At 43.3% G+C, this 72,089-nt stretch overlaps 1 long non-coding RNA gene and 1 pseudogene across 1 annotated transcript; one reads left to right on the forward strand and one right to left on the reverse strand.

Moving 5' to 3' along the window:
* The first annotated feature begins 26,645 nt into the window (after positions 1-26,645).
* Positions 26,646-39,754, forward strand: LOC132210225 (uncharacterized). Its single transcript, XR_009446456.1, has 3 exons — positions 26,646-26,821; positions 29,712-29,866; positions 38,452-39,754. It is a non-coding gene; the product is annotated as an uncharacterized LOC132210225 (long non-coding RNA).
* Positions 39,755-39,929: 175 nt separating this feature from the next.
* LOC132210286 (U2 spliceosomal RNA) lies at positions 39,930-40,082 on the reverse strand (annotated as a pseudogene).
* Between the last annotated feature and the right edge of the window lie 32,007 nt (positions 40,083-72,089).

Genomic DNA, 72,089 nt, shown 5'->3' on the forward strand with positions numbered 1-72,089 from the left:
TTATTGTTATGCCCAACACAGACTTACAGAAATTGATAGATTTTTTTCAATTAAAATAGCACTCTTCCATTCACTACATGCAGAAACTTAGACATCCCAAACATTGTTTCAGGAAGCTCCAAACTACATAAAAATCATTGAAAGAAGTCAACGTTACATTTTATCCTTAATCTCAAGGTCTCGTCATTGTCCTAACACATTCACCGCACTTATTAAACTTTGTGATGTACTGGGTCAAAATCACTTCATTATTGCGAAAACTTAATCATAAATACTTTGCCACCTGTCTCTGTATTGTGTTTTGTGAGTATGTTTTATTCACTTTTGTCCCAAACCACTAGCGGGGTGCTTAATCATGATTTGTGCCACCATTTGGGATCAGGGATATTGGAAGGGGATAGGGACACAAAACAGGAGAGCTGAAGGACTGCTTTGCCTTGTTGTAAACAAACAAGTTCATCACAGGATGTCGTCAAGGATTCCTGCAGGAAATGGGAGAGCCCAAAATAGTTACAAGTTCATCTTCGAGAAAATAAAATCTAATGTAAATGTCGGGGAAGCAGAATGAACGTCACACACTGGATTTCCACATCTCTTTTCTTTTCATTTTGAAAATTAGAACAGTTGTGTATTGCCCGTGAAATCATTCTGACTGCATTAATATGGCACAATATTTTGTGGGTCCTTTAAATCTCTTATGCATGCAAATCCACATTTAGCAAGAGATTACTGAATGCTGCAAGGCACCTGAAAATGTTTGCCAGTCTCCTTTCCTTCTACACTTCCCTTCTGAAGTACCTATATTTAACTCGGTACACATTGGAGCCATCAATAATCCTCATCATTTGTACCATTTGCCACTCTCTCCTGCTTGTGGGAACACTCTGAGACTGTCACTAAACAACCTCCTGCTGTAAGACAGACTGCTGTTTCATTGCAGTTTTGCCGAAACTTGTGTTGAAATTTACTTGCTTCAAACGCCTTCTTGCTCCTTTTGAAGTTGGACCTCCTCCAAATCAAAATTATTCTGGATTGTTCCTTCCTCGCTTCTGGAGCCAAAATAAATATCTTATGATATGGTGCTTCCTGAAATGATCCATGTCTGATACTCGATATAAAGCGTGTGTGTGCGCACAAATTATAGAAGTCGTAGTGCAGGTTGAAGATATCATCAGGATTCTGAACTTTAAAAATTGGAGCATTGTATGAAAAACAAATATGTTCTGACTAATCATGATTAAACAAAAACCTCCTGATTTCCCCTCAACTCTGGTGTTTACCAACCACACTTCAGGAAGGGATTTGACAGGGTGCACAAATCATTCACAAAAAATATTACCAGAGATGACAAACTAGACAGCCCTGTGGAGAGGCTGAAGAAGCTCAGGCAGCTCTTGGAGAAAACTAAGAAGTGATTTTAAAAGTGTTCAAAATCATAAGGGATTTGGTTAGAATGGAGAAGAACAATCGGTCCCTTGTGACAGAAGGCTTTAGGAGAAAAGGACACTGATTTAAGATGATCAGCAAAAAGAACCAATGGTACTTCCCCCCCACGGTGATTGAGAACGCCCTTGACCGCGTCTCCCGCATTTCCCGCGACACATCCCTCACACCCCGCCCCCGCCACAACCGCCCCAAGAGGATCCCCCTCGTTCTCACACACCACCCTACCAACCTCCGGATACAACGCATTATCCTCCGACACTTCCGCCATTTACAATCCGACCCCACCACCCAAGACATTTTTCCATCCCCACCCCTGTCTGCTTTCCGGAGAGACCACTCTCTCCGTGACTCCCTTGTTCGCTCCACACTGCCCTCCAACCCCACCACACCCGGCACCTTCCCCTGCAACCGCAGGAAATGCTACACTTGTCCCCACACCTCCTCCCTCACCCCCATCCCAGGCCCCAAGATGACATTCCACATTAAGCAGAGGTTCACCTGCACATCTGCCAATGTGGTATACTGCATCCACTGTACCCGGTGCGGCTTTCTCTACATTGGGGAAACCAAGCGGAGGCTTGGGGACCGCTTTGCAGAACACCTCCGCTCAGTTCGCAACAAACAACTGCACCTCCCAGTCGCAAACCATTTCCACTCCCCCTCCCATTCTCTTGATGACATGTCCATCATGGGCCTCCTGCACTGCCACAATGATGCCACCCGAAGGTTGCAGGAACAGCAACTCATATTCCGCCTGGGAACCCTGCAGCCATATGGTATCAATGTGGACTTCACCAGTTTCAAAATCTCCCCTTCCCCCACTGCATCCCTAAACCAGCCCAGTTCATCCCCTCCCCCGACTGCACCACACAACCAGCCCAGCTCTTCCCCCCACCCACTGCATCCCAAAACCAGTCCAACCTGTCTCTGCCTCCCTAACCGGTTCTTCCTCTCACCCATCCCTTCCTCCCACCCCAAGCCGCACCCCCAGCTACCTACTAACCTTATCCCACCTCCTTGACCTGTCCGTCTTCCCTGGACTGACCTATCCCCTCCCTACCTCCCCACCTACACCCTCTCCACCTATCTTCTTTACTCTCCATCTTCGGTCCGCCTCCCCCTCTCTCCCTATTTATTCCAGTTCCCTCCCCCCATCCCCCTCTCTGATGAAGGGTCTAGGCCCGAAACGTCAGCTTTTGTGCTCCTGAGATGCTGCTTGGCCTGCTGTGTTCATCCAGCCTCACATTTTATTATAATGGTGACAAGGAATTTTTTTTTCAATAGCCTATTCAGGAACTGGAAAGCTCTGCCGAATAGTGTGGTGGATGCAGCTTCAATTGCGGTCTTCAAAAGTGAACTACAATTTTCGAAAGGAGAAGTTTCGCAGTATTACACAGTAAAAGAACTTAGGAGTGAACGTAGGCAAATCCCTCTTTGAGAGCTGGTACAAACATCAAATCATTGTCTCTGGGCTATTACCATTTGATGGCTGTATAGCATCGCACAAACTGCTAGCTCCCCAGCTATTTCCTACCGCTTTGTCATATTCTGAATAATGATTCACTTTGTCATGCATGCAATTAAACTTACTCAGCAATTATTTCGCTGGTTCCTGAAGAACCACAACTTCCATTTTCCTCACCATTTGCACTGTCAACATTTCCAGAACTGCAATTGATCAAAGAGAACAAATTCAGTAATTTAGAACAGGCAAACTCGTCCAGAATTAAATCCAACCCAATTCAACAACAAAAAATCACAGTCTTGAGAGAGGGTTTCTTTTGACTTCCACAGGATGCCCACAGGCCTTCATACTGAGGCAGTGCTGGGGTGGAGGTTGGAAGAGACAGAGCAGGGCAAAAAGAAGAGAAAATCATTTCTTTAGTATTCCACCCTTGTTGAAAGCCGTTTCTGCGCTGTGCAAGAACTTGATGCTGAAAGACAAGCAAAATTCAGTCTACCATTGAAAAGCTTTGAATGCTTTATGCTAATTCAACATTATTCCATCTCTTAAAGTAAGCCAAACATTGCAGAAGCAGTGAAGCAGTTGCTTCATGTGATTGCTATTGTCTGGATTGGTGCTCACTGCACTGCCAATTGGGGTATCTTCCTGAGGCAACCCTGACATAATCCTACAGCAAATCCCAACAGTTTCCTTTCACAGTGTTAGATCCCAAATACTGAACAACAGGTTTAATCTGTCGTCACATCAAATTTACTTGTCAATTACTCCTTCAGTGTCTGACAAACTTAGGTTTCCACCCACTACACAGTGTGACATGTCAACATTTTCACAGCTGCAACTGGTCACAAAACACCAAATAAATCATTTTACTTGTGCACATGATCACATTTTTAGTTTCTGGCACTTATCTTATTTTGGCTGTGAGGGGGAGCCAGTGGGTAGATGAGGAGTAAAGAGGTCAAATAAAGAACCTCTGCACTGGGACAGACAACAAACATCCCAAAAGAGAGGATTTAAGTTTAACTTCCTCATCACTGACAAAGAAACTCAAGCGCTTTACAGACTATTGACAATTCAACCCTCACAAGCACAGCTTGTAACTCAAAGTTTGATTTGGAACACTGATGTAGGAATTTGTCATTGCTCAAATTCACTGAAGCTTAAGGTCAGATTAGTCACCAGTGGCTGTTTTGCTGAAAAAACAATCATTTTTCTTTCCTGCTCCTTTAACAGTTCTGAGTTTAGTTAAATATTTGGACAGAATAAGCTCAGGATTAATTCCAGGTCTCTGACTTGGGAAAGCGCCTGACTCCATGGATACACATGGCAGATGGCCAACTTAGATAATTAAAAATGCAAATTATTCAATGGCAATATTGTATGGGAGAAATACCAAGGCTCAGACATGGGGAGCCGGTCACATTCTTAATTGAAGACATATTTCTTCAAATGTCACAGACGTTTGGAGGACACTTCAATGAACTTGGAGGAAGTTTGTGGGGAGGGTGCAGCTGAAGCAGGAAGGAGGAACACAGAGAAGTGCTGAGGTGGGGTAAAGGAGATGAACCCATTTCTTTAGTATTTTTACCAGAGCCACATTGTCCAGAAATATAACCTCAATATTGATCTGAAAACAATTTCCCATCTCAGTGTTTTGGATGCTTCAACGGTGATGCTATCATTTAAGGCAACTGTCTCTGTTATAAATTTTCCAGGGAGGCAGCCCAGCAGACACTCTAATGTGACTGCTCTCGTCTGCAGTGGCATTCATTACATTGCAACAAAAAATTTGAAATCAATGATTCTCCATCATTCCCTTTTCACACTGCTGCATTCCAAATGAAGCAGAATTAAAACACATCAAAATTATTTCCGATCAACCTTGCTTCCTCATGGTTACACAGATGCCTGGCAAACTTTGATTCCCACCCACCCGACAATCTATACGGCCAAAATATATGCAGCTGCAAGTGCTCATGAAACACAAATTAAGGAAAGGATTTGCATCTACAACTGACTTATAAACACTGAAAATAAATACTGAATCCCAAAATGCTCTGTATTTCAAGTCCACATTTGGTCAAAGTCCTGACGAATGACTACACTAGATGGTTTGCTTTCCAAATTTTCAGAGAAAATATGTAGGTCACTCCAGTTACATAGGCTGGTGCATTTGAGGGGAGGTGGGTGGTTTCGCAGTTTAGCATTGTTGCAAGTAAAACCACCAAGCTCTGGATGTTGAGGGCCAACCAATTTTTCACTGAACATTTTTGAGTGTTTTCTGTGGATCAAAGGCTGAAATGTGTCATTGATTTCATTACTGGCAATGGCCGCAGAGGGAGTAAAGCTGTTTCTTTAATGTGATTTTTATCATCTCGAATGGTGACATAATCTTTCAAGAGCTACTATATTCACAGCAATTTCTTTTCATATTATGTATTATGAATGAAGCACAGAAGGATGAAACATACTTTGAGATTTCTGCAGTCGCTTTTGGTGAACTTGGTTCTTCATCTTTCTCAGAGTTTGGGCCATCAAAGGTTTTGGACCTGCAATTCATAAAGACCATAAGACCATCAGACATAGGAGCAGAAATTAGGCCATTCAGCCCATTGAATCTGTTCTGCCATTCAGTCATGGGTGATAAGTTCCTCAAAATCATTCCCCTGCTTTTTCCCGATAGCCCTTGATCCCCTTGATAATCAGGAACCTATCTGTCTCAGTTTTAAATGTCCTGGCCTCCACAGCCTTCTGTGGCAGTGAATTTCAGAGATTCAACACTCTCTGGCTGAAGATGTTTCTCCAAATCTCCAATTGAAAAGGTCTCCTCTTTATTCTAAGGCCGTGCCCTCGAGTCCTCGTCTCTCCTATCAATGGAAGCATCTTCCCAACATCCACTCTGTCCAGGCCATTCAGTATTCTGAAAGTTTCAATTAGATCACCCCTCATCCTTCTAAACTCCAATGAGTATCGTTCGGGATTCCGCAAGCGTTGCCTATATGTTTCACTTTCCATTCCTGGGACAACTGTCGTGAATCTCCTCTGAACCCATTCAAGGGACAGTACATCCTTCCTGAGATATAGGACACAAATCTGCACGCAGCACTCCAAGTATGACCTGAACAGAGCCCTACAAAGCCTCAGAGGTACAGCCCTGTTTTTACATTCAAAATAAATGCCAACATTGCATTTGCCTTCCTGACTATATAAGGCAAAAAATTAAAGACATTGTAAACAAGCACTTGCTCCCAGAAATGGCTTACTCCCAAAACGAACATTGAAGTATTTAGTGTGGATCCATAAGACTATAAGATATAGGGGCAGAATTAGCTCATTCGACCTGCTGAGTCTGCGTTGCCATTCAATTCTGACTGTGATGTTTCTCAAGCCCAATTGCCAGTCTTCTTCTGGTACCCTTGATCCTCTTATTAATCAAGAACCCTTCTCTCTATATATCTTAAGTACACCTAATGACTTGGCCTCGATGGCTTTCTGCAATGTTTTCCACAGATGAGCAACTCCCTGACTGAAGAAATTCTTTCTTACCTTAGTTCTAAATGTTGGTCTCTTCACTCCACGACTGCGCCGGCATGTCCTAATCTCTCCTACTAGTGGAAACATCTTCTCTATTCCATGTTCAATCCTTCCAGGTCTCTCAGTATTCTGAAAGATTCAATGACATTCCCTCCCATCCTTCTAAACTCCATCCTGAACAGAACCAAAACCCTCAACCACTCTTCAGATGACAAGCTCTCCCAAGTTTTCAAGTGCTTATCAACTGGGTTTGTTAAACAGGCGACATTTCTGATGTATGTAACTACAATAGATCGAGATTTGTTTTTCACCTCCAAGCATTAAAAGGTGGTTTGAAAGTGACAGGTTTTGAGTCTGGAAGAGAAGCTGGGGAAGTTGCAAGAAAGAAGTAATTTCAACTTTCACACGTTTTCAAAACACCACGGTCTTTTTTTGGGCAACGGGGGGAGGTGGGGATTGTAATAACATTGGAAATAGAGTTAGAGAGTCAAATTTTTCAATATATTTACCGGCAGTGCACAGTCCAATGTTTGGAAAAGAAATGTTCCATTAAAGATCGTGTGTTAATGCATGCCCAATCATTCACTGGCATTTAAATGGGAGGCGGGAGTATTAGGATAATGGCAGGGAGGGAGTTTGCCACCTACACATTGCAAAGCTATGTTGACATGGACCAGTTCTCTTTGACACCTGGACTCTCCTTGACTTCTAAGGACTGCCTCCCTCAGTTCCCTGATGGTGCCCACTTACACAACCTCAGTGACAATCAGCATTAACAGTAGGGCAGAGAAAGATGCTGATCTGCCATCCCCTTCACTGGACTAGCAGCTGTCAAAACTGAGCCAAACCGTCAACTGGTGAGTAACGCCGGCAGCAATCTCTGGATTGGTTACCGCTGGAATCGGCCAAGGCCTCCAGGTTGCAGTTCCAGCAGAAGGCCTGTAGCATGAACCACACGCTTCCATCTAAAATTTCTTCTTACAACACGAAGAACAGAGCAAATATTAGAACAACAGCCAACTGTTTCTTTAATGTAAAAACAAACTACGGACGCAGAAAATCTGAAAGAAAGGCAGACGTTGCTGGAGAAACTCTACAGGTTTTGCAGCATCAGCAGACAGAAAACAGAGTTCAAGGTGAGCCAAGCGACACGTCTTCAGAGATGCAAAGTTCTGAACAGGGAAACCTTAACTCAAAGCGTCCACTCTGCTTTCTCTCCACAGATGCTGCTAAGTTTCAGGAAAAAGTCTCGAAATAATGTTCCTGAAAATGCCAGACCTCCAGCAATTGCCCTTCACGTAGTTGTATTCTGATTAAAGCATCATTTCCTCACACATTGGATCAATATTTACTTACTGATCTCTGTAACTGTCTCTGGAGGGATTGGATTTTCAAGCTCCTCACAGCTCGGAATGTTATCACTGATCCCGCTGCTGAAATTAGTTGTGAAGAATGTCATTTTAAACAAACACTTGCACCCAGTAATTGTTCACACATTGGCAGTTTCCTTTGTGTACCTTGTACTCTGAATAAAGCAAAACCTTAACCGCTTATTGTATTCAAATTTATTCTTTCATGATAGATTTTAGAGTGCATGGTTTCCCATCTACCTTGTTGTTTGCACTGTCAGGTATTCTGCCAATGGTCATAAAAGTTTTATCAAGTAAATTTAAGCGAACATCTCCGTCCACAATAAAATTATCTTCATACACCTGAAAGACATTGAGTCCGTATTTTGAGCCATTGACTGCTAATTTTGTAACAACAGGTCAAGACGCAACTACAGAATATGGTGATTTGTCTCCACAAAGCCCTTCACTGCAGTTTGCAGGATAAGACCGTGAGACTGGGGTGTGGAAGTAAAGAGAGAGAGAGAGAGCGAGACAGATGTATCAGATCCATTTCTTCATCATTTTATATTTGTTGCAAAGTCGGATAATATCTCAAACAAAGAGCTCCAGGCCCAAATATAGAAAGGCAACCAACTTTCCGATGAAATACTTCAGATAGTGTTTCGACATACAGGGCTGGATGTCCCGAGTCAACTGGCCTTGGCCTGAGACTTGACATTCGTGGCAAAGTGGAGGCAAGTTCAGGAGGAAAGCTGAACTCTCTTCTGTACCATTATACTGTATTGTCAGCGGTGGGCAAAGTAGCTGGTTTAATGACTCACTGGGGATGAATCACGTCACCAGCTGAAAGCCACTTGTGTCTGTCTGTCTTGCAAATATGAGAGTTCCACAACTCCAACAGTGGACATCGGCCTGCAAATCTCTTTTGTGTAAGCTCAGCATTACCAACCGTAATGACAGCAAAGAAAAGACTGCAATTCTGCCTCGATTTCATTCTTTGGTCAACTGTTTTTATAAATAGATCACCCTCCAGATGTACTGGGAGTAGGTTTTTCTTCAAAACCTTCACAGGAGATTTGAAAGATACCACAGGCAGACTGAGGGTAGGTGGGGAGGTAGGAACCTCAATTCTTCGACATGTTGTATCCTTAATTCAGAGTTCAGCTATTTAAATGTTTGGCGACAAATGGAGATCTGAATAGTGAATGGATATGCAATTTTTCACTGAACACTTTTGGATCTTTTCTGTTGATACAACTTTTCAAACAAACAAAATCTGCATAGATTTTTGATACAATCAAGCAACTTTGTTCGTGTGACTGCTGATGTCTAGTGTTTGCTGCATGGCTGTGGGATGAAGGCCCTCCACAGATCTTACAGGAAGTGCCAGCAGGTTTTTTAACATTGTTGTATTTTGGATGAAACTTAATTAAGTCACACATAAGATTAAATCTTACTTTGTGCTCACTGAATCCATTACTGGAATCTCTTCTGCCTCTGAGGTGCCAAAGCTTCCATATCTGCAATTGGTCAGACAGCACAAACTAAGTGATTTTAAACAAGCTTGAATCTACAATTTGCATTCAGCCGCTGAAAAACATCTGAAGGTTCAGGATTTTGGCATTTGAAGCCTTGATTACTGAGTTGGTTAATACTTTGCACTGAAACTCCAATTTGGCACTTTAAAGCATACCTGCCTCATCCCCTGCCACAGAGAAGAGTAAAGCATTCAATGTGGTTCTGTCTCATCTGATCGTAATTTCAAATCTACATTCCTGCCTCTCCGAATGACCTTTCACCTCCTCTCCCTCAACAAGTATCTATTTATCTTTGCATTTACAATGCTCCAGAGCTCTGCTTTTACCATCTTTTCTGGAAGAGAACTCCAAAGAATACCTACATTTTGAGAGATTTTAAAAAATCACTGTTTTAAATTGACAACCACTGCCCTTTAGACACTCGCCCTTCATTTTAGTCTCTTCGACAGGAGGAAACATTGTCTCCTTGTCTACCCTGTCCAAATCATCAGTTTTTTTTTGTTTCAAACACATTGCCTCTTCCTTCCCTAAACACCAACTGATGCAAGCCTTGTCTGTGCAAATTTTCCTTGTAAGACAAGTCACTTAGTCTTGGTGTTATTCTGGTAAATCTGCTCTGAACTGCATCTAATATATTTACTTCCATCCTTGAAATACACTGACCAATACAGAGAATATCGTTCAAGATATTGGCTCACCAGTGATCCCTAATTTTGTGCTTAAATTCCCTCATGATAAAATGAAAACATTTAATTGCTTTCCAAATTACTTAACGTGTCTGTACACGATCATTTTGTGATTCGTGCACGAGGATAACCAGATTCCACTCTATCTCAGAGCAATGCAATCTCCCTCAATAAAAACAAAACTGCTATTCTTTCTGCCAAAATGAACTTCAAATTTACCCATATACAACTCTATTTGTCAGATCGTTGCTAAACCTATATTTCTCTGCAGTATTCCGAAGTCCTCTAAGGTTAATTTTTTAGCGCATCTTTGTCACGTCACCAAATCTGTCAGTCATAAATTCATTCCTTCAGAAGTCATGGACTGGTCGTCAACACTTGGAAAACTTGGGCAGGAACAGATTTTTTAAATTATTCTCATACTATACGATACTAACCATTTTGAACTCAAGTTAATTCTCAGTCTCAAATAAAAACCTCAGTAAATGAGAAAACTCACGTAAAAAGGGATGAATTCCCTGGATCGAATTACAGAACACCAAAATAACTGTAGCATCTAGTCAGACTGTTTCTCCCTTTCACCACGGATAAAGGAACGTTTTGAAATGTCGGGTGCGTGTAAAGAACGGAATCTATAAACATCCGTTGAATTATGATGATCTTTTAGCCGAATTAAAATGGTTGGCTCAAACACTAATCTTAAACACAAAATCTGTCCAATTGGTAAAATGGGTTTGAAATTTGAATGGCATGGAAGCCATTTTGTTGTTGACTTTTTAAAAACTCCAAAATCTCCCTGCAGATGGAGACTTTCACCAAAAGACAATGGACATGTTAGAGATCTAAGCAGCCAAAGTAATAAACAGCTACGTTGTGAAAGGAGGAGACAGTAAATACAACAGATGATTGTCTTAACCACAACTACCTTAGAGTTTAATGAGAACCAAACTCCTCAAATTTCAACAAACCACAGTTTGATGAGATTCCTTGGTTTTACGAAATTTTCGCTTTACCTTCAAAAGAATACCATCATTTAAGATGGCCACCGGCCTAACACAAAAGCAAATAAGAAAGTAATAACCTGAGAAGAATCGTTGTCCACCTCTGAGAGATAACATGAGACACATGAGTGGGCTGTGATGTTTCAAATTCTACGGCAAGTATGGGTCATCTTTTTTAAAAAACTCAGAAGCTTATTGCTGGAATTATTCTGCTGGAACATTTATTCACTTGGGCAAAGAAAGAGAATATTTTGGCAACAGGCAAAAAGAGAAACCCAAATTCACTTTTGAAAGGTCCAGCTGGATCGATTTCTGCAACCCATTGGGTTCATGAAAGGCAGCTCATTAGCTTGCTGCTTTGAAGAAAAATCTAATCATCTCTGGTTATTTGCTGATTTTCTCAAATTTTATAACCATAGCACATTTGGGAAAATTTTCCTACCCAGGGATATCCCTCTAATGTCAGAGGTACATCAATTGAAGGTCAGCAGTGGTGAGAATCGCTTTGTCCCCGAACTGAGTTTTTATAAGTTACCCCAAAACACCATTTGTGAAGTACATAAACTGTTCAATCCTCACCCAACATGCAAAAAACTAATGTATAAAAACTGAGGTGACAAGAGAAACCATCACTGATGTCATTTGAAAAAAACATTTCACCCATTATTACAGAATTGCGGTATTCCTGCAGATTTCAGTTGGAAGCAGACATTCATGTGACCAACATTTCAGTTTTGTAATGAAGGTTCCTCACCTTGAACTCAGCTTCCAAACTTTGATTGTTATGCCCAACACAGACTTACAGACAATTGATCAGAGGTAATGGGAACTGCAGATGCTGGAGAATCGAATTAACAAAGTGTGGAGCTGGATGAACACAACAGGCCAAGCAGCATCTTCGGAGCACAAAAGCTGGGTCTAGGCCTGACACGTCAGCGTGTGTGCTCCTAAGATGCTACTTAGCCTGCTGTGTTCATCCAGCTCCACACTTTGTTACTACAGACAATTGATAGGCTTCTTTCAATTAAAATAACATTTTTCCATTCACGACATGCAGAAACTTAAACATTCCAAACATAGTTGTAGGAAGCTCCAAACTACAGACAAAGCATTGAAGGAAGTCAACGTCACTGTTTATCTTTAATACCAAGGTCTAGACATTGTCCTAATACAGTCACCACACTTTTTAATCGTTGTATTGTACTGGTTCTCGATCGCTTCATTATTGCGAAAAAATAATCAAAAATACATTGGCACCTGTCTCATCATTATGTTTTGTGAGTATGTTTTATTCACTTCTGTCCCAAATCACTAGCGGGGAGCTTAAACATGATTTGTGCCACCATTTGGGATCAGGGATATTGGAAGGATATGGGGGCACAAAACAGGAGAGCTGAAGGACTGCTTTGCCTTGTTGTAAACAAACAAGCTCATCAGTCCCACTGCAATCTCTCTTTATGAAGGACTTCAAGTCTAATTACTTTTAATCAAGTTATTCAAACTTATGATGACACATGACATAGGAGATAGAATTTGAATCTGGACCTTTTAGGCAGAAGGTAGAGGATAAAACCATCTGTGTGGAGGATAAAATCCTCCAGAATACTTTAAAAAATGTGGACTTTTCTGATGAAACTGGATGAAAGTTAAAGCCCAAATTTGCAGAGCTTAACGTCCAAGGGATTGGGGTGCAGGTAAGTTCGTGTCTATCATGAACAAAAAATAGTCTCCCTTACTGAGGGTTGGATGGAGACTCTCAGTTTACTGAGAGTTGTTTCTACACGGCTAGTTTCAGCGATTCATTGCCAGAAGGATTAATAACAAAAATTACTCGACAGAACATACTTTTCTATCATTACCATTAAACAAAGGAGACGCTCATTAGATTTATGCTCACTTGTCCAGGAGGATGTACAACACACTTTCAGCAGTGGTATATGCTTTGTATGTCGAAAAGAATGTGCGGATGTAGAAACGCTCCTTGTTCATGAGAGCGATTACAAAATTTTCGACGAGTCTTTTTGAGGTCTCAGAGTTAAGAATTTGAACGTTGGAGGTATCGACAGCGAGATGTGATGGAAGCTCATCTCCTGATGCCTACAGAGAATACAAATTTAAAAAGTAAATGTGATGCAGGAACAACGTTTATTTGTATAGATCTCTGACATGGTAGAAACATTTCAAAATGCTTCACATTTACATAATCATTTAAAAATCGCTCCAAGATTCATGAAGCTGAAACTAGGGCAGGTCACCAAAAGTTTGGTCAGAAAGATTGGTTTTGAGGACAAAGAGGAGATGTTTTGGAAGAGTGTCCCAGAACTGGGTAGCTGAACACACCAATGACAGAATAAAGAAGATCAAGCATGCAGGGAAAATCAAAGTGGCCGGAATTAGAAGTGCAAAGATATGAGCATTGAAGGGCTGGAGGGGAATACCATTGATGAGGAGATACAGTATGTTCAATCCAATGATAAAGCAGCTGGTCGCTTAATGTATTGCTTGAACCATTAAAAAAAACACAAAGTTAAAGTCAAAACATCACAGAAACGTGGCCAGCTAGATTCATACAAAACAGAAATTTGAGCCTTAGAGTTATTTTGTATCGATCTCAAGAATATTAAACCGTCATTTTAAGTAAAGAAACATTTTATACTAAATCCCTTCAGCTGACCACCCACTATTTCTCAATTTCTACTTTAATCCAGTCATCAGACGGGCCAGAAAGTTTCCACAACAGAGAAAATGTGGAATTATGTGCAGCAACTTCTGTCTACAGCTCGAGGCCACAGCAAGCAACAGGAAACACGACAGTCTGGCTTCAATCCTGTTTGAATTCTCTGCTAACAAAATTACTGACTTCACATTTCTGAACAATATTGGTTTGAGGAATCTAATTACTCTTGAAAGCAAGCTTACATAACTGGAAGGAAAGCAGAGAGGTGTAAAATGTTTGCTGACTTGGCGGAAAATAGAAGGAGGGAGAAACTGAAGAAAAAGGAAACCTTTGTTTCTTTTTGTTCCACAACCCGTGCCATGCAAGGTCTCTTCCAATGTACTGTCTAAGGGTTATCATACTTGATACTGTGGAGTGTGCCAAAGAAATTAAGAACTCTCACAAAGAACTTCATAGTTCAAATCACATCAAGCACCCTATATCAAATTCAGTTTCCTTCATGTCAGCAGATGAATATACCTTTGGGATTGGGCAGGGGTCGGGGTGGAGCATGTCAGCAAAGGAGGGAATTGGAGCACTCTTTAAGGAGCCTGATTTGACATTTGAAATCCAATCTGAACCTCTCAACTTTGCCAGAGTAGCTGGCCGGTTCTGTCAGAACGATGAATTGTCTGTAATCACAGGAAATGTATTTCCAAGACTTATTCCAAGTAATAGAAAATTGTACAAAATGTGTTTCAATTAAATGAACTTGCCGTTTTAAGAACTTTACCCCACACAAGTATAAAAAAAGCATGACTGAAGAAAAGCATAACCTTCAAACAAAGATAACAAAGTGTGGAGCTGGATGAACACAGAAGGCCAAGCAGCATCTTAGGAGCACAAAAGCTGATGTTTCGGGCCAAGACGCTCCATCAGAAAAGGGGGAGGGGGAGAGGGTACTGAAATAAATGGGGAGAGAGGGGGAGGCAGATCGAAGATGGATAGAGGAGAAGTTAGGTGGAGAGGAGACAGACAAGTTTCGAGGCAGGAATGGAGCCAGTAGAGGTGAGTGTAGGTTGGGGGGGATAGGTCAGGCTGGGGAGGTCGGATAGGTCAAGGGGGCGGGATGAGGTTAGACAGAAGGAAATGGGTGTGCAGCTTGGGGTGGGAGGAGGGGATAGGTGGAGGAAGAACATATTAGGGAGACGGGGACGAGGTGGGCTGGTATTGGGATGCGGTAGGGGAAGGGGAGATTTTGAAGCTCAAATTGTTTGTGTGTGATCATATTTTGATCCAGTAAGACAAATAACATTAAACATAAATTGATGTTCTCTGACCATGCTGACAATCTCAGCAAGAGAAATTATGTAATGTCCATGTTTAAATATTAAAACAGCAAAACTATTGAATGGTTGCAATACGTTACTAAAATAAAGGCTACCAGCTGTCAATACATTGCTTTCACCATTTTTCATGGTGAAATCTCTGTTCCTTCCTCTCTCACCCCAGTACTCATTCCATCCATCTGTTCTGCTGTTGTAGTACCAGGCTATCAGCTCCCCTACTCAAATTTACTTCATAATCATTCTTCCCGCTCCTTTCCTTCCCATTCATTGCACGGTGTAACAGAAGAAAGGGCAGGATATCTGTGGAAGGATGTGCCCTCCAGTGTTCGAAGTTTTCACAATGCCAGCAAAAAGGAAAAAAATATATAATCAGCACAGCAAATCACAATCCCTCAATGCACAGTTTTTGCGGCGATAATTCAACACTGGTGTATTTTCACAGCATATTGAACACATGCAATTAGTAAGCAATCAACAGGCATGGAGGAAATCTCTCAAGCAGATATTAATATGTCAATAAAAGCAGGATGGAAGAGTTGAAGTTAATTATGAAGTGGAGAAAATCAACTGAAGTGTGCACATTCAGGTTTCAAATATTAAGTAGAGTTCCACATGAACATTGTTTTATTTCCCTCTCGTAGTCAAAATGCCACAACATACTAGCTTGCCTGACAGATGACATGTTCTTTTCTTGTTTCGAATTCAGGAACTGGTTTGCAAATCTGGTTCAAATTTGGACTTTGTTAACTGAAGATTGCCAGGCACAACATGTGGCAGAGCAGTGGAAAGTGGCCAGTGATTGAAACACCACCTAATGTCCACTCTTAACCCCTATTAACACACTCAGTTTGTGGCTATAAGTTAGTTCTAGTCATGATGATTGTTAATAATTTATGAAAAACATGACAGTTATTTTCACCACCCCAACTACACCTCATCAAGGGACACAATTCCTCTTCATGATTATATCGTTGCTCTATGTTCATCATGAATGTAAATTGGGTGACTATTCGATCTCAGTCTTAAATTGAAAAGAAGAATTTGCACACGTCGCTTACTTAATTAACACCAATTAGAAAAGTTTGAACAGACCTCTATCCTACTGGCTCCATTCCTGCCTCTATACACAGCATACTTTTGTTACTTCATTTGTCTTACAGTTTGCTTGCTGAATATCTCAGAACTTAAACTATATTTTTTGAATTCATAGGAATAAGGTCTCTTGAGCTTGCTCCTTTGTATCACATCATGATGCGTTTCTCTCTTAACATCATTTATCCACCATTTATCCATTTACCATGAATACACCAGCATAACATAAATGGCAATCTTGAAGTTCTGAATGAACCCAACAGACTCCAACTTCAGAAGCTCCAACAGACAACATTTTTGGAAAAACATCTGTCGCCAGATTTCACACCCATTGGACGTAGCTTGGATTTGAAAAGTGCAGCAATAGATACTTCCTGACATAAACAGTCAGTGATTATCACAAGAAAAAACAGCTTGTCTGTTCCAAACTGACCCACCTTTCGAAAAAAAAAGTCACCATTACCACACCACATCATAGGGCTGTGCTCACATGAGTGAGAGAGAGAGAGAGACAGCTGGTGGTTGTTTAACCTGCATGTCAGGCACGGTGAGAAGTTGAGAAGGACAATCCCTCATGGTCAACACAAATGTTGTTTACTCTTTCAATATCACCTTGCTGTTCCTTAGAACAATTGAAACTTTAAAAGGCCAAGTGAGCAGACGAGAGCATCAGCCTTCAAATATTTCAGCTCCCTCAGAATGAAATGGGACAAACCTGTGACCAAATATATAAAATATCTTGTACATCGTGGAAGAACGTCCAAGTGAGTGAGTGCAGGGTGGTATATAGGAATATGAAGAATAAGTAATCAGGGGATTGCAATTTGTCATGTGTAAAAAACCAAGGATAGTACATACCATTTTTATTCAGAGTAGTATGACGGAAATCTGACTGCTTCGGCAAGCTGACTGATCGGAAATAACAGTCAAATCTATAAGATAAATGAAAACACCATGAGAGACAAAACAAAATTCAACATGTAAAGAGAAAGACTGCCATAATAATTAAATACTGGACCAAAAAAGATAAAATGCTGACTTCAGTGTAGTTACATCTGTCCATGATCTGTTTGCTTTTCTGACATCACGTTGCTCTTGCTTAGAAAACACAACTTTAAAATCCTAACTAAGCCAACACGGACGTCAGGTTTCAGACTTGTCAGGCCACTCAACATAAAAATCAACAAAGCTTTCACATCAATATATGAATAAAAATCACTCGACACACCCTGGAAGCACTGTCTCAGAATCTAAAGGGAGTAACCCAGAGTCAAAGCAAGAGCGGCTGCCTTCATGCAGGATAGGTTCACTAAGAGCAGTCTCTGGCATTAATACAGGGTAATGGGCTCTGTCAGATGGACACCCGAGGCAGTCATCTTCTCAGAGTCCACACCTCTGCAGTCCAGTGAGTGGGACACAGTAAGCCCAGTGGGAGACTGAACCCAGTGTGGAGAGTGGGGAGAAAACAGCTGGGAGACTGGAGAGACATCAGTTAGATGTCGGGTCACCTATTGTTCAGTCTGTCAAGGTCGCACAAGGGGGCTGCCACATCAGTCCTCATTGTGCTCAAAGATATTACACTGAGAAATGTTTGACTCCAGGGTCAGGCTGCTGTCATTGATGCAAGGCTGACAACTACTACATTTCACAGGTGTCATGGACCGCTGCTGCTTTAATCTCGTCGGATACGGGAGGCACGGTGGCTCATTGATTAGCACTGCAGCCTCACAGTGCCAGGAACCCGGGCTCGATTCCAGGCTCAGGTTGACTGTGTGCAGTTTGCATATTCTCCCCGTGTCTGCATGGGTTTCCCCTGGGTGCTCCCACAGTCCAAAGATGTGTAGGCTAGGTGGATCGGCCATGCTAATTTGCCCGTAGTGTTGAGGGGTGTGTGGGTGAAAGGAAGATGGGTCTGGGTGGGATGCTTCAAGGGGCGGTTTGGACTTGTTGGACCTGTTTCCACACCGTAGGGAATCTAATCTAATTTAATATGTCAGAGATGAGTATGAGCAAATGGAACAAAGGAGCAGGAATATTTCCAAGATAACAAAGTGTGGGGCTGGATGAACACAGCAGGCCAAGCTGCTGCACTTCCCTGCTGTGTTCATCCAGCTCCACACTTTGTTATCTTGGATGCTCCAGCATCTGCAGTTCCCATTGTCTCGAAAGGCAAATTTCCATGTGAGGTCTGGAATAAGTGAGTCAATGTCTGACTGAACACAGGGAGACAAGGAACTGGATTGAAGCTTGTGCTTTGTGAAAAATTAATGATAACTCATACCTTTCAGAATCAAAGTGGGTTGGAGTCTGAGGAATGAGAAAGGTGAAGTATCGTCAAACCTAAAAGACAAATGAAAACACCATAAAAGTAAAAACCAAATTCAACATGAAAAGAGGAAGAGTACGATCACACTTAAATACCAGACCAAAAAATATCAACTGCTGACTTCAGCCTCATTACATATGTCTAATATTCATTTGCCCCTTCACTGTCTACTTGGTCTTCCTTCAACAATTTAACACTTTAACTTGTCAACTGAGCAGCCACGACATCACCCTACAGATACTTCAGGTCAAAATGAAACTCAACAAAGCTCTGCTCTAATCCAATACCTTGAACACCTGGAATGATTTCCCAAAGGGCCTTTTACATCTAAATACTATTTTTTGGCTGCTGTAATGGAGGAAAGGCACTGGTTAACATGCAGAAAGCACGTTTTCATGAATAACTATTGGTAATAGTAGATGATTTATACAGGAGAATTACATTTTTTTTTGCGAATTGTTGTGATAATGGGATCTTATGATCATCTGAGATGAACATTTTCCCTGCTAATATCACCTTCAGCAAAGACCAGAAGAAAAACTTTGCTCCATCAAAGAGTGGACACAAAAATGTGGCCAATATAATTTTGGTTTTGGCAAGTACTGGAACCATTGCGACCCACAACATACATGCATTAATTCAATCAGGTTACGCCATATTCACATCATTTTCCCAGATTTCCCGTCTTTGAAATTCGTACTAAAATCCAATTTCTTTACAAATAGTGTCCAGTATATATTGAATTCAAATTACCTCAAAACTCTTCTCACAACCAAGAGTGATACCATGAAGGTATTGCTCCTTTCTCTCCGCTTTAATTAGTGTTAGTTCTAATTACACTGATGAGGGAGAGAAAAGAAATAAGCGATGTGCACTTGAAACTGCAGAGCTACAAGTCTGCAATGTTCACCTCACGTTGTCTCAACATGAAGTGAAGACACACAGCAGTTATTGTTTATTCTTGTTTGTGTTTATGACATCACAGGCAAACCATTGTGACGTCACTGGGCTTATTCTTTTTTAAAAGAAAACCTTCCCGAGAAAGAACACAAAACCTGTTCGAGCAGTTACCTGCTGTTTTCCACTTCATCTCCATGTACGCAGTTGTCATGTGGGGAGGGCTTGTTTGTAAACGGGGGCATCATGTCATGGATGCAGTTTCCCATCTCCGCCATCTTCCCTTAACAGCCTTACTGGTATATTGCCCATGGGGGTGAAGGCACCAGGAGGCCTGCCAATGTGACTAATACGTCTGTTAATTTATTTGGTGGCCAGACTGGCTGGTCAGCTGTCAAGAGGATGGATGGTCTCATCTGTCCTGAAAGTCCCTTAAAAACATCCCTGAGGTTAATTTAACCTTTACATTGACCTTCGAATCCTTTGTACTCCTCTCATCACAGTCACAACAACACTTACTGTTATGTCCTGCATGTTCACCACCTCTCTATTCATGCTCATACATTACCTTCAGTTCCAGAGCCCTTATCTTATCTATTAGCCACCAGTGTGACACCCTACAAAATGCCTCTTGGGAATCCAAGTGTTATGCAGCTGTTGGTTTCCTCTTTGCGACCTCACTTGTTTGACTATCAAAAAGGAACAAAATTGTTAAACATGCCTGGCCCCAGGGTGACCTTGAACTTACCTGCAACTGTCCTGTCTCCATCATGGAATGTCTTCTTCTGGATTGATCACATTGATTTAATCAGATGATACGATTTTTGTTTTAAGTGCATTGCTGAAACATACTTAATGAAGGGACATTATTAAGCACTTTCCCAACTGATTAAAGTCATGTTATCTGGCTTTATTCCTTATTTTTGCTCCTCCTTCTTTCTTAAATAGCAGTATTACAACTGCTAATTTCCACTTCACTCAGACTTTTCCAGAATCCAGGATGTTTTGGTAAATCAGAAACTAAAATATCTACGATGTCTGAAGCTGGGCTCCAGGGCCATTCAGTTTTTTGGAAGGATGGACAAGGAAGAGGAGGTGGGGCAGCATTGCTGGTTACAGAATAAAATTAATATTGTAATGACAATGGATGTTAGTTCTGAAATGGAGTCTGGGTACAGTTTAGAAACATCAAGGGACAGAAATTGACAGTGTTCGATGTCTATACACCCCAGTCATCTCCAGTGGTAATTTTAGCAGAAGGCACGAAATAGGAAATTGAAGACACCAGCAGAAAGGGAGAGCTCTAATTATGATGAATGGTCATTGACTTCAAGAGTCAGGTGACTTCAGTCTGCATAAAGATTGGGCAAAGCAAATCAGTTATCATTCCATACAGGAGGAATTCCTGAAGTACTTTTTAAATTCCTTCACGGGATGAGGGCATCACTGGCGAGGCTAACATTTATTACCCATTCCTAAATGTCCAGAGAGCAGTTAAGAGTCAACCACATTGCTGTGGGTCTGGAGTTACATGTAAGCAAGAATGGCAGTTTACTTCCCTTAAAGGACAACGGATTCATGCTCATCATTAGACGCTTAATTCCAGGTTTGTACTGAATTTAAATTCCGCCATCTGCTGCAACTGGATTCAAACACAAGTCCCCAAAGTACTATCTGGGTCCAGTGATAACAACCTCAGGCCATTGTCTCCCCAATGAAGTGTGTGCTGTGCGGGTTTCTGGGTCAACACTTTGAGGAACCAACAAGCAAATCTGAAGTTTGAGGTGGGAAGACTGTGTCCATGCCCCCTCGGGGAAGTGACCCTCATTTTCACCCACAGAAGGAAACTGACAAGGAGACCTTCCACCGAGAGTGCCAGAGGCTTTCGGAGAGAGCAACCCCCAGAAAGCAGAACTTCACTCACTTGGCTCTATTGTCCCATTCCAGACTCCAAAACTAGAACCTATTCACAGCAACAAATGGAAGTATTTGATGGATGCCCTGGGTTTGTCCTCCTCCCCCATTGCTCACCTGCAGTTTTTCTGCTTCACCTTGCACTTCCAGCCAAACATCACTGATGTCAGCTGCTTCCTGCCATTCCAAATGCTGCTCCTCAAGTGGAAGGACAAACAGCAATGTGGAAATTCACACATATTTCCGACTTGTGGAGGAAATGATACTGTTATAATTTCAGATAATTTTTAAAGGGCTCTTTTTGCCCTTTGAAGCAGGGGGTGCACAAACACTACCACACACCCCAGTGAGGCTGGATCTCGCAACCACTGGTTTATGAGATCAGTGCTCTGACCACTGAGCTATGGAGCCAGGCACAGAGACAGGAAAAGAGGGTCTCATGTATTGGAAATAGCAAAAGAATAGATAACTGGAGACTATTATATATCAAGACGTAACAGAACCGAAACAGAGCAGAGGGGCATCATGTGCAGAAAGTTGGGAGAATGCAAGGCCAAATCAAACAGTGTCCTGAGTGCCATAAACTGATCTTTCCTGCTGGTCCAGTGATTACGATTTAGTGCCTTCACTGTCGTAGCCTGTTCATGGTTATCATGTAAAGTAATAAAGACAAAATATTGACTGATCTTGAGAAGCAGAATTATGTCATTGATCGGTCAAAATCGATTCACTCCATGTTACAGTTCGACAGCAGCAATGCCAGCTGAAACTGCCTGGCGTGCAATCAGTTTAAAACAAGAATAGAGGGGAGGTCAGGAAAAGTGAAGGGCAATGGTAGTTTGTGAGAGGTGACTGGAGGCCAAGTGGAGCCAGGTTCAATGTGGGTGCTGAAGACCAGTCTTCACTGTTTACTCTGGCATACAGATCACATTGGATCTCCTTTGTGTGTTGTCCTTTGCACATCACAACTCGGGTCAGTGCCTCGAGGGGCACAGATACTTTTAATTTGGCAATTAACTCAGGTCAGTGGTGCACAAACTAAGCTGTGTCGGGACACTATTTAAACGGGCCACCACTCATTGCAATGACCCAGAACGATGCAGAAAGAGGAAGAAAACCAAGACAAAATCTTCGCTTTGAATGGATATCCCTGTAATTTCATCCGCAGGTACTGATTAAACAGCAACACGAAGCGGACACATTATGCCCTAACACACTGGACACACTGCCACACATCAAGAACATATCAGAACTGACAACTCCTATGACCACTAGGAGTTACGGTAGCACACAAGCCCAAAGCCAAGCTACGACAAACATTCTCATGGATTAAAGACACCATACCCACAACATGCAGAACTGACATTGTTTACAAAATACTGTGCAACGATTGCCATAAACATTATATCAGACAGACAGGAAGGAAACTACCCATCAGTGTGCATGAACATCAGCTGGCAGCAAAATGACATGACAAACTTTCCCTCATATCAGTACACCCGGATAATGAAGGCCATCAGTTTAACTGGGACAACATAACTGTAGTAGTGCAATCCAAACATAGACACACATGGGAATTCCTAGAGGCATGGTTCTCAATCCATAATGCAGTCAGCAAACATATAGAATTGGACCCTCTCTGCAACTCATTCAAACAGAATGCGAAATGACAGAAGTTGCCGGAACAGACCGGGCAGTATAAATTCCAAGTGGAGGAGAACAATAATGGTTCATCCGAAGTCTCACTCATGACGTTCCCTCGCACGGTGACAAAAAGTCTGAAGGAAAACAAGCCAACTGGGTGAGCAAGTTTACAACTTTACTTGTTAACTTTACTGTTCAATGTGTGGCTTCGTGTCAGTCTTTGTGATATTATACACACACTGTTCTACCCGCTTCTCCTGCTGTACACAAGGTTTCCCGACAAAAGGCAGCTTTATTTGGAACACAAGCAGTTTCTCCTGACAATGGGTACCATTGCCATGAGGTGGGATATGAAATATACAATGAGCTGAAGTAGCCCCACACTCATGTTACTCATTTACCTTTCACTTTCAATTTTCAATTTCCAAAACCCAGTAATCCATTCACTTCAGCTGCTGAGAACCTGACACAAACAGCGCTGGGCAGACATTCCTCTTCGGGAGCGTCTGTCAATTTGCAAGGGTAGAAAAGCTGTCAACTTCACTCAAGCGAGAGAGGATACAATATTCCAAACTTCCAATTCAAATTCAGATGCCGTATCAATTACACCACTGGCTCCACACGTCTTGCTGCAGCTTTCATCCTGTCGATTGTGATGTAATCAGGGATACTGGCGGAAAAAAACATTTGCAAGGTGAATATCCTGCAAAATAATCACCGTCACTGCTGCACTTCAATGTTCTCCACTTTGTGAAGCGGTGAATTTCACTGGCAAACGAAACACACTTATCCTCACATGCCTGCTTCACTGTCACCTGTTTCTTTGCCACATGTTTCTCTGCTGGAACTTGCCACTGTTTTATTCACAGTCATTGCAAAGTTCTGCCTCACATATCATTTCTTATTAAATAATCTCCTCGCAATTTAAAAACATGCCCTGGGCTTGAAATCTCCCATCCTTGGGAAATGACGACCACAATTCATACTATCTACATGTCTCATTATTTTATGAACTTCTAACAGGCCGCCTCTCAACCTCCTAAGCACCAGTGAAAAAAGTCAAAGTCTATCCAACCTTTCTTTATAAATCAAACCTTCCATACCGGGCAACATCCTGGTAAACCTCTTCTTAACACTCGCCAGCTTCATAATATGCTTCCTGTAATTGTGCGACAGAATCCGCACACTGTATTCCAGAGGGGGTCTCATCAACATCATGTCCACCCTCAATATGACTTCCCAACTCCTAAACTGAAACAATTGAGCAATGAAGGCTGCCGTGCCAAAAGCATGTTTAACCACTGTCTAAATGGGATGTAAACTTCAAATAATCATGTACCTGGATCCCCTAGGTCCATGAGCTAGGCGCCTTAACAGTGAGACAAAGTCTGTGGGAGGATGAGGAATAGTTTTGAATTTCTTTGACCTCACATCTGAAGAAATTTACTGTACACATGCAGATGAATAAGATCAACAATTCATTCTCCGTGAAGAACTATAAATGAATCTGAACATATTTCCATTAAAAATTAAAGTTAGACCCTCTCGAGTCAGAAGGAAGCCGTCGCTGTTCTGTTTCTGAGCTTATGTTATCCAACGAGTTCTGTACCATGTCATTCATTCACCATATCCTGATACGTGAACTTTGGATCACTCTCCAAAGGTATCAGTAACTATTGCCAATCCTCAGTTACATCTGGAGAATTTGATGTTTGACCTTTCTGAACCAGTACAGGTCGTGTGGTGATGTTGCACTTGCAATGATATTAGGTAAGGAGTTACCAAATGATTGTGAAGGATTAGTGTTGTTTTCCAAAAGAACAATTTAAATGTTTTCACATTTTTGATTCAATCCAATGATCTGACATATTACACAAGGTTGTCACAAAACAATATTTGATACCAGGCACTTATTAGGACAAGTGATCCAAAACTGGCCAAAGAAGTAGGTTTCAAGGAATATCCTGAACAAACAAAGGGGCTTTGAATCCGGGGATGTTTAGTGGGTAAATTCAAGAGCTTATGGCCTTGGAAACTGAAAACATGAAAAAGGTGGGAGAGTTAAAACCAGAAATCTACTGGAGGTTGGAAATCAGGGTGAACAAATGTCTTGAAGGAAAAAGCAAAAGAACAGTAGATGCTTGAAAGTAGTAACACAAGCAGAAATTGATGAAAAACTCAGCTTATCTGGCAGTGCTTGTGGAGAGAGAGCAGCATTATTGTTTTGTGTCCAGTGACCCTTCTTCAGATATATCTCAGAGGGGTTTGCAGCTGGAGGCATTATCAAACGAAGGAGGTGGGATGACAAAATTTCAAAATAAGGATATGAATTTCTATACCTTGGTGCTTTGCCACCCAGAAAATGTGTGTGTTAATAAGCACAGGATGAAGCAAAACTCGAAGATGCTGAAATGGGTGAGAGTAAACACATGGGCAGCAGATTTTTGTATCACCTCAAGATTCCAGGGAAGTAGAATTAAGAAGCCATCCGGGAGTGTGTTTGGGGAGTTAAGTCAAGAGGTAACAAAGGAATGGATGAGAGTTTCAGCAGCAAATGAACTGAGATGCTGCTGAGGTTGCAATTGTATGTGGTCTTTGTGATAATGGGCAGGGGGTGAGTAATGTGGATGGAAACTCATCTTGGGGTGAAATATTGCGCCCTGACTGTGAGCAGTGTGTTACCAGCCAGTTACCAGGGGCAGGGATGGAGTCAGTGGTGAGGGAGTGGAGTTTGGCTGCCAGCCTGGATTGATATTTAGCATTATCTATTTAAATGTGATCTCTACCCCTTTTCAAACAGGAACGGACTTGGCAGCAGAACTAATTTGTGAACCAACTGTCAGCTTTATTGAGACAAAGTGTGGAGTTCATCTGTTATTAAGTAAACTACAATGACAAACTCAGACAGCTATTTCCAGGTGAATGTAGATTATAATGCTTATGCCAATAACTAGGCAGTAGAGCAGTGAAACAACTTATTGGAGTTTTTGCAGCCTCGGTCTTCAAATTTTTTCTTCTGTCTTGGGCTTTTATCTTCTGATTCTCGTTGCTTTCCATTGCACAGACCTTTCTTGAGAATTTCTTTTCTGCTTGTTCTTTCTTGATTAACCTCCCTCCCTGCCCAATCACAGTTCATATGAACAACACTCACCTCACCACCACGTGATGTTCTTTCTATTCATAATTATTCTCTTCACATCTTAACTGAGGACTCCTAGACCTGTATTTATTACCCTTATTTCACCGCCATTTCTCTATTCGCTGACAGAGCGGTATCAAGTGTATCTTTAGCTTTGAGCTGCAGGAAGCCTTTTCAATCGCGACTTATCAAAAAATAACAAAAGAACTGGGATGTTGTAAATCAGGAACAAAAACAAAGTTACTGGAAAAGCTCAGCAGGTCTAGCAGTAACTGTGAAGGTAAAAAGACAGAGTTAGCGTTTCGGGTGCAGTGCCCCTTCCTCAGCGCGACTTATTAAAGCCCCAGGATCGCTAATGTAACAATCTTTCTCATCCAGTTCTCAGTCTCATTTGTCTCAATATGCAACATTGTGACGACGATCATCAGCTTCTCACAATGCCAACACGAAGCACTGCGCATGCTCCAGCTGACAATGGCGTCGGGGTGATTGATGTCAGCGAGGGGCCAATAGGGGCACAGGAGTGCCGAGCATGACCGGTGGATGTCGCTGCCATTCTAACCAATCAGAATGATGAGGGGGCGGGACCGGTGAAAACCACGTGATCATTCACGAGAGCAGTGCAGAGTCGCTTGGATAATATGAACCGCAGATGCTGGAGAATTCGAGATAACACGGTGCAGAGCTGGATGAAAACAACAGGTCAAGCAGCATCAGAAGAGCGGGAAAGCTGACGTTTCAGGCCTTGATCCATTGCTGAGACCAAGATTTGTGCAATTGAGGTAAGAAAGGGACACGGTAAAGAAAGCAAATCGGCAGGGAAGTGGTATTCGTATGGGTTTGGAAGTTTTAGAAACACTTAGTGCACGTCGAAAAACACACACATTTGAAACTCCCAGACTCACGTTTGCAGAAAACAAATCAATGCCTCAGATGGCGATACGTCCGTGTGGCCGTCACCATCTTTATTGGGGGCAATGATCCGCGGGGCGCATGCGCGACAGCTTCTGGTAGAAAGTGAGAGAAAAAGGTGTGAGGCTGGAGGAACACAGCAAGACAGGCAGCATCAGAGGAGCAGGAAAGCTGGCGTTTTCGGGCCTACACCCTTCAGAAATGGGGGAGGGGAAGGAGATACTGAAATAAACAGGGAGAGAAGGGGAGGCAGGTAAGGAGGAGACAGACAAGTTTAAAGAGGTGGGGATGGAGCAGGTAAAGGTGAGTGTAGGTGGGGACGTAGGGAGGGGATAGGTCAGTCTAGGGAGGACCAACAGGTCAAAGGGGTGGTATGTGGTTAGCAGGTAGGAAATGGGGGTGTGGCTTGAGATGAGAGGAGGGAATAGGTGAGAGGAAGAACAGGTTAGGGAGGTGGCGATGAGCAGTTGTTTATTGCAAACTGAGTGTAGGTGTTCTGTAAAGTGGTCCCCAAGCCTCTGCTTGGTTTCCCCGATGTAGAGGACGCCACAACGGGTACAGCGGATGCAGTATACGACATTAGCACCTGCATTCCCCATACAGATGGCCTAAAAGCCCGATGCTATTTCCTGTTCTGCAGGTCTGACCAGTTGCCCTCCACTGACCCCCTTATGTGCTCAGCTGAACTCGTCCTCACCCTCAACAACCTCTCTATCAACTCCTCCCGCTTCCTACAGACAAAGTGGGTGGCCATGGGTACTTGCATAGACCCAAGCTATGCCAGCCTCTTTGTTGGAACAATCCCTCTTCCGTACATACACTGGCCCTGATCCCCACCTCTTCCTCCAGTACATGGATGACTGTATTGGTGCTGCCTCGTGCTCCCACTAGGAGCTCAAACAGTTCGTCCACTTCACCAACACCTACCACCCCAACCTTAAGTTCACCTGGGCCCCCTCTTGACACCTCTCTCACCTTCCTGGACCTCAGTTTCTGGACGGTTGCCCAAGTTGGAAACAAATGTCCATTTCAAGCCCACCGACTCTCTCAACTACCTAGAATACACCTCCTCCCACCCACTGCCCTGAAAAAAATGTCATCTCCTATTCCCAATTCCTTCACCTCCGACGCATCTGCTCCCAGGATTCCACTCCTGTACATCTGATGTCCTTCCTTTTCAAGGACCGCAACCCAGCGCCCCGACCTCTTTCCTCCCGCAACCCCTCTGCAGTGATGGAGAATGCCCTTGACCGTCTCTCCTGCATTTTTCCACAACTCCTCCTTCGCACACCGTCCCTGCAATAACAACCGAAAAAGAATCTCCCTCATCCTCACGTACCACCCCACCAATCAGCGGATCCAACGCATCATCCTCTGACGTTTCCGCCATCATTAATCCGACCCCAACACCAAAGACATTTACCCCTCCCCACCCGTGCCTGTTTTCCGGAGGGACCACTCTCTCCGTGACTCCCCTGTCCGTTCCACGCTCCCCTCCAGCCCCACCACACCTGGTACTCTTCCCTGCAACCGCAGGAAGTGCTAGACTTGCCCCCACACCACCTCCCTCACCCCCATCCCATGCCCCAAGAAAACTTTCTACATCAAGCAGATGTTCAACTGCACATCTGCCAATGTAGTATACTGCATCCCCTGTACCCGTTGTGGCCCCCTCCAAATTGGGGAAACCAAGCGGAGGCTTGGGGACCGCTTTGCAGAACACCTCCGATCGGTTCACAATAAACAACTGCACTTCCCAGTCGTGAACCATTTCAACTCCCCGTCCCATTCCTCAGACGAAATGCCCATCCTGGGCCACCTGCAGTGCCACAATGATGCCACCCAAGGGTTACAGGAACAGCAGCTCGTATTCTGCCTGGGAGCCCTGCAGCCCAATGGTGTCAATGTGGATTTCACAAGCTTCAAAATCTCCCCTCCCCCAACTGCGTACCAAAACTAGCCCAGGTTGTCCCTGCCTCCGTAACCTGTTCTTCCTGTCTCCTATCCCCTCCTCCCACCTCAAGCTGCACCCCCATTTCCTACCTACTAACCTCATCCCACCCCCCTGACCTGTCTGTCCTCGCTGGACTGACCTATCACCTCCCTACCTCCCCACCTATACTCACCTTTACCTGCTCCATGCTGGCCTCTTTGACTTGTCCGTCTCCTCTCCACATATCTTCTCTCTCCATCTTTGATCAGTTTCTCCTGTCTCCCTATTTAGTTCAGAAACCTCTTTCCCCTCCCCAATTTCTGATGAAGGGTCGAGGCACGAAACGTCAGCTTTCCTGCTCCTTTGCCTGCTCTGATCATCCAGCTCCACAACTTGTTATCTTGGATTCTCCAGCATCTGCAGTTCCTATTATCTCTTATCCAAGAGAAATGTTTGTTTCTTCTGGATTTCTTCCCCAGAGTTTTGGATCATAGCAGCTCGCACTGCCCTTGCTTGCTTCTGTGCTCCCCGATCACCTTTGTCGGTTTCAAATCTCTTCAGTCTCTAATGATGGATATATTTGATCTCTGTGGTATTTTACTGTTACTTCCTTTTACCTTTTTTGTCAATAAATTTTCCACTGCTGCCCATCCCCTCACCATGTGCTGCTCTCTTAATTTTTGAATGGTGTCTTTCACAGTCAGGAAATATTTTCCCAGAAAGAGAGTACACTTTTCTTCCATTTCAGACCACCAAATTCTACAGCATTTTTATTCTGTCATTCATTTTGCACTTCTGCAACAGTTGCTCTGTTTCTCCTTCCACAGATACCAGCGATCGTTGCCAAAGCCCTGTTGCCTGTGGAGAAGGTGATGTTTGACTTTCGTGTCCTGCTGCAGTTCATATGATGAAGATACTCCCACAATGCGGTCATTTGAGAAGTTACAGATCATTCATCTAGCAATACTGAAGAGCTGATGGTGTATGTCCAAATCAACAAACTATTTGTATTTTTATCATGTTTTATAATTTGATAAAAATATTATCAAGAAACTTCTGACATAAGGCCATATTAGTTCAGGTGAACAAAAAGTAACCAAATTTGCAGTTTTTCCTGACTAGCTTAAGGAAGGAAGGCAAACCTAAGAGGTTTATCATGGGAATTCCAGACCATGTTGCCTGGCAACTGTAGAAACAGCCTCCAATAGTGAAGCAATGATTAAATACGTTATTGGAGTCTGAAACTCAATGAGTTGTCGAAGTATTAAAGGTTGTGTGGTGCAAGGAGATAGGGCTCATCACAGCCAGGAATTAAATCAAGGGTGGGAATTTTTAATTGTTCCTTATAAATAGGAGCCTTTGTGGGTCAAGGAGCACAGCAGTGATGGGTGAACAGGTCTTGGTACAAATGAACTTGTGTGCAGCAGAATTTTAGGTATTCTTGAGGTTGCAGGGACGTTGAATGTGGGAGGCTGACTGACAGTGAATTTGGATAGTTATGTCTCGAGGTAACACAGGAATAGATGAGAGGTTCAGCAGATGAGCTGAAACAAAGGTGTCGTTGTCAGGTCATTGTCACTGAAGTGGAAGTAAGTGGTTTAGGTGCAGGACTCTGCAGTTACCCTCACCTCACCTCAGGATTCAGCTGTTTGTGAATTTGTGGATCAAGTCTGTAATAAGATCAGGAACTGCGTGCCCGCCATGGCCCAAACTGGATGACACTGAGCAGGTTACTGCTGAGTAAGTGCTGCTTAATAGCGCTGTTGACAACACCTTCCATCACTTTACTGATGATAGAGAGTAGACTGCTTGAGGGGAAATTGGTCGGGTTGGATTTGCTGTGTTTTTGTGCTGAACAGACCTGGGCAGTTTTCCAAATTGTCAGTAGATGCCAGTGTTGTAGCAGGACTGAAACAGTTTGGCTTGGAGGCTAGCAAGCTTAGAGCACTAGTCATTGGTACTATTGCCAGAGTGTTGCCAGGGCCTGTAACCTTTGCAGTATTCATCCATTTATTAATATGATTTGAAATGAATCAAATTGGATGAAAACTCACATCTCTGATGTTGCGGACCTCTGCAGAAGGTTGAGATGGAGCATCCAGTTGGCACTTCTGGCTGAAGATTGCTGCAGTCTTGTCTTTTGCATGGATAGGTTGGGGTCCTCTGTCAGTGAGGATGGGGATTTTTGGCATGCTTCCTCCAGTGAGTTGTTTAATTGTTCATCACCATTCACGACTGGGTTTGGCAGAACTGCAGAGCTAACATCTGATCTATTGGTTATGGGGTGGCTCAGCTGTAACTGTTGCTGCTTATGCTATTTGGCATGCAGATAGTCCTGTTGGGCAGTTTTACCAGGTTGGCACCTTATTTGTTGGTATGCCTTGTGCTGCTCTTGGCATGCCCTCCTATACTCTCCATTTAATCAGTGTGGTTCCGCTGGATCAATGGTAATGTTTGAGTGCACAATATGCTGGCCCATGAGGTTACAGATTGTGCTGGAGTAAGTTCTGCTGCTGTTGATGTCCCACAAAGCCTCATAGATATCTGGTTTTGAGTTCCTATATCTGTTCCAAGTCTGTCCCTTTTAGCCCAAGTTCATGCCACTCAACACAATGGAGGGAATTCTCAAGTTTAAGATGAGGCTTTGTCTCCACAGGACTGTGCAGTGGTTGCTGTTATCAATCCTGTCACGGACAGATGCTTCTGCAGCTGGGAAATTCGTGACAATGAGATCTGCTATGTTTTTCCCTTCTGATGGTTGCGTCAGTACCTGCTGCAGTCCCAGCCAGACAGCTTTGACCAGCTTGATTGGTAATCCTGATGCTGAACTACTCCTGATGGTAGACATTGAGTACATTTAGTGTCATTCACACTCACACTGTTTCTCCAAGTGCTATTCAACATGTAGTTTTTTTAATTAAAATTCACTCTTCGGATGTGGAAATCGCTGGCTGGACCAGCATTTATTGCCCATCCCTAATTTCCCTGAAGGCAGTTAAGAGTCAACCACATTGCTGTGGGTTCGGAGTTGCATGTCATGCAGACCAGGTAAGGATGGCAGATTTCCTTCCCCTCATAAGTGAACCCAGATCATCAGCAATGGTTTCATGGTCATCATTCGACTATTAATTCCAGATCATTATTTAATTCAAATTCCACCGTTTGCCATAGCAGGATTCGAACCCAGGTCCCCAGGATGTTATCTGGGTCTCTGGATAAATAATCTAGCGATAATACTGCTGCTGATTTTATCAACTGAGGGAGAATGGTCCATGGCATTCAGCAGGAGCCATGAGACTTCCAGGCGTCAGAGTCAATGTCGAGTACTCCCAGGTCAGTTACTGTGGTCAGAATAGCACTGTGCTGCCACGTCTGTCCTGTTCCTGGGACAGGCCTTCACTAAGGACAGTGATGGTGGCGTGTGTCACTTGTCTATAAGGTAGATTCTATGCATATGACGCTGTTTCTTGACTAGTCTTTGTGCCATCTCTCCAAATTTTGCCACTCACCCTGAGATATTAGTAAGGAGGAGTTTATGGAGTCGATAGGGCTGATTCTGCAGTTGTCTTTCCTAGGGCCTTAGTAGATGCCAAGTGGTCCACCCAGCTTCATTCCTTTGTTGAGACTTTACAGTCACTTGCAACTGAGTGGCTTGTTGAGGTTGGCAAATTTCTTTCCCTGAAGGACATTAATTTTTTTTCTTTTTCTGCCATTAGCAATGGTTCCTCGGCAACCAGTTGATTCTTAATTCCAGTTTTTTTTATTGAATTCAAATTCCACCATCTGCTAAGATGGGATTCAAACCCAGACTTCTGTTGTACATTTTAGTATTCTGGATAAAAGTTAATTCATCAGGTTTGTTCATTCAGTTTTGAATATCTCTAACACAGGCATTGTTTTTTTGCAAACCATTGTCCATCATCCTGACTCCTCCATCCTCCCCTCCAACAACAAGTGAAGGAGACACATAGAAACTCCATCTCACTAAGATTGAGACAATCCAGATCGGATGCCTCTGCTGCTTCCCTTTCTTCCACGAGCCCACCAAACCAAATTGCCTGGCACGTTGCTCGTTGTTTTAGTCCTAAACTTGCATCTTTCTCCAGTCTCGTGTAAGCCTTATCAGAGTTCGTCTTAATCCGTTGCCCTATTCTCGCTAAACTACGAACATTCTAACTCTCTCTTATTTCTCCTCCCCCTCCTTGCCTCTTCCCCCATGCCAGTTCAGATATTGCCACTTGTTCTGTCTGCTTCTCTTTTCTGGTTAGGTCCTTCTCACCCGTTCTGTTTAAAACCAATATTTGACCTCACTGTCATTGGAAAATCCCACTCCATCTCCCTCTTTCCTGTCTGAAATCCATGTAGTCGATGTCCCTCAAGGATCTATCCTTGGCCCATCCTGTTTCTCACTGACATACTGCCAGGAGGTGAGATCTTGCACAAGCACTGTGTTGGGTTTTGCACATATACTACAATATTCAGATCTAACTCCCCTCCATGTCTCTCCTTTGCTCCACTGTTACTCAATTATAAAACAGCTTATCATGCTTCCACTACTCGATTAGCTGAAATTTCCTCCAATAACACTTTGTGATAGTTAAACACATTGCCTTCAGTTGTTATTACAAATTATTTTTTCTTACTACTGTACTGAATCCATCTCTCTCATTGGGAACTGTCTGAGGCTGAACTGTACCCTTCTCAATATGCTCTCATATCTCCCCTCAACGTGAACATCTTTCCATACATCTTCTCAATCACATGCCAGAAATTTCAACCTCTGAAATGCTCCTTCTCTCCACCTCACTTGTAACTGAAACCCCTTACCCATGTCTGTGTTGCCTTAAATTTGATGATTCCAAAAGAGAACCCTCTATTCTCAGCCTTATCAAGAATCTGCTCCCATGATCGGAAATATCCCCTCATCATTTATGCTGTCAACTCCTGTAAGAATCCTGTATTTTTAATTGGATCATCTCTCATTCTTCTAAAATCTAGTTAGTAGATTCCAAACCTGTTTAGTCTTAGCTTAAAAGATAATCACTCCAAACCGGTGATCATCCTAGTTTATCTTCTCTGAAATACCTCCACTGAAGTGATATATTTGCTTAAGTGGACCAAAAAAGCTTAAACGTTCCTCTAGATGTGGTCTTAACAATTTGTACATTTGTCCTAAGACATGTAATCCAAACTCTTATACTGCAAACATCATGATATAAGGGATAACGTCCCTTTGCCCTTCCCGATTTCCTGTTGCAACTGTGTGCACGCTTTGTATTTCCTGCACAATTATTCCTGAGTCCCTATGTGATGCAGTTTTCCACAGTTTTCACCTTTTAAATCACGCTGTTCTTTGGTCGTCTCCTCAAGAATTAACTTCATAATTTCCCACATTTATTCTCCATTTGCCAACTTGTCACCCATTTATCAATATCTCTCCATAAACTGTAACCCTTACGGAACTTGACTGTTATCCCTTCATGAGATCCTCCCTCATTCTTATAATCTTTTTGTTGGGAGCACTGGGCAAGACGACACGTACATAATTGCTATCTTTTTAAAGGGGCATTCTTTTGAATGACTGGGAGAAGCTCGCAGTCCATTGTTCAGAATCCAGACAACTTGTTCATCAAGCTGTTAGCTTTTCCAGGCCAATGTCTCATTGATGTGGCAGTGCAGCAGCACAGAAGAAAAGGAAGTGAATCCTGCCATCTGCATCTCTCTAAATCTTGGCAGTTCTTTGCCATATGTCAAAGACCTGCAGTTCTGGTCAGTGACGTGAAGTCGCAAGGTGGAAATGCCTAGAAACCCAAATAGATTTCTCCCCGAATCAACGACTGACCTCCAAAAGGGATAATGTGTAATAGGGACAATGACAGTTATCCTCGGCCAGGATGAGGGGATGTTGTGAAATTCTACCCGGACTGAAAGTGATGGATTTCATGAATCTGTGTTCCAGGATAATAGAAGTGGACTTTCAGGTGGGGAACTCAATAATTGTAACACCAAACTCTGACAGATTTACTCAATTCATCAACATCTCAATATTCGCATTGTGTGTGAGTATTGTGTTCCTGCTCATTTCCCATTTGCCGTGTAAAATTTCTCTCTTAAATCACCCCATTCTCTCAATAGATCGTCCCTGAAATTTTCAGTGTGTCCTGTAATCTTTTTTATGATCAGTCTTGTGTACATTTTATCATCCTAGTGGTATTGGCAAAAGAAACACTTTATCAAAGGTCCCCACAAAATCCTTTGTTACATGGAGAACAATCTCCGTTTCCCCATCAACTGATTCCTCAATGTCTGTTTGCTGTCTATAAGGCACTCGTCTGGATTGTGTTGGAACATTTTCCACTTCCCTGCATGAGTACAGCCCCAACACTATTAGAAGTAGTGAACATCCTCCAGATGAAGCACTCTGTCAGAGTGGTGTCCCATCCAACACATTCAACATTCCCGTCTATACCACTGAGGCAAAGTGGCATCACTGCCAAAGGTAAAGTCACCATTGTCCTACCTGACCATAGGGCTGGTTTAACCTGAAGATTACCACGCCCCAGGCGAGGGGGGAGAGGTTGAGAAGGAGAGTCTGTCTGTTATAGGTGGATATTCTCAATATGTACCAACAACACCCAGGTCACATGAAAGAATAATGTTAAAAAAAAGCCATGCAACTAAAAACCCTCTTCCTACAAACCATTCTGTTAAATTTCCTCTGCCCCCTATCCGGGACCCTCCCGTCCTTCACAGTGTGTGGGGGATCTTTGGTTTGCACAGACTCAGCTCGTCTCTGTTCCAGTCTGTGATGTCAACATGCTGTGACAATGGCACTGAACCTCACTGTCTCGGACGCCTCACATAGAAAGATGCCAAACAATATTTTAAGACATTTCAGAAAATGAGGTATTAAAATAAATGATTCATGATTACCTCACTTTTTGACAAAAAACATTGAGCACAGAGATGAAGTGGTTTACCAAGAAATTCTGGAGCTTGAATCCCAGGAAATTGCAAGTGCCACCATCAAGTGGAAGAATAAAAATGGGATCTGACGAAGGGTCTAGGCCCGAAACGTCACCTTTTGTGCTCCTGAGATGCTGCTTGGCCTGCTGTGTTCATCCAGCTTCACACTTTGTTATCATAAGGACTGTATTAGAGGAAAGCACAATTTTGCTCCCAATTAGCAAGTTTTTCCTGAATCACATGTGATCTAACTTTACTCATCAGTCAACCATGTGGAACTCTGTCAAAGGCTTCACTCTCATTCTAGAGGTGCTGCAAATCTGATCCAATCCCCCTGCCATTTGTCCACCGCCCTCTTGATCATGCCTTGAAAAGTTAATAAATGTGAGACATTGTATTTTGGTAAAATGAACAAGTGTAGGACACTCACAATTGATGGTTACACCCAGGATAGTGTTGTGGAACAGAGAAATGCTGAGATTCAGGTACATACTTCTTTGAAGTTTATGGAGACAGGTAGACAGGGTGGTTAATAAGTTGTTTCGCACACTTGCCTTCATTGCTCAACCTTTGGAGTCTCGGAGTTGGGATGCTATGTTTAGATTGTACCGGACATGGTGAAGCTTCATGTGAGGTATTGTGTGCAGTTCTGGTCACCCTGTTACAGGAAGCATGTTATTATTAAACTGGAGACAGGTCAGAAAAGATTTGCTGGGATGTTGCCAGGAATGAAGGGTTTATTATTAAAATAGACTGCCAAAGCTAGGACTTTCCTCACTGGAGCATAGGAGATTAAGGGGTGACCTTACAGAGTCTTTTAAAATCATGAGGGCACAGATTATGTGAATATTAAGGGCTTTTTTTCCCTAGGTTGGGAATTTCAAGACAAGGGGACATATGTGTAGGATGAGAGGAGAAAGACACATTTAAAAAAAAACGTGAGGCTGACATAGTAAATAAGTATTTCACATGAGTATTTACTGCAGAGAAGGATATGGAAGCTAGAGAGCTTGGAGACATAAATAATGAGTCGTGAAAAATGTCCATATTACAGTGGTCTAGGTGCTGTACGTCTTAAACTGCATAAAGGTGGATAGGTCCCTGGCACCTGATCAGGTGTTACCCACAAACTCTGGGAGAAGCTGGGGAAGTAATTGCTGGCCCCTTGCTGAGGTATTTGTATCACTGACACGACTGAGGTGCCAGAAGGCCGTGTGGCTAACGTGGTGCCATTCTTTAAGGAAAAGCCAGAGGACCATCGACCGTTGAACCTGATGTCAGTGGTGGGTAAATTGTTGGAGGGGATTCTGAGGGACAGGATTTGCATGTGTTTAGAGAAGCAAAGACTGATTAGGGATGGTCAACATGGCTTTGTGAGTAGGAAATCTTGTCTCACTAACTTGACTGAGTTTTTTGAAGAAGTGACAAAGAAGATTGAAGAAGGCAAAGCAGTGGACATTGTCTATGTGGACTTCAGCAAGGCATTCACCAAAGCTCCACATGATAGACTGGTTAGCAAGATTAGATCAAATGGAATCCAGGGAGAGTTAGCTACTTGAAACAAAATTGACATGAAGGTAGGAGACAGGATCGTTGTGGGGGGCGGGGGGGGTTGTCTATTTTTTCAGTCTAGAGAACTATGAACAGCAGTGTGCTACAAGGATCGGTGCTGGTTCGACCGCTTTTTGTCATTGATACAAATCATGTGGAATGAATATTGGAGGAATGGTTAGTAAGTGTGCAGATGACACAAATTGTTGCAGTAAACGGCAAAGATGTTTGCCTCCAAGTACAATGGGAACTTAATCAGATGGGTCGATGGGCCAAGGAGTGCCAGAAATCAGTTTAGTTTGGATAAATGGGAGCGATTGCATTATGGTAATGAAAATCAGGGCAGGGCTTAAACTGTTAAGGATAAGGCCCTGGGGACTGTTACAGAACAGAGACTCCTTGGGGTGCAGGTGCACAGTTCCTTGAAGGTGGATGGCAGGTACAGAAGGTAGTGAAGATGATATTTGCTCTGCTTGCATTTACTGGTCAGTGCGTTGAGTGTAGGAGTTGGGAGGTCATGTTATAGGCTGAACAAGGCTTTGATTATGCTGCTTTTGGAATACTGTTCGGTTCTGGTCTCCCTGCTATAGGAATGATGCTGTTAAACTTGGCAGGGTGCAGAAACGATTTACAAGGATGTTGCAAGAGGTGGAAATTTTGAGCTGTCGGGAGATGCTGAATACGCTATGGCTATTTTCCCTGGAGCATTGAAGGCTGAGAGGTGTCCTTTATAGCAATGAATAAAATTATTTTGGGCATAGGGTGAGTGGCCAGTTTAAGCTGAGAGGGAAAGTTTTTTTTTAAAGGGAAAGTTGGTGGTGCCTGTGTAGAATGAGCTGCTAGAGGAACTGGTGGAAGCTGGGACAATTATGACATTTAAGAGGCATCTGGATTTGTATGTGAATAGGGAGGGTTGAGAGGAATATAGGTCAAATGCTTGCAAATGGGATTAGAATAATTTAGGATATCTGGTCAGCATGGACAACTGGGATCAAAGGGATTGTGTCGTGCTGTACAACTCTGACTAAGCATTTTTTGTTTTCATTTCAGATTTCCACAATTTTACTTCTGCACTGTTCTTAGTCTTTCAGAGGGTTCGAAGGGTTGAGTTACAGATCTATACAATGCCTGTCCTTCCTCCCTGGCTCTCCCACCTCTCTTTCGGGAGTTTTGTGCAAACACTGACTGGATCCCTGACCTGGAGGATCTTTATTTATGAATTTGTTCTAATGATAATCCAGCATATTCCCCAAGTATCGCTCCACAAATGTCCAGAGGATTTCTCAGTTTCACAATCTGTGTGTGTTCTTCTGGTTCCTCGCTCACTGCACTTGCTTTCTGTTTGAAAGCTCAGTCTACAGTTGGAGAATTCAAACAGGAACATATCCAGATCTAACACTCACTTTGTTCATCACAACTCAATTACCTCAGGATTTTGAACACTGAAGGAAAAAGCAGCACTCACAGTGGGGAGAAATGCACATGGTCTGTGAAGATTCATCTGAAATGTCCTTACACCAGCTCAGTGACACTGGGGAGAGACCATTCACCTGCTCTAAATGTGGGAAGGCATTCACTCAGTCATCCAAACTGTTAACACACCCGTGGTTCACAAAGAAGCACAGTTGAAGGATTTTGCTGTCACTCTCTCACTATCAAATGAACCATGGTTTTGGGCTGTTTGTACTGATGTTACTGATCCCTGCTCAATTAAAGGTACTGGTATTGTGGATAAAATAATAATATCAGTTGTATATCTGTAAGTTAGAGCTTGGAAATAGTCACGTTGTCATGACACATCGACACATTCACACTGACGAAAGACTATCCACCCGCACGGTATGTGAAAAGGGATTTCCTGGTTCATCAGGACTGGTTAACTATCAGCAAATTTATGAGTAACTGTTAGGTTGGTTTTTGATTCTGCTGCTAGCTATATCCAAACCATGTTTTTTGGGCTTGTTTCTGGAGACCACAGGATTCCCTCCGGTGTGGAAGCAGACCATTTATCCCATCAAGTCCACTCTGAGCTTACGAAGCGTGTCCGACCCAGACCCTGCCTGCGTGGGTTTCCTCCAGGTGCTCCAGTTTCCTCCCACAGTCCAAAAAATGTGCAAATTGGGTAGATTGACAATGCTAAATTGCCCCTAGTGTCACGGGTGCAAAATGCAGGGACAGAGTAGGGTGAGAGACTGGGTGGGATGCTCTTTGGAGGGTTTGTGTGGACTCAATGGACTGAATGGCCATCTTCCACACTGTAGGAATTCTATGATGATCCCGATGGCTCTTTATTTGTTAGTTATGCCTGGTCAATACGTCTGCACACCTTTACAATTACAGATTCTCTTGCTCTCCACAGACACGTTTCAATTTTTAATAGATAGTTGTTTATTGGAAACAATGCAATCTTTCCTTTTGATTTTTATCCACAGCAGGCCAAGTAGCACTGAAGGAGCAGGAAGTCTAACATCTCAGGCTGAGGCACCCTTCTTCAAGTTTTGATCCAGCTGCTTTTAAAATTGGTTTAATGAGAGTGCAACATTCCTGGAAACACTGCAATACCAGGATGATGCATGGAGCGGACAGAGCAAGCCCCTGGTCCAACTCCAACACATCAGACATTAAAGCTGATAAGAACAGATAGACTACAATCAATGTGTACTAAGAGGCCAAGAAGCAATGCCAGTCTAATCCTGGATTACCTTGGGTCCTAGTTCCCTTCCATATTTTCCATCAGCGTTACTGTATGCGAAGGCTTGTAAATCACTGCTGACAGTTTTACTGTTGTTCCCATACTCCTGGGCTTCCTAACTGGGGCAAACAAACAGTCAGTTTACACCAGTACTTTTTCAAGACCTTTTCTATAATACTCTTCGGAGTGAATGTACATCATCGGAAATGTACCAATCAGATGAGATAGAGCAGAGCTGACGTCACTAACAAGCCTCATCAACCAGCTCCGTGACGAGCAGAGGGTCAGTGAGATTGCAGCAACAATCGGTACAGAACCACACACTCAAAGAATGTCCCAGCACAGAGGAAGGTGCTTCAGCCTGTCACTGTCTGCATCACCTGTCTGTGTGGGTAACTTCACCAGTCCTTCCCGAAGCCCTGTAAATCTCTCATCATTCAACTCTGTTTCCTGACGGTCACGAATGATTCTGCTTCCAGTGCCCTCTCAGGCAGTGCACAGCGGGCAGGAACCACTCGCTGAAGACGGTGCGTCTACCTCCCTTGATAAACGTGACTCATCATTGCAAAGAAAGTGAATCACCACCCCCTCCCTCCAAACCCATCTCACCCCGTCGGTTTCTTTGAAATGTGTAACTGCCTGCAGTGTCAATGTGCCTGCAGTTGTAAAAGGGTCTGATTTTGTGCCGTTCTATTCTGCGCACTAAACAAACTGAACTGTTAGCAAAGCAATAAATGCCTGCCTCTTCCCAAATCACATCAAATACTAGAAAACAAATTCTATTTCTAATCGAGTAATATCCCTTTCAGGAAGTACTGGGTCACAATTATAAACACAATTTCTTAGACTAATCCATCTGACCCGGAATATATGAACTCTGATCCCCAAACCACTCCAACATCCGGAACATCATTCCCCTCCCTTCGTGGAAATGAACAGCGTGATGGTGGATATTAAGCCAGTACATTGAATAAGTCACAAATGGTTTGGCTTTGACTCCATACATTCCAATTACAATCTGCTAATTTAGAATTGCAAATTAAGAGCTGTAGAGATATAAAGGATGCAAACAGACTACTTGCTGCAACTTGTCTATTCGAACCAGATATCCTCAATTATTTTAGTCCCATTTGCCAGCATTTGGCCCCTATCCCTCTGTCCCCTTCCTATTCATTTCCCAATCCTGATGCTGTTTAAGAGCTGTGACTGTACCACCTCCTTCATACATGCAGCATTCTCCACAAGTAAAACTGTCCCTCAGGCCCCTTTTAATCTTTCACCTCTCAATTTAAACCCATGCTCTCAGGTTTGGATTCCTTTCCCTGAGGAAAATACATTGAAAATTCACCCCATCCAAGCCCCTCATGATTTTATAAACCTCTGTAAGATCATGCCTCAGCCTATGACGTTCCAGGGAATCAGCCCCGGCCTATTCAGCCTCCACTCCCTGTAGCTCGAACCATTCAATCCAAGCACCATCCTTGAAAATCTTTTTTTTTCTGAAACCTTTCAGTTTAACAACTTTCTTGTAGCAGGGGTATTATAACTGAGTGCCACTTTTAGAATACTGCAATGTTCTGTACATCTGCATCGTAACGCCGAAACTCCTATACTCAATACATTGATCAATAAAAGCAAGCATGCCAAATGCCTTCTTCACCACCCTGTCTAACTGTGACTCCGGTTTCAAGGAACTATGCATCTGCACCCTAATGTCTCTGTTTGGTGACACTCTACAAAGTCTGACCATTAACTTATAAGGCCTGCCCTAGTTTGCCTTACCAAATCGCATCACCTCACATTTATCTGAACTCTATCTGCCACTCATTGGCCCATCTGATCAAGGTCCCATTTTACTCTGAGATAACATTCTTCACTGTCCACAACAACATGAATTTTGGGGCCATGTGCAAACTTACTAACGATCCCTCCTGTGCTTCCATCTGAATGATTTATATAAAGTTATGGATAAGCAGTGTCCCAGGACTGATTCTTGTGACACACCACAGGTCTCCAGTCAGAAATATAACACTCTGCCATCACTCTGTGCCTCCTGCCTTCAAGCCAGTCTTGGATCCAAACCACGAGCTTCCACTGGATTCCATGTGATCTAACCAGTCTCCCATGAGGAACCTTTTCAAACACCTTTCTGAAGTCCATCCAAACAATGTTTACCCTCTCTGCCTTCATCAACCTTCTTTGTCACCTCTGCAAAATACTCAAGTTAGTGGGACATGATGAACATCACACCAACACCACAGTCAGATGACTGGGAACAGCACGTGGAGCAAAATGTGTACATGAGATAAGAAAGTGTGGAGCTGGATGAACACAGCAGGCCAAACAGCCCACAGCCAGCAGCCCCAGAGCACACAGCCATGCTGAGCCCTGCCGAATTTTCACCATCCCCCAGACCTCCCACTGACTGAGGTCAAACGGTTAGTCCTCAGTCAGGGGCGCACCTTTGTTCCCATTCATCCACAAATGGCAGTCACGTTAGGACATTGAGCAGCTTTTTTTTTCTGCCACCTTTGCCTCTCCAGCTATCTTCTCCTCTATCCATCTTTGATCACCTCTCCCTCTCTCCCTATTATTTCAGAGCCCTCTCCCCATCCCCCTTTTCTGATGAAGTGACTAGGCCTGAAACATCAGCTTTTGTGCTCCTAAGCTGCTACTTGGCCTTTTGTGTTCATCCAGCTCCACACTTTGTTATCTCGGATTCGCCAGCATCAGCAGTTCCTATTATCTCTGATACAAAATGTGTACATTACTGGTTAAAAATAGTGAAATAATTTCATTGTCTTCAACTTTAAAATCAAATGTTGGAGTCTGCAGCTCAATTGATATCAGAAGCACTGGGGTGAGAGGAAACCCTCAGTTCAGGAAATGTCCATGAATTGGGGTGATGTCACTGACCAGGCGCCTGTGTGTGATAACATCACCCACTTGAACACGGAGCATTCGGGTCTGCACAAACAGGCGGTGTGCACGAAGGATGTGAGGGTCTGTGGAGTGATTGAAAGGAGATTGATCAGAATGATTCAGGAACTGAGGGATATTAGTTGTCAGGTCAGGTTGGAGAAACTGAAGTTTTTCTGCACAAAGCGAAGGAGACTGATGATCTTTGACAAAAGTGTCTGGGTCTATGTTACTCCTGAACATTCCAGATGTCCTCTTTTTTCAAAAACCGCAACTTCCTCTCCACAGTGATCAAAAAAGCCCTCGACCGTGTCTCCCGCATTTCCTGCAACTCATCCCTCTCGCCCACTATTCGCAATAATAACCAAAACAGAATACCCCCTTGTCCTCATGTACCACCCGACCAATGTCCAAATCCAACACATCATCCTCCAACATTTCCGCTATCTGCAATCCAACCCCACCACCAAAAACATTTTTCTGTTCCTACCCTTATCTGCTTTCCGGAAGGACCACTCTCTCCGTGACTCCCTTGTCCGCTCCACACTCCCACCCAGCCCCACCACCCCTGGCACTTTTCCCTACAACCGAAGCAAGTGCCATACCTGCCCCTGTATCTCCCCTTCACACCCATCGCAGGCCCGAGGAAGACTTTTCACATCAAACAGATGTTCACCTGCACATCTGACAATGTTATATACTGTATCCGATGTTCCCATTGTGGCCTCCACTACATCGGGGAAACCAAACGGAGGCTTGGGGACCGCTTTGCGGAACACCTACGCTCTGTTCGCAACAAACAGCTACACCTCCCAGTCGCAAACCATTTCAATTCCCACCCCATACCCCCCAACTCATCAGATGGCATGTCCCCTGGGCATTCTGCATTGGCACAATTATGCCACCTGAAAGATGCAGGAACAGCATCTCATATTTTGCTTGGGAACTCTGCAGCCCACGGGTATCAATGTGGATTTCATAAGCTTCAAAACTCCCCTCCCTCGCCCACATGCCAAAACCAGCCCAGCTAGTCCCCGCCTCCCTAACCATTCCCCCATCTCAAGCCCCACCCCCATTCCCTATGCCCTATCCTCACCCCACACCCCCCACCCCGACCTATCCGTCCTACCTGGACTGACCTATCTCCGCTTAACTCCACACCTACATTCACCTTCACTGGCTCTAACCCCACCTCTTTGACCTGTCCGTCTCCTCTCACCCTATCTTCTCCTTTATCCATCTTCTATCCGCCTCCCCGTCTCCCTATTTATTTCAGAATCCCCTTCCCCTCCTCCATTTCTGAAGAAGGGCCCCGACCCGAAACGTCAAACTTTCCTGCTCCCCTGATGCTGCTTGGCCTGCTGTGTTCATCCAGCTTCACACCGTGTTATCGCAGATGCTTGGAGACTGCTTTGTGGAGCACCTACACTCCCCCATCACTGACCAACTCCCACCCCCACTTGCCATCTAAACTCACCTCACCTCTACTAGTCTCATTCCTGCCTCCTCGACCTGTCCGTCTTCCCTCCCACTACCCGCTCCTCCCTCCTCACTGACCAACCACCGTCATATCTCCCTACCTACAATCACCTTTACTGGCATTATCCCCAACTCCTTGACCTGTCCATCCTCTCTCCACCTATCTGCTCCACTGTACCTTCTATCACTGCCTCCCCCTGTCTATTTATTTCAGAGCTCACTTCCCCTCCCTTTTTTCTGAAGAAGAGTTCAGTCCTGAAACATCAGCTTTCCGGCTCCTCTGATGCTGCCTGGCCTGCTGTGTTCATCCAACTCCACACCTTGTTATTCTCAGATTCGAGCATCAGCAGTTCCTGCTGCCTCCATGATCATTCATGACTGGCTGTAAAAGGATAGTTGGTCTGTTGATCTTGCAATCATTTCACCCTGTCTGCAATGTGTTAGTTCTGCTGTTTGTAATGCAAGTCGTCGAATGCGGTATCTGCAACAGGTTGCCATCAGTTTCAGGTACACGTGGTTCTGACCCCGGCACATTTGCCTGCACTCGTCACTGAGCCATTGATCAGCTTCAATGTAATCATAGACTGAGGGATTATCCGGGACAAAAAGTCACAGATTCTGGTGGAATACAATTCTGCTTCTGCTACTGCTGCTGTGGTTTCCATCACCACATGAATGCCCAGTTTTGAGCTGCAATAAGTGCAATGTAATGACCCCCAGTTCAGAACGAGTCATCATTGCCCTTGTACGCAGTGACCTATTCTGTTTTCTGATGGGGTAACACTTCCATTTGAATATTCTTATTCTTCTGATGGTCTTTCTGTGGTGTCACATCTCCAATTTGTTACATTCCTCAAAACACATTTAACATATTCATCTGAATCTTTTCCCTTCCAGTAGGGGCACCTTCGGGTGGCACAGTGGCTTAGTGGTTAGCACTGCTGCTTCACAGCACGCAGGATATAGGTTCAATTCCAACTGCCTGTGTGGAGTTTGCATATTCTCCCCGTGCCCGCGTGGGTTTCCACCCACAGTCTAAAGATGTGCGGGCTCGCTGAATTGGCCAAGCTAAATTGTCCATAGTGTTGAGGGATGTGTAGGTTAGGTTGGTAACAAGGGGATTGGTCCGGATGGGGTGCTCTGAGGGTCAGTGTGGACTTGTTAGGCTGGAGGACTTGCTTCCACACTGCAGGAATGTTTTTAAAGAGAATGTTTCTCTCCCTGACCATGATTAAGAGCTCTGCAGTGTCAGTGATGCCAGCGTTATGTCGTTTTTAAACAATGCATTTGTGCACCTTGCGCTGTCACTCACTTCTCAGTGTTTGGAGATCCATGTTGGACAGGGCGTTTGAGCAACTTTGACACACTTTTTCAGAATTTATTCAAAAACACAGATTGCTGAAGAAACTCAGCAGGTCTGGCAGCATCTGCAGAGTGAAAGCAAAGTTAAGCTGTTGGATCCAGTGATGCCTTTTCAAAGCTCCCAGTTTCTGCAGCAATTTTTCTTTCTTCAGATTTCCAGCATGCACAGTGCTTTATTTTGTTGAAAATTCAGTCAGTGCCGATTCATTTCTGGAGAAACTCAGCAGGTCTAGGAGACAGAGAAACAGAGTTAAGGTTTCAAGACCAGTAAGACCCTTGTTCAGAACTAGAAAGGATTGGAAAATGACCTTTTTAATACCTTGACAGAGGTAGAGGAGTGGCGACAGGAACCAGAGGCTGTGGGGACGCTGTGCAAGATACAATGGGCTTTTACTTGTGGTGAATGAGAAACAGATGTACAGTGGGAATAAATAAAGGTGTGAATGGGGGAGATGGGTTCTCTCGATTGAGTGCAATGTTAACAAGACACAAACAAGACAAAGTCACATCTTCTGCATCATATTATGTTCAACATGTCTCCATTAATAACTCTGAATGTCGTGTGCATATGTAAGCAATCTTATCTATCTGCACATGCACACTGATTAAACAGTGTATATAAAATCATTTCTCCTCCATTCCATTTCAAACTATTGTGTTTTGTTTACATTGACTCTCACCATTCCTTCAGCCAAATTTATTCTGTTTCTTTCTCTGTGTTTTATTTTATTCCGTCTATGAAGAAGAAATTGCCTACTGGGCGATATCACGTCAGTCCTTCCCAGTCTGCACAGCCACTGTCCCCTCTCCCTTACTGTTTCTTAATCACTCACATTGATATTGTCTCCGACCCTTTACTCCCAATAAGCAAAGCAATTGGAAATGTAATGCTTGCTTTTGGGCGAAAGCCAAAAAATCGGTAAAGAAAAGCTGTTGTTGTGGTGGAGGAGACATCAGCGCAGTAACAACCTCTCGATTGGCTCTTAGGTGAACGGTTACATGTGACATCGCATGTGGATGACACAGCAGCATCATTGAGCCTGTGAAGAGAAAGTATCACCTTTCCCCTCTAACTCTATCATTGTGAGAGTAATTGGAGATGGGCACTAAGACCTATAGCAGGCGATGTCAGCATTCCACCCAGAACAGGTAGTGTTGTTACATTAAAAGTGTCAGAGTGAAAGGGGGTAACTGGAGCTGTTTGTTCCGTGACTTGAATTAATGTCCGTCTCCATGGATACTAACTGTGTCACAGGAGGGCTTCCCTCTGCTATTAATAAGGGGTTTCTTCCAATGCGCTATCCCGTAGTATCCGTGGCTGTGTCATCCTCAACACAATTGGGATCAGCCGCTCCAGGGAGAGGGAGAGATCAGAATCTGTGAAGAGCAGTTTGGGATGTTCCAATAATGGATCAGAATCTCAGAACCACACACGGCAATGTTACAACAATGTACCAGAATCTGACAGGAATAGATTGGAATGTTCCAACCATGGACAGGAGTTTATCCAATGGCCTTTACTGGATTTCTATCGATTGGGCACCGTTAACATTGTGGATACAAGCTGTACTGATGGTTATTCAGGCTGGTTACTATCCCATCCTCGCTATTGTTGGTGTTCCTGGTAAGTCTCTCTATCTCTGTCCAGTCATTTATTCTGTAAAACTTTGTGAACAGCATCTCAATTTCTATAATCTATACATGGCAAAGATGTAAACTACTGTATTCACTTTCAATTACAAACTCTATTCTTATTCCATGGCTTTTTTCACCCTCACTTACAAACACCCGAGGAGCAACAAACGAGTTCATAACCTCCATGGGCCCATTTTGTCCTGATCTGATTTATATCACAATATTCCCTTTATCACCAATAATATTCCCAGTTTTCACTTCTTATTCAATGCTCTTTCCGAATAAACTAAAATCTTCTCCTTTCCAGTTGCAGTTCTCTTCTGGCCACACTTGCAGTGACTAATATTTTAATTGTGTACTTATTCTTATCTCTACCTGCTCCTATGTCAGTTGCAAAGTGTGAGGGCAGTTTGATTCTAAAATGAGGTGGTTACAGCTTTGTGTCACCGGTTTCAGCATAACCCATCAATAGCCATGAGTGGGGGCCATGTCCATCATCTCCTCAGTGCAGTGCTCCAATGTATTCATTTGGTGACAGAGGCATCTCTCTTCACCCCACCCCCACTGAACCACTGCTGAGTGGGATACATTAATTCTGTCTCCACAGAAGAAGATACAGAAAATCTTCCAGAAATTCCACAGGGCAGCGTGACTGTGAAAATGAGAAACTGTGGGAGATTAGAATTAATAAAGAGGAATTATTCAAAACTAATTGAACTGAAGTTTGGTACTTTGCTCTGGTACATCCCAGAGTATACATGGAGGTGGCGATAGAGCTAGTGAGAGAGCTACCGGGTCATATAGCTCTTCAGTCCAACCAGTCCATGTCAAACATAATCCCAAACTATCCTAGTCCCACCTGCCTGGGCTTGGCCCATACCTCTCCAATTGCTTCCTATTCATGCAATTATCCAAATGTCATTTAAAACTTGGAACTACAAGAAAGAATTATTTCCTACCATACAAATGTCTTAAGATTGTGGAATTTCTTGTTCCTGCAGATTGGAAAATAACTGTTGTAACCCAGATAAAATCCGGAGTGGGAGGGGAAAAAAAACTAAAATTTGGGCAACTTGTTGCCAGTTATGAGGAAAATATTGGAATCTTTTATGAGGACTGTGAAAACTTGACACTTGGGGAATCATATTATGACTTGGCAAAGTCAACTTAGGTTAGGAAAGGGAAATCATCTTTGATAAACCTGTGGAGTTAGTGATAATTAAAGCATCCACAAATTTTGGACCTGTGACCAAATTATCCCCAGAAACGTCTTCCATTGCTGCTTCACAGTCTTCCCGGCTAAGATTGTATTCCTGTTAACTTTGACCAGTTCCCCCCTCATGTCTTTGCAGTTTCATTCCTCAATTATAATCAAGTCACATCCAAATGTGAGCAATACATTTAAACTGAAAGAGGGAGGCTTGAGAGATAAGACATGGAGAAAGATTGGAGTATTTATTAACTCAGTATATGTAATGTGTGTATGAGAGAGAGAGAGAAAGTGAGAGAGAATATGGATGATGAGATGTAAAAATCGAGAAAACCGGAATATTGACAGAAGTGGATGTACTTTCCTATTTGTTCTGTCAATTCCTATGTGTTGTGGTGCTTCATCTAGTGCATGTACGACTGAGTATTATGTTTATGTTGGCTAAGCATCCACACATGAGGACCAGTGGGAGTGGTGTATTTGTATTTCCAGAATACTTTTGGTACGGTTGCACACAGGCGAATGAATAAAGCTGGAGTCCAGGGGTAAGGGGGAATCTACTACATGGATTGAGAATTGTTTAGTTGAGACCATACAGAGAGTTAGTCCCTTTTCCAGACTGAACACTGTTACGTGTTTGGACCACAGTAATTTGAAAGGCATGCAGACAATTTGGATGTGGCCTGCAAGAGTATACATCTCATTTTGTATTGATTACATGGTGGGAGGTTGGAAAGTGTTGTTGTCCAAAATGACCTGCATGTCTGTGATCAAAGGTTCCTAAAGTAGTACTTACAGGGGCATCAGTAATGAGGGAAGTAAATGGTATGTTGTCCTTCATTGTAAATGATTCAAGTACAAAAATAAAGCCATCTTTCTGCACTTGTAGAGCCTTGATCAGAGAGTATTTAGGGTCACTGTGTATAATATGGTCTCTTTTGTAAGGAAAGATCACCTTCCCACAGGCATGGTGCAGACGAGTATCACCAGTCTCATCCCTGAGATGATGGCACCATGAGGAAACTGGCTGTTTCATCTGTAGAGCTGTGAAAGAATAACAGATAATTCCATTAAAACTTAGGGTTGGCGATGAACAATTATGCCCAAACAACACATTGATATGGTGAGAAATTCCATACTTTACCGATGTCAATACATCTTGGTTTTACATGTAGAATTACACAGAGCTCCATGTCGATTGAGATAGAAGTGCTGGCTCTGAATAAACTCTCTCCACATTGATGTGTGACCCGACACTGAATGTCATGTTGTTCACAATCCCGACATTAACCATAATACTGAGATGCTGCTTGGCCTGCCGTGTTCATCCAGCCTCACATTTTATTATCTTGGAATCTCCAGCGTCTGCAGTTCCCATTATCTCTCATTAGCCATAATACCTTACCTTTGAAACAGAAAGCCATCCCAACCAGATTCTGACGTCCGTAGAGAACACAAGTCTGTTTTGTCGGAGGATGCGGCTTGAGATTTTGCACAAAACATTAGGCTTCCCACCTCACTGCTGGAAAACTGCCTTAAAGTACCACATGTGTACCAAGAGCAATGGACACATGAGGAACAGCGTGAAGCAGACTATCTGTGCAGCCCCTGCCCCATTTGCTTGTCATGTTGGAGCAACAGTTACCTCATTCTGTTTCCATTTAAGTGACTGTAAGGGCTGAATGGCCTCCTCCTGTTCATATGTCAGTGACTCAAGGGGCTGTACTGCGGGGCCAAGTGCCAAATTGGGCTTCCCCGGGATCCTGTGTAACAGCTCAATGTGCGAACTACTGTGACAATGCTGTTACTGTATGAGGTTATTTTATTCTGGAATCTTTTAAGAGAGGGATTGAACAAGAGGCACAAAGTTGTCTCGTTAATAAAACTTGAGTAAACAGCCTGAGAGGCTTTGGCTTTTTTCACAACATCTGTTAACTATTTCACGACTGTAGCTCTGAATAAATGTAAACAGAAAGGCACCACAGACTTCTGGGGAAGAGAATTCCCACTCAAAATGCCCTTTTAGAATTTCTTCTCATCCATCTTATAGATTCAGAAACTCATGTAATGTAGCAATGCAATCTGATCTATTCCCATTTCCCAGTATTTGGCTGATATCCATCTAAACCCTTCCTATGCATTTACCAATCCAGGTTCCCTTTAACTGTGTAAATGCACCCGTCTCCACCACTTCTGGCGGCACTTTCTGTACACACACCACTCTCTGCATGAAAATGTTGCCCCACGTTCCCTTCTATATCTTTCCCCTCTCACCTTCAACATAGGCACTTTACTTTTTGACTCCTGGGAAACAGATCTTGGCTATTCAGGCTATTCATGCTCCTCATGATTTTATAAACCTCTGTAATATCACCCCTCAGCCTCCAACACTCCAGGGGAAAAAGCTTCAAACTATTCAGCATCTCTCTCTCACTCAAACGCTCAAATCCAGCAGCATGCTTGCCAATCTTTTCTGCTCCTCTCAAGGTTAACAACGTCCTTCCTTTAGCAGAGCCAACCGAAATGTACACAGTATTCTTAACATGGCCTCATCAACGTCCTGTACAGGAGCAACATACCATCCCAACCCCTATACCCAATGCTCTGACTGATTAGGGCAAGGGTGACTAACGTGTTCTTCAGCATCCTGTCTACCTGCTACTCCACTTTCAAGGAACTAAGCTCCTGCACCCAAGGTCTCTTTATCTGGAAACGCTCCCCAGGGCCCCAGCACTAATTGTATAAGTCCTGCCCTGCTTCACCTTACCACATGCAAAACCTCTCATTTATCTAAATTAAACTCCATCAGCCACACCTTGGCCCATTGGCCCATCTGATCAATGTCCCTTTGCACTCTGAGATAATCTTCACCACTGTCCACTGCACCACTTTTTAATGTTGTCTGGAAACTGACTCGTCATGTCTCTGATATTCACATCCAAACCGTTTATATTAATGATAGAAAGCAGGGAACTCAGCACTGATACTTGCGGTACACCACTGGTCACTGGTCTCCAGTCTGTAAAACAATCCTCTGCCTTCAAGCCAGTTTTGAATTCAATTGGCTATCTCCCCCAGATCCCATGTGCCCTCCCATTCATAATCTGCTTACAGTTCGGAACCTTACCAAACACCATCCTAAAGTCCATATAGACAACACTGCCTTCATCAACCTTCCTTATCACCTCTTCAAAATAATCAAGTTAGTGAGACATGTTTTACACTGCACAAAGCCATGTTGCCGATCTCTCATCAATGCTTGCCTTTCCAATTGCATGTAAATCCTGTCCCTCAGAATCCCCTCCAACAACTTACCCAGCTCTCAGGTCAGCCTCACTGGTCTATGGTTCCCTGGCTTGGCTGGTCATTGTTTCCTTTTCCAGTCCCACTCCTCCACTGGTCACAGCAAATTTTATATGTAACCAGGTTGGTGTTGTGGCCGATGATATATGTATCAGACTGGGTCAGGGTCAGGGTTAAGAACAAGCCAGGCAGTTTTCTTTAATCTGCTAAAAAGCACGTTTATGACCAAAATAAAGTTACTCAAGCTATGCTGGAAAGAAGAATGTAAAACAGTTTGCGTCTGCAAATATGTACATTGATACTTTCCCTTTCTAAAATTAATCACACACACACACACACACACACACACACAGACACACAGACACACACACACATACACACACACACACACACACACACAGACACACACACACATACACACACACATACACACACACATAGACACACACACACATACACACACACACACACATACACACACACACGTATGTTTGAAGACAAACTGAAATGTTAACTTGAAATAACTTTGTCCACATAAGAGATGAACTCATGATTAAAGGAAAAATCTGAGACTTCCCCAAATGTTATTCTGCTTCCAAAAATGTTCTGTTCGCACAAGTTGTTGGCAATGGGATTCCTTCCTGGAACAGTTAGATTTGGCTGAATTCCCTTTGCTTCAGGCAGTGGGAGATTCCAGTGAATCCTAGTCATGAATCCTCCACGAGCGTTAAAGGTGACTGACTGGTGTTTAGCTCTCATACATTGCTGAGATGAGGAAGAAGGAAAGAGAGAGGGAGCAATAGGCCGTTGCTAAACAGGGAGGTTACATTATTTTTCCCTTTCTGAGTTGAGTCACACAATAATGTTATTCGACCCCCAAACTGGAACAAGTTCTGTTTGACCGAACTATATGTTTCTGCCACATTTCCTGCTCCATGTGGGTGCATCATTGCTGCTGTCGGACACAGAGCCATTTCCTTCGCAACAAATGGGCCTACCTGATTTAAATATATGTTTGTATGTGCCTGTGTAATTTAAAAATAAAATGTTTTATGTTTTCACAATATCTTTGTTAAAATGAATGTGTCTTATTCCTGAACAAACACAGAAATTACGAGAAAAGGTCAGCAGGCTGGGAGCATTGATGAAGAGAAATCAGAGTTATTGTTTCAGGCCCAGTGAACCTTCCTCAGAACCTTTTTTTAAAATTACTTCCTCAGTTTTATTCTCCCATCCACAAGGAAATATCCATCAGGTATTCACCAGGTACACCATCTTGAAAATATTACATAATCAAAAAGATCATTTCTCGTTCTCAGGCCTGAGCTGTTAATCCTCCGGAACATAATGCCTTCATCCCAGGGCAGTGTATAGAGAGCCATCTTTGAAAATTTTCAAACATTGTCATGTTGCCCTGCACAGATGCAGGGAAACATGCCTAAGATCATACCCGGCACACTTTGCAAGAAACGACATCATTCAATTCACTTTCCAAATCACTTGCAACATCTTCAGAACAATATTATATGATTTATGTCACCAGGACACACAAATCCCTCAGTGGCACTGACCTCTGCGTTCCTTCTCCAGTCATATAATTTACTGCTGTTTTATCCTTTCACCGAAATACAAACTTCCCATAACCCACACTGTACTGTTTTAATTGCAATGCCGAAAGTCTGCTCATTCTCATCCCCTGTCTGCAGCCCGTTGCAGATGCTCTGCCTTCACTTGATATCTGATTGGACGACTCTGCTGGTGTACTAGCAAATTGAGCTCCAATCCTATCAGCCCTTGATCCAAAGCGGTAATCTAGTTTGTAAGCTGTTGATGACCTCACACTGATCCCTGAGGAATTCCAGTAGTTGCAGCTTCCCAAACTGAAAATAAATAATTATCTCTACTCTGCATTTCCTGTTATCTAACCAGGGCTCGCTGTGTAGCAGCTGGGAAAGGTTGCAGGGCCTCTCCCGTGGTGTGCGCTGCTTGTCCAGGTGTTTCTGTGCTCAGCAACACACCATTAGGGCTATTTGTTGTCAGATCATCAGGTCGAGGTTGTACTGTCAATGATTCTGATCCTTGAGTGTTTAAAAAACAAGCACAGAATATAGACTGACATGTGGGTAGAATGCTGCACGGTCAAAAATGCTGCCTTTCAGATGCAACAATAAACCTAGTCTGCCCTCTCAATCAGGTGGTCAATTTCCCTCGGACATGTATTGAGGAGGAGGGGAGATTTCCTATCAGTCTGGTTAACATTTGTCCCTTTAACATCACCACGAGTACAGATAATCTTAATGATTAATTTCATTTTTGGCAGTGGGTTCTGTGTGGAAAAAATTGTCACAATTGGTACACAATAAAGTTTTTAAAAATGTCTTTGACAAGTGACCTTACAGATGTTTGCAAAGCCATAAGGGGCACAGAAGTGGAAAGATTCAAGGTCTTTTCCCTGAGGTGGGGGAGTACAAAACGAGAAGGCATAGCTTTAAGGAGATAGGGGGAAGGTTTAAAAGGGACTTAAGGGGCAACATTTTCATGCAGAGGGTGGTGTGTTTATGGAATGAGCTGCCTGAGGAAGTGTTGGAGACTGGTACAATTACAACATTTAAAAGGCATCAGGATGAGTATACGTTTGGGAAAGGTTGAGAGAGGTATGGACCAAATGCTGGCAAATGGGCCTGGATTTATTTAGGATATTTGGGCAGCGAGGACGAGTTGGATCGAAGGGTCTGTTTGCACACTGTATATCTTTATGTCTCTCTGACTCCATGTCTGAATACGTCATTTTAATCCTGTGTAACTCCTGAGAGAGGAGAAATGATCTCCTATCTCATTGCCAGAACCATCTCATTGTTTGAATGGGGACTTCCTTTCCCTCTGTAACAGCCTTGAGGGTTGGAGTGAGAGAGCAACACACAGGATACGAGCTGCAGTTGGCAAATTGGACCCTGAAGCCTGCTGCTTAATTTAGAAATATCATGGCTGAACTGTTTGTGGCTGAACACCCCTTTCCTGTTTATTCCCAATAATGGGCTCACCTGTCCATTAAAGGTCAGTTGAGCTCTGCCTTGAATATCTTCACTAACCCAGTCTTCACTGTGCCCTGGGGATGAGAAAACCACAGACAGCACAATATTAAAGAGAAAGATACATTCTTATCTCAATGTTAATTAGGAGACTCCTTAAAGCGTGTTACCCTCACAGCAGGTTACCTCCTCTTTAAAGAGCACAACAAATAGGAGCAGATGTAGGCCATTCATACCCTCAAACCTATTCTGTATTCCAATTGACTCTGTTCGGTAAAGTATTTACCAATCTCAGCCATCACTGCTCTCTTAGCAAAATATTCCTGATACCTTCTGACCAGACAATATAAGAAATTGGAGCAGAATTAGCCATTTGGCCCATCGAATCTGCTCTGCTATTTGATTATGCTTGACATGTTTGTCTTCTCACCGTAACCCTCGATCTGCTTATTGATCAAAACGTATCTATCTCTGTCTTGGAGACATGGCTGTGTGTGTGTACTCTGAGATTATTTGAATGTACAGAGGGAAGGGTGTCTTAGATTTCAAAGAGATCTTGAAAAATTGGATGATTGAACCTAAAGATGTAGCAAATCCTTTGGTCCACACGTCCATGCTGACCAGATATCCGGATTAATCACAAATGTTATTTTTTTTTATTTCATGGGATGTCAGAATCACTGGCAAGGGCAGCATTTGTTAACTATTGTTAATTACCTTGAACTGTGACCATTCCACAAGGCAGTTTGGAGCCAAACACATTGTTGTTGGTCTGAATTCACACTTAATCCAGACCAGGTAAAAATGTTAGATTTCTTTACCAGAGAAGGTCAGTGAAATGAGATGGGTTTTTAGACAAAATGCTGCTGGTTTTATGGTTGCTATTAGTGAAATTCACTTTGTTTACAATTCTTATCATTAGAATTTAAGCTCTACCACCGACTGTGGAGTTATTTGAAACAGTATCTTTAGTGTAATAACTCTTGTATCGGAATTACCTGCTGAATGACTTAACTACTCTGACATGGTGTCTCTATCATTAGTTACTTTAGAAACAAGAACAAGGGTGTGATCAAATTATTTGTAACTTGGAAGACTGGTCAGAAGACAGCTGGAACCATAAAGTCTTAATTTTACCACAGCGCAGACAATGGTTTATCCAGCCACAGCACAGAGACAGAGGGGGAGAGTGGCGATGTTATGGAGCTGCTGTTGGACAAATTTGGTGATGGAGACAACAGTAAGACATAAATCAAATAAGGCCCTCAATGTTGTGAACAAGCCTTGTTCTCAAATGCTTGCGAAGGATGAGTCTGAAATTCATGTACAATGAAGTGAGGTTTTAATTGAAACTGAAGATAATTTTTTCCATCTTTTCCAAATACAGGTAACAGAAACAGCAACAAAGTTGTATATGCCATATGGAAGTAATAACTGGACAGAGATAGAGAGACTTACCAGGAACACTAATTACAGCAAGAATGGGATAGTAACCAGCCTGAATTATCATCAGTACAGCTCTTATCCGAACTGGTAATAACGACCAATACGCACTGAGATAGTAAAGACCCAAAGATAAACTCCTGTCCATTGTTGTAACATTCCAGTCTATTGTTCTCAGACTCTGATCCATTGATGTAACATTCCAGTCTATTGTTCTCAGATTCTGATCCATTGTTGTAACATTTCTGTCTATTGTTCTCAGATTCTGATCCATTGATGTAACATTCCAGTCTATTGTGCTCAGATTCTGATCCATTGTTGTAACATTCCAGTCTATTGTTCTCAGACTCTGATCTCTCCGCCCCCTCTCTCTGCAGCTGCTGATCCCTGTTAAGTGCTGTTGCTGATGCTCCCACTCATACTATGGGATAACAAACTGAATGGAACCCTTTAGTGATAGAAGAGGGAAAGCCTCCTCTGACACAGCTAGAATCCATGGAGACTGACATCAATCACAGTCGCTGAACAAACATTCCAGTCAACACATTTCAATACACCTTCAGTGAACGTTCAGGTCACAATGAAAACTGGACTGGATTACATGTTAGTAATAATGGGAACTGCAGATGTTGGAGAATCCATGATAATAAAGTGTGAAGCTGGATGAACACAGCCGGCCAAGCAGCATCTCAGGAGCACAAAAGCTACTCCTGAGATGCTGCTTGGCCTGCTGTGTTCATCCAGCTTCACACTTTATTATCTTGGATTACATGTTAACATTGTTGGCTATAATCTGAGAAACCATCGCCAATTGCTCTAACAATATCTGTGGTGAGGGAGAATGATGGACGTTTTCATTTTGCAGGCTAAATGGTTCTGCATTGTTGTCATGTGCAATGCTGTAACCACCTGCATCTACACCCTCCCCCTCCAAAAAAATCAAAATGTTATTACTGTGCTGATTACTCTTACACAACCAATGGAAAAAGAAATCGCTGGCATAGGTGGGCTGACCTTGCAGAGAAAGTGTGGATTTCTCACTGATGTAACAAAACAATGTATCTTCAACATGCAAAGTTCTTCATTGCAGTTTATGTGCTTTCAAGCGTAACATTTACATTTCTTGATTCATTTCACCAGAACTATAATCAAATGTGGTGTGTACAATGATGTTGTTCATTAAAGCACACCGACTGAAGAGCCAGGGACAGTGACAGGGAATGTGACAGTGGTTCGGAGACAGAGAGGAATGGGGGCAGTGGCTGTAGAGACTGGAGAGGACAGTGAGATCCCAATGTCGCCAGTATATGACTCACACTTCCGCGAACAGAGAGAATGAAATGTCATGCAGAGCAAGAAAACAGGTTATATTTGGGAGATGGAATGCCAATGAATGATGTGAACACAGCATGATAATTTTAAATGTGATGCAGGAGATGAAATATCAGGTAAACACTGTTTAATCGTGCGGTGTGCAGAATGATAAAATTGCTCATATGTGCACAGTATATTCAGAATTAGAAGCAGACAAAGATTTCAAAATAATAAAATGTGAGGCTGGATGAACACAGCAGGCCAAGCAGCATCTCAGGAGCACAAAAGCTGACGTTTCGGGCCTAGACCCTTCATCAGAGAGGGGGATGGGGAGAGGGAACTGGAATAAATAGGGAGAGAGGGGGAGGCGGACCGAAGATGGAGAGTAAAGAAGCTAGGTGGAGAGAGTGTAGATGGGGAGGTAGGGAGGGGATAGGTCAGTCCAGCGAAGACGGACAGGTCAAGGAGGTGGGATGAGGTAAGTAGGTAGCTGGGGGTGTGGCGTGGGGTGGGAGGAAGGGATGGGTGAGAGGAAGAACCGGTTAGGGAGGCAGAGACAGTTTGGACTGGTTTAGGGATGCAGTGGGTGATGGGGGAAGAGCTGGGCTGGTTGTGTGGTGCAGTGGGGGCAGGGGACGAACTGGGCTGGTTTCGGGATGCAGTAGGGGAAGGGGAGATTTGGAAACTGGTGAAGTCCACATTGATACCATATGGCTGCAGGGTTCCCAGGCGGAATATGAGTTGCTGTTCCTGCAACCTTCGGGTGGCATCATTGTGGCAGTGCAGGAGGCCCATGATGGACATGTCATCTAGAGAATGGGAGGGGGAGTGGAAATGGTTTGCGACTGGGAGGTGCAGTTGTTTGTTGCGAACTGAGCGGAGGTGTTCTGCAAAGCGGTCCCTAAGCCTCCGCTTGGTTTCCCCAATGTAGAGGAAGCCGCACCGGGTACAGTGGATGCAGTATACCACATTGGCAGATGTGCAGGTGAACCTCTGCTTAATGTGGAATGTCATCTTGGGGCCTAGGATAGGGGTGAGGGAGGAGGTGTGGGGACAAGTGTAGCATTTCCTGCGGTTGCAGGGGAAGGTGCCGGGTGTGGTGGGGTTGGAGGGCAGTGTGGAGCGAACAAGGGAGTCACGGAGAGAGTGGTCTCTCCGGAAAGCAGACAGGGGAGGGGATGGGAAAATGTCTTGGGTGGTGGGGTCGGATTGTAAATGGCGGAAGTGTCAGAGGATGATGCGTTGTATCCGGAGGTTGGTAGGGTAGTGTGTGAGAACGAGGGGGATCCTCTTAGGGTGGTTGTGGCGGGGGCGGGGTGTGAGGGATGTGCTGCGGGAAATACGGGAGACGCGGTCAAGGGCGTTCTCGATCACTGTGGGGGGAAAGTTGCGGTCCTTAAAGAACTTGGACATCTGGGATGTGCGGGAGTGGAATGTCTCATCGTGGGAGCAGATGCGGTGAAGGCGGAGGAATTGGGAATAGGGGATGGAATTTTTGCAGGAGGGTGGGTGGGAGGAGGTGTATTCTAGGTAGCTGTGGGAGTCGGTGGGCTTGAAATGGACATCAGTTACAAGCTGGTTGCCTGAGATGGAGACTGAGAGGTCCAGGAAGGTGAGGGATGTGCTGGAGATGGCCCAGGTGAACTGCAGGTTGGGGTGGAAGGTGTTGTTGAAGTGGATGAACTGTTCGAGCTCCTCTGGGGAGCAAGAGGCGGCGCCGATACAGTCATCAATGTACCGGAGGAAGAGGTGGGGTTTGGGGCCTGTGTAGGTGCGGAAGAGGGACTGTTCAACGTAATTTACAAAGAGGCAGGCATAGCTGGGGCCCATACGGGTGCCCATGGCCACCCGCTTTGTCTGTAGGAAGTGGGAGGAGCCAAAAGAGAAGTTGTTGAGTCTGAGGACGAGTACAAAATGTTAGGTGTATAGGGAGATTACAGGATAATAATAGTCGGGATATCATTCACCCCCAGCTGGTGCAGAGATGATGGACTGAGTGACCACTGTAATTATTGCCGTAATTATTCTGAGATATGTATGAAACGTTTTCAGAGCCTGAGGGGAAACACTTTCAGGAGAGGCACAAGTTGTGCCACCATGAGTAAGCCATTTCTGTTGTCTCGTGAATTGCAGCTGCCTCTAAAATTTATTTTTAATCAATATCGATTTCCTGAAATTCATGCATTTAGGAGGGTATTCGCAATTTTGTTTTGGAACTTAAATAAGAGACAGACCCTTATGTAATACAAGTGTAATCAGCACAATAGCTCTAATGGAAACGGGAATGGATGATATTGCCCAAATATAACCAAGTCAAGCATCTGGGTGCATCAAGAAACGCAAAATACTGGAGATTACGGAAATCTGAAATGGAAACAGAAATTGGTGGAGAAACACAATAGATGAGGCAACATCTGGAGACAGGTTTTGAGTTAACATTTCCAGTCCGTTATGAACCTGTTCTGAAAAAGTCACATTGCAGATGCTGCTAGACTTGATTTTTTTTATATTCCAGCATTTCTTTTCTTTCTTTTGCACTGCCACAATTGGACTGTCTGATCTGAACCAGAACAGTGAAACTGCCATTTGAGTTGACACTCAAGTATTTGTGAATGGCCATTAATTGAGGCATTTTTTCATAAAGATCCGTAAAATCGATGGCGCGTTGCATTGAGATAAATAGCCATGAAAAGTTTGAACTCAGTGGCACTGATATTGCACGATCAGTCCTCTCATTGAAAACGATGCAGACCCTTACCTCAATGTCATGATGCACTTATGATGTCGTTGGGGTTACACACATCTAGCAAAGTGTTACCTTTCTGAGACTTTAGACTAAACTGTGAAAATATAAAATATCTTGATCTTTCTAATAGGACACACTTCTCCACGGGTTTTAGCGGGCACGAGCAATAGCTAAGTTTATTTGACATCACCAATATCTCTGGAGAAAGTAACATAGAGCTGCCTTCATGAAACACTTCTAATCCAAGTGCTGCAGAAGTGTACACAAAGTTGTTTATAAGGGGTTCAATGATTTTTTTTTCAATACCTCATAGTCAAGGAGCAGCAGTTTAATGCCTATCCAGGATGACAAGTGACTTGAATAACAACTTTCAGAGATTGATTTTCCGTTTGTTCAATCGAGGACATTACTCGTGCAGGATTCTCCCCAATTCACTTCGAGTACATTTTTGTTCAGGGTCCTTGATGCTGCAATGACAGAAGTAACATGGGCGGCATGGGAAGTTACTCTGATCTCACTTCAAATGATCTTGGAACATTGGCTGAAACAATAAAGAGTGAAAGTACAGATCACCGTGCTCACTGTCCTCATAATATTCCAAAGAAATTTTCGGTATGGACTTCGGATTCTGTCAGGAGACGTTTGTCCTATTTGTGATGAGACTACGTGCTGGTTGGAATCCACTGCTTAGGAGGGTGGCTGAGGCAGGCAACATCCCAAACTTCAGAAAGCACTTGTATCAGCACCTGGTGGTGCAGCCTCAATGAGTCTTTTCTCATTTGTATGATTCCATGTGGTAGCAGCCATAAAAGGTCTGATATATTCAGACGTAGTAGCCAATGGCACTTGTTTGTCTCTTCCATCAACTGTGCTCAGAAAGTGTTTCTTTTTCAAAACCACATCGCTCATAAAGTGTCAGCACTTGAATGCATTTGTTTTCCTGCCAGTTCTTAATCCCCACTCCCCTCCAGTGCTGTTTCCATGATCTAGTTCCACGTTCGTGCCACTCAAATGTGCATTTTGAAAGAGAATGTCTCTGTTTGAGCCAAGATTGTAATGCTCACAAACAGGCCATATTGACAGGGAGTGAAAACATCAGTGACACAACTGTACTGAAACTGATTCCTCAGCACAGTTTCACAGTCCTCAGTTACTGCAGTCATCTATGTTGTTATTTCAAAATATGTAGGCACCATTCAAGTTTAGCTGATGAATGGCAAACAAGAATAGTCCTTCAATATTGCCGGGCAGGAATTATCTCCAACAGAAGGCAATGCAAAAGCACCCTGCTTGATATTCAATGGGATAATCAACTTCCAGTAACAAATATCCTGTATGTAACTAGTCGTCAGAAATTCACCAAATCATTGAGTCATAAAGTTGTGAAGAATGGAAACAGACCCTTCAGTTCACCTCGTCCATGCCAACTGCATATCTCAAATAAATCTTGCACCATTTGCCAGTATTTGACTCATATCCCTCTACACCCTTCGTAAACACAGACCCATCCTTTCATATATTGTAATTGTACCAAACTCTATCACTTACCCATGCAGCTCATTCCACACACACACCACCATCTGGGTGAAAAGGCTACCTCGGCGTCCCTTCTAAATCTTTTGCAGCTCACCTTAAACCCACACCATCTAATTTTGGGGTCCCCCACCCTGATGAAAACACCTTTTCTAGTTACTCCATCTATTTCCCTCCTGGCTTTATAACCCTCGGTAAGGTGATCCCTCAGCCTCCAAATCTCCAGGCAAAAGCCGAATCAGTTTCTCCCTAAAGCTCAAACCTTCCAACCCTGGCAGCATTCTTATAAATCTTTTCTGAAGCCTCTCAATAGCAGAGAGATGAGAATTGCCTACAATATTCCTAAAGTGGCTTAACCTGTGTACAGCCACAACAGGACCTCCCAACTATTATATACAATGCACTGACCAATAAAAACAAGTGTACCAAACGCTTTCTTTACTGTCCTATCTGTCTGTGACTCCACTTTCAAGGAACTATACAACTGCATGCTAGGACTCATTGTTCAGCAATAATCCCCAGAGCCTTACCATTTAGAGTATAAGACCTGCCCTAATTTGATTTCCAAAATGCAGCACACCACATTTATTCAAATTAAACTCTGTCTACCATTCCTTGGCCCACTGGCCCATCTGATCAAGATCCCATTGTACTCTGAAGTACTGTCCACTACATTTCCAATTTGGTGAACTTCTAGCTGGACGTTTCCAAGGTCAATTAATGCTGGTCTAGCAACATTAAAATCCCATATGAATTAAAATGTATGTCTGATTTTCTATTGATCTATTAACCTAATCACTGCCTTTGATATTGTGGGATATATTTGCAAACCTGTTCATACATAGATTGAAAGAAAAAGCCAAATCACAATGCAGGTCATAGATAATAAAAGATAATGCAACATTTAAGAAGCAACTGGAGGAGCACTCAAAATTGCCAGGGCCTATTGGCTGTAGACTTCAAGGTAACTGTGATTAATGTAGTTTTGTTTTTTGACTGGAATACACACGTTGAGCTGAAGGTCCTGTTTTCATGCTGAATGACTCGCTGACCTTAATTTTTGAAAACAGAAAATGCAGTCTCACAATTTTCACTGAATGTGAGCATTAAGTGTTGAGGATTACAATCTCCAAGACCACACAACATCCTGACTTGGATATACATCATTTTCCATTGGCTATCAATTGCTCAGAATCCTGAACCACCCCACAAAACGTATCTGTTAGTGTCCCTGGGTTTCACCATCATATTCTGAATGGAAATTAGACAGGGGCAATAAATGCTGGTCTTGCCAACGAAACTCATGGCACTAGAACAAATAAAAGTAATCGGTCCGATTAAAGACATATATTCAGCCCAATCTGTTTACTTAAATTTTTTGAATGAGATTTTAACTTTGTTCTATATCTCTGTCCTTTCTGCAAAATAATGAATCTTTCCTGAGTATTTTCATAGTCCCGTTTAAAAATTGTATTTGGAAGTTGTACCCATCATTATGAAAGAGAGAGCCTTCATGGCCATGTGAATTTTCTCACCATTTTCCAGTATCTAAAGACAAGAGAAATGTAGAAACTTCGAGCAGGAGGAAGTGATTAATAAAGTCAAACCAAATCCTCCGTGTGATGTGCTCTTGAATGATCTGGTTATGGCCTCAAATAAACATTCCTCTCCACCCCTTATAACATTAGTGTGCCATTCTTAGTCAAGAATCTGTGTGCCTCTCCCTTAAGAATATTCAAAGTTTTCCATCTCCCTCTGGAAAGACTTCTGTAAACACACAATCCTTTGAAACAGTCAAGAAAATAAATCACCAATGTCTGAGATATTCTCCAGTTTTACAGTCCATCCACTGGTAGTAATCTCTTGCACAAATTGAAATATTGTTTCAGCATTTAACTTGAAAAGACTGCTCGGAATATTTTGGGATTAAACAACACCATATGTCATTTGTCTAAAGTCCAACAAATCCAGAGCCAGTCTGGTCATGATTTCCTCCGAAGACAAATACTTCTCACAGGAATCAGTTCAATCAATCATCTCTGTGTGGCTTCCGATTTCATCATACCCACAACTGTCTCAATGCAGTCTCACCATTACTCCGGAAAACTTTCCAAAAACTGCCCTATTTCTGAAAGCATTCTGTTTTGGAATGTTTCAGCATTTGCATTGCCTCCCTAAAAACCCGATGTACACGCAAAGTTTTATTTTCTAACAGAGGTTTCTTGTTCCTCGCTACCTCATGTTTGCAACCTCTCATTTGAAATAATACACAGATTTTCCATTCAAACCTTCAACATGCTCGAACACAGACACATTTTCCCTACTGTGCTTCATACACCATTTTTTTGTTCACTTGACACAGCAACATCATTTTTTCGACTCATGTGTTCTTGTTATTTCCCCCTTCTAAGATTTTCAATGTTTACCTTCTTCCATAATACAATCAGAATATATAAATTGCCTGCTTTCGGGGGTGACAATGGCCTCTTGGTATTATCACTGGATTGTTAGTGCAGGGACCTAGGTAATGTTCTGGAGATCTGTTTAAGAATCCCACTATGGCAGGTGGTTGCATTTGAATACAACAAATATCTGCAATTAAGAGTCTAATGATGACCACAAATCCATTACCGATTGCTGGGAAAGCCCATTTTTTCACTCATCCACTTTTGGGTAAGAAACTGCCCTTCTTACTTGTTCTGGCTGACATGTGACTCCAGACCGACTCTCAACCGCCCCCTGGGCAATTAGGAATGCACAATAAATCATGGCCTAACAAGTAACACTGTCATCCTTTGAATGAACAAAAATAAAACAAAATTCCATTGGAATTGACAATATACTACTTTTACTCCATATCCAAACTGCCAATTAGTGACAATGTTGATGTGTTGTGCAGTCCCATCACCCAATTCCCTCTCTGCGGCGCAGAAAATAATTCTTAAACTCAAAACAATGGTCCCCTCTCTTTACTTCTGATGTAAATGGTCATTTGCCTTTTTGTTATGAAATTGACATATTAATTAAGGACTGTCTGTCTGACTGTGACATTTCGATTTTGTTTGCTCAAGGCAGTTTAACATCAGGAATTAGGAACGAGAATAGGCCGCCTCATTCACAGAGCTGCTCTGGCAATCAGCAAGACCTGATTCGTTCTTGTATCCACATTACTGTCTTGCTCCACACACACCAACAAGCCTGCATTAACTGAACCCCTCGACTCCCGCCACCCCAACCTTCACTGAAGTCTGAATGCCAAAGAACTTCAGATGGAACAACATTGGAACACAGGAGTTAAGAGCAGAAGGAACAATTCAACTCTTCGAATCCATTGTGATTCTGAACATGATCATAGCTAATCTTATCCTGCCTCAATTCAACTTTCCCGCCTGTTCCCCACAGCCCTTTGTCCAACTTTTCATTAGAAGCCCGTTTCTTTATTTGTTGAAACTGTTGATTGACTTTGCCTCCACTACACTCTGGGACAGTAAGTTCCACATTCACAACATGCTGAGAGAAGTAGTTTCATCTTATGTCAATTTTGAACCTGCCTCTTCTCATTCTGTATCTCTGACAACTTGTTCAAGACAAGTTGGTCCCAGAAAAGGACATGTTGCCAATCTCCATATTATCAGCATCCTTCAGCATTTCATATACCTGAATCAGATCCTCCCTTATTCTTTTGTACTCCAGCGATGTATAAGCCCAAGCTATTCAACCTCTCCTCATTTGACAATCCTTTCATCCCTGGAATCAAACCGCTTAACCTCTTCTGAACAGACCCCAGTGCCAACCACATCCTTCAGAAGGAAGGAGACCAAAACAGGACACAATAGTCCAGGCGTGGCCTCAACAAAGCCTGATTGTAACAACCATTTTTTGTTTTATAATGCAGTTCTTTTGCAATAAATGCAAGGGATTCATTTGCCTTTCTTATTGTATACTGCATCTGCACACCTCCTTTGACAGCCGTACACAGAGACACCTAAATTCTTCATCATTCACACACTTTGAATCTGCTTCCACTTTAAGAAGAATTTATCCTTTAATTTTCTGTCCGAAATAGAACACCTTACACTTATCCACATTAAACCCCATCTGCCAAATTCTGGCCCATTCTCCTAAACTCTCAACATCCAACTGTAACAAAAACAAAGCTGCTGGAAAAGCTCAGCAGGTCTGGCAGCATCAGTAGAGGAGAAAACACAGTTAACATTTCATGTCTGCTGACACTTCCTCCGAACCATTCTGAGGAAGAGTCACCAGAACCGAAACGTTAACTCTGTTTTCTCCTCCATAGGTGCTGCCAGGCCTGCTGAGTTTTTCCAGCAACTTTGTTGTCTTCTGATTTACAGCATCCACAGTTCTTTTGTTTCTTTTCACTTAATATTCATCTGTAATCTCTTTATCTCCCCATCACAGCCTGCATTACCAACTTTTTAAGTGTCATTTGGGAATTTTGCTATCTTACATTCTGTTTCTGTGTCCCAAGAACTGAAAATTGCCGCATCTTGCTCGCTTCATTACACCACGCAGAGAAGATCCCATTTATCCTGGTGCTCTGGAACATAGATCATACAACACTACAGTGCAGCACAGGCCCTTTGGCCCTCGATGTTGCGCCGACCTGTAAAACCACACTGAGGCCCATCTAACCTATACTATTGCATTATCATCCATATGTTTATCCAATTATCATTTTAATGCCCTTAAACTTGGCAAGTCTACATATGTCACAGGCAGGACGTTCCACACCCTTACTACTCCTGAGTAAAGAACCTACCTCTGACATCTGTCCTATATCTATCACCCCTCATCTTAAAACTATGTCTCCTCGTGCTAACCATCTCCATGCGAGGAAAAAGGATCTCACTGTCCACCCTATCTAATCCCCTGATTATCTTGTATATCTCTATTAGGTCACCTCTTAACCTTCTTCTCTCCAATGCAAACAGCCTCAAGTCCCTCAGCCTTTCGTTGTAAGGCCTTCCCTCCATACCAGGCAACACCCCGGTAAATCTCCTCTGCACACTTTCCAATGCTTCCACATCCTTCCTATAATGTGGCGACCAGAATTGTGTGCAATACTCCAAGTGCGGCCGCACCAGAGTTTTGTACAGTTGCAGCATGTCCTCATGGCTCCAAAACTCAATCTACTACCAATGAAACGTATCACCCTGTTCTTCACAACCCTAACAACCTGGGTGGCAACTTCCTGAGATCTATTCATTTGGACACCGAGATCTCTCAGCTCATTAACACTACCAAGAGGCATAGATAGAGTTGATAGCCAGAGACTATTTCCCAGGGCAGAAATGGCTAGCATGAGGGGTCATAGTTTTAAGCTGGTTGGTGGAAAGTATAGAGGGGATGTCAGAGGTGGGTTCTTTACACAGAGAGTTGTGAGAGCATGGAATGCTATGCCAGCAGCAGTTGTGGAAGCAAGGTCATTGGGGTCATTTAAGAGACTGCTGGACATGCATATGGTCACAGAAATTTGAGGGTGCATACATGGATCAATGGTCGGCACAACATTGTGGGCTGAAGGGCCTGTTCTGTTCTGTACTGTTCTATGTTCTATGTTATACCAAGAATCTTACCATTAGCCCAGTACTCTGTATTCCTGTTACTCCTTCCAAAGTGAATCATGTCACACTTATCTGCATTAAACTCGATTTGCCACCTCTCAGCCCATCTCTACAGCTGATCTATGTCCCTCTGTAACCTGCAACATCCTTCTGCACTATCCACAACTCCACCAACTTTAGTGTTAACTGCAAATTTACCCCATCTTCTATGCCCTCATGCAGCTCATTTATAAAAATGACAAACAGCATTGGCCCTAAAACAGCTGCTCGCAGCACACCACTCGTAGCTGAACTCCAGGATGTACATTTCCCATCAACCACCACTGTCTTCTTAAAGCTATCCAATTTTTGATCCAAAACGGTAAATCACCCTCAATCCCGTGTCTCAGTATTTTCTGCAATAGCCTACCATGGGGAACCTTGTCAAATGCTTCACTCAAATTCATATATGCCATATCAACTGCTTTATCCTGATCCACCTGTCTGGTCACCTTCTCAAGGAACTCAATAAGGTTTTGAGGCACGACCTACCTTTCACACAACCGTGTTGACTACCCCAATCAAATTATTCCTTTCAGGATGATTATAAATCCTATCTCTTATTATCCTTTCCAACACTTTGCCCACAACCAAAGTAAGGCTCACTGGTCTATAATTACCAGGGTTGTCTCTACTTCCCTTCTTGAACAACATTTGCTATCCTCCAGTCTTCTGGCACTGTTTCTGAAGATAATTACGACATTAAAATCAAAGTCAAAGGCTCTGCAATCTCCTCCCTAGCTTCCCAGAGAATCCTAGGATACACCCCAAATGGCCCAGGGGAATTATCTATTTTCACACTTTCCAGGGTTGCTAACATCTCCTCCTTGTGAACCTCAATGCTGTCTCGTCTCTTAGCCTGTATCTCAGTATTCTCCCGACAAAATTGTCCTTTTCCTGTGTGAATACTGATGAAAAATATTTATTTAGCCCCTCTCCTTTCTCTTTGCACTCCACGCACAACTTCCCACTGCTGTCCTTGACTGCCCCTAATCTTACGCCAGTCATCCTTTTATTCCTGACATACCGATAGAAAGCTTTAGGGTTGTCCTTGATCCTACCTGCCAAAGACTTCACATGTCGCCTCCTGGCTCTTCTTAGCTCTCTCTTCAGGCCGTTCCTGGATAACTTGTAATTCTCAAGCACCCTAACTGAGCCTTCATGCCTCACCTTTACATAAACCTCCCTCTTCCACTTGACAAGAGATTCAACTTCCTTAGTAAACCACGGTTCCCTTGCTAGACAACTTCCTCCCTGCCTGAAAGGTACATGCTGATCAAGGACACGCAGTAGCTGTTTCTTGAACAAGCTCCACATTTCAATTGTGCCCAATCTCTGTGGTTTCCTTCTCCATCCTGTGCATACTAAATCTTGCCTCATCACCTCATAATTCCCTTTCCCCAGCTATAACTCTTGCCCTGCGGTATATACCTATTCCTTTCCATCGCTAAAGTAAACGTAACCAAACTGTGGTCACCATCACCGAAGTGCTCAACTATCTCCAAATCTACCACCTGGCCTTTTTCATTAACCCAGAAGCAAATCCAAAGTGGCCTCACCTCTTGTTGGCGTATCCGTCCTGCACACATTGGGCAAAAACGGACTCATCTAATGTATTTGACCTGTTTTGTTTCCAGGAAATATTTGGAAAGTTAAAGTCCCCTTATCAACTAACATGTCACCTTCGGTCCTATCCAGACTTATCTTGGCAATCCTTTCCTCTCCATCTCAAGAACTTCTGAAGCCTCTCTAAAACTCCCAACAGGGTGACCGCTCCTTCCCTGTTTCTAACCTCAGCCCATACAACATCAGTAGACGAGTCCTCACAAACGTCCTTCCTGCCACCGTAATACTGCCCTTGACTAACAATGCCACACCTCCCCCTCATTTCCCAACTTGCCTGATCTGACTGAAACATCTAAACCCCGGACCTGCAACAACCATTCCCGTCCTTGCTCGATCCAAGTCTCCGAAATGGCCACAATATCAAAGTCCCAGGTACCAACCCATGTTGCACGATCACCCACCTTATTCCGGGTGCTCCTGGTGTTGAAGTAGACACACTTCAAGCCACCTTCCTGCCTGCCAGCACACTCCAGTGACCTTGAAACCTTATTTATGACTTTGCTACTCCCAACCTCCTGTACACTGGGGCTATAATTCAGGTTCCCACTCCCCTGTTGGATTAGTTTAAACCCTCCTGAAGAGCAATAGTAAATTTTCTCCCCAGGATATTGGTACCCCTCTGGTTCAGGTGTAGACCATCCTGTTTGTAGCAGGCCTGCCTACCCCAGAATGAGCCCCAATTATCCTGGCATCTTAATCCCTCCCTCCTGCACCATTCCTGCAGCCACGGGTTCAACTGCTTTTGCTCCCTATTCCTCACCTCGCTAGCATGTGGCATGGATATCAACTCAGAGATAACTGCTCTGTTTGTTCTAGCTCTAAGTTTCCACTCTAACTCCCTGAATTTCTGCCTCACATCCCCATCCCTTTTCCTACCCATGTCATAGGTACTTCTGTGGACCACGACTTGGGGATTCTTCCCCCCTGCCCCTTACGGATCCCGAAAATAGAATCCGAGACATCATGGACCCTGGCGCCTGGGAGGCAACACACCAAACGCGAGTCCGTCTCGTCCCCACAGCATCTCCTGTCTTCTCCCCTAACTATGGAGTACCCAATGACTATTGCTCTCCTCTTCTCCCTCCTTCCATTCTGAGCACCGGGGCAGACTCTGCACCAGAGACCTGTACCCTATGGCTTACTCCAAGTCAGTCATCCCCCGAATAGTATCCAAAACGGTATACTTGTTATTGAGACGGATGGCCACGGGGGATCCCTGCACTGTCTGCCTGTTCTCTTTCTGTCCCCTTACTGTAACCCATCTACCTTTGTCCTGTACCTGCGGTGTAACTACCTCCCTGTAACTCTCATTTACCCCTTCAGCCTCCCAAACGCTTCGAAGTTCATCCAGCTCCAGCTCCAGTTCCCTAAAGCAGTTCCTGAGGACGGGAGTTGGATGCACTGCCTGCAGATGAAGTCAGTGGGGTCACTAGTACTGACTCTTACCTCTCCCATCTTACAGGAGGAGCATGCAACTGCCCTGGCACCCGTTCCTCTGTTCCAAATTCAGACACAGATGATTGAAAAAGAAAAAAAAAACAATCCTACCAGATCAGTGCTCAGGTTCTTTTGTTTGATGCGAGGCGGAGGATGGGTGGGAGACACTACTGAAGTAGTGTTTTGGGTAAAGCAACCACCCAAATATATTATCTCACTTACCTTCCAGTTGGCGCTCTGGCTCGTGCTGCTGCTGCTGAAAACAAGAGGGTTGCTGCTGCATGAGGTGAGTTTTTTAGAGCGCACCCCCCCCCCCCCCAACCGGCCACCAAAAAATGACCTTACCTTCCCGTCGGTGCCCTGGCTCACGTTGCTGCCGCTGAAACCAAGGTTTGCTTCCTGAATAGCTTATCCCCGCCAGCTGACAATATTTTCCCAAAATCTCTTACACCATGTTCAGAGATGAGGAATTCCCGTTTGGGGGACAGAATCCCAAGGCCGAGAATGTTCTCTTTGGAGCAAAACAGGAGATTTCCTGGAGCTGTATGTAATGAGGTGGTTGGGTGGGTGTGGGGATGGGCCGTTTGATCATCGGGAGAAACTGTGCCAATGACAAGATTTAGTTGCCAGACGAGTGGGATTGAAGCTATTTCATGAAAATAGCAGTTATTCAGAATAATCGCACAGAATACTGCAGAAACTCAACAAGCCCAGCTGTATTGGTGGGAAGAGAAACAGAGCTAAGGTTTTGAGTACAGTAAGATTCTTGTTCAGAATACGTCTTTCCTGAATGTCAACACACTGGCAGACCTGAGAAAACGTGAGTTTGTTGACATCAAGAAGTCATTTAAAATGAGTTGCAGAAATGCACTTGGCAGGATTCAAAACTACACGGGGAAACCCCAATGAATTTCGAATCTATTGCTTTAACAAATCAACCACAACTGCAAGCAACACCCCAAGCTTTAACATGCCTTATGGAATGTTCTGACAGGAAAGGCGAGTACTCGATTTGAGATGTCTGTGCTACTGCCCGAATATTTAACATCACACTGCACTTGATCAGAACAGAACGGGCTGTTGGGGGATTGAATTGAACTAAACACATTGTAAGAGAGTGTGAATGGAAATTACTAACTTCCATGAGCAGAAAGTTTAATTATCAGAGCGGCAGGTTGAGAAAGAATTATGTACTTGTATTTTTCTCGCGCCTTTCACCACCTAAATCTAAGCCAATGCCGTATACTTGGATAAGATTCCTCTTTGGCAAATCTAACGTGCAAACCAGGACAGTCGGTTCAACTAGAGGTCTCAAAACAAAATGTTTTCAGCA

The sequence above is a fragment of the Stegostoma tigrinum genome, chromosome 11, assembly GCF_030684315.1.
Source record: "Stegostoma tigrinum isolate sSteTig4 chromosome 11, sSteTig4.hap1, whole genome shotgun sequence".
NCBI lineage: Eukaryota > Metazoa > Chordata > Chondrichthyes > Orectolobiformes > Stegostomatidae > Stegostoma > Stegostoma tigrinum.